Source organism: Dipodomys merriami, unplaced genomic scaffold, assembly GCF_024711535.1.
Source record: "Dipodomys merriami isolate MVZ:Mamm:240054 unplaced genomic scaffold, mDipMer1.0.p SCAF_66, whole genome shotgun sequence".
Lineage (NCBI taxonomy): Eukaryota > Metazoa > Chordata > Mammalia > Rodentia > Heteromyidae > Dipodomys > Dipodomys merriami.
Genome location: NW_027206246.1, coordinates 4,358,658 through 4,430,746, shown reverse-complemented (window position 1 = coordinate 4,430,746; position 72,089 = coordinate 4,358,658).

Below are 72,089 nucleotides of genomic sequence, written 5' to 3'. Positions count from 1 at the left end.
AACCCTAACCATCACCTTAAACATAATGCTAACCCACACCCTCACCCTAACCCTCACCCTAACCTTAACCTTCACCCTAACCGTCATCTATAACCTAACCCTCCCCTGAACCCGAACTCTAACCCAAACCCTAACCCTCACCCTCACCCTAACCCTAACCGTAATCCGAACAATAAACCTCACCTTCACCCTAACCTTAACCCTAACCATAACCCTCACAGTCACCCTCACCCTCACACTCACCTTAACCCTCACCCTCACACTCAAACCTCACCCTAACCCTCAACCTCACTCTAAACATCACCCTAACAGTAACCCTCACCATAACACTAACCCTCTACCTAAACCTTTCCCTAACACTCACGCTCAACCTAGCCCTCCCCGTAACCCTAACCCTAACAGTCACACTCACCCCAGCCTCGCCCGCAGACTAACCGTTACCCTAAAGCTAACACTCAAAATCATTCTCACCCTAACCTTAACTGTAACGCTAACCCTCACACTCACACTCACCCTAACCATAACCCTAGCCCTAACAATAACCCTAAACCTAAACCTAACCCTAAACCTAATACTAACCCTCAACCTAACCCTAACCCTAACCCTAACCCTCACCTGCACCCTAATCCTCACCCTAACCTTTAACCTCACACTAACCCTAAATCTATCCCTAACCCTAATCCTCACACTAAAACTAACCCTCAACCTAACCCTCACCCTTACACTCACCCTAACCCTCACCCTCACCCTAACACTAACGCTATCCCTAATCCTCACTCTCAACCTAACCCTCACCCTCACCCTCACCCTAACCCTAAACCTCACCTTCACCCTAACCCTCACATTAACCCTAACCTTCACCCTAACCCTAACTCTCACCTAAACCCTAACCCTAATCCTCAACCTAACTCTAACAATCACCTTAAACCTCACCCTCACCCTGATCCTCATCCTAACCCTAACCCTAAGCCTTTCCTAACGGAAACCCTCACCGTCACCCTAACTGACATCCTCACCCTCAGCTTCACCCTAGCCCTCACCCAAAAACTAACCCTAACACTCACCCTCACACTCACCCACACCCCGACCCTAAGCCTAACCCTAACCCTAAACCTAACCTCAACCTCAACCACCCCCTCCCCCTCACACTAACCCTAACCCTAATCCTAACCCTAATGCAAAAACTAGCCCTCACCCTCACACTAACCCTAACCCTCAGCCTAAACCTAACCCTATCCCTAACCCTACCACTACCCCTCACCCTCACCCTAACCCTCCCCCTCACACTAGCCCTCACCCTAAACCTAACCCTCAAACTAACCCTAACCCTAACCCTCTCTTTCACCCTAACCGTCACCTTCACCCTAAACCAGCCATAACTCTTACCCTCACCCTAACCCTAACAGTAACAATAACCTTCACCCTAACCCTCACCCTAACCCTTACCCTCACCTGAACCCTCACTCTAACCTTTACCCTAACCCTCACACTAACCCTCACCCTAACCCTAAGCCTAACCATAACACTCACCCTCACCCTAACCCACACCCTAACCCTTACCCATACAAGAAGCCTAAACCTAAATCTCAGCCTAACCCTCATATTAAACTTAACCCTAACCCTAACCCTCACCTTACCCTTAACCCAAAGCCTAAACCTAACACTCACCCTAACCCTAACACTCACACTCACCCTCAACCTTATCCGAAGTCTAACCCTAACACTAACCCTAATCCAAACCCTAACCCTCAACCTCACCCTCTCCCTAACTCTAAACCTAACCCTAAACAAACCCTCACCCTAAACCTAAACCTATACCTAAACCTCACCCTAATCCTAACCCTAATACTAATCCTAAACCTCATCCTCACCCTCACCTTCACCCTAAACGTCACCCTCACCCTTATCCTAACACTAACACTAACCATAACCCTAATGCTCACCGTCACCCTAACGCTCATCGTCACCCTAACACTCAGCCGAAACCTAACCCTCACCCGAACCCTCACTCTCACCCTAAACATCACCCTAACCCTAACCTTCACCCTAACCCCTACCCTAAACCTCACTCTAACCCTCAACATCAACCTAATCCTCACCCTAAACCTAACGCTAACCCTTACCTAACACTAAATCTAACCCTCAACCTCACCCTCAACCTAAATCTAACCCTAACCCTAAACCTCACCGTAACCCTAACACTAACCCTAAATCTAACCCTAACCCTCTCCCTCACCCTAACCCTTACCCTCATGCTAAACATTACCCTCACCCTAACGCTCACCCTACACCTAACCCTCACCCTAACCCTCACCCTTACCCTAATGATAACCCTAAAACTCACCCTCACCCTAACCCTCACCCTAACCTTTAACCATACACTAAACCAAAGTCTAACCCTAAACCTAACCCTCAAACTAACACTAACCCTCACCCTAACTCTAACCCTACCACGCACCCTAACCCTCACCCTAAGCCTAAACCTAACCCTAACACTAAGCCTCAGCCTAAACCTCACCCTAAAGCTAACCCTCACCCTCACCCTTAAGTTCAGCCTAACCCTAAACCTAACACTAGTCCTAACCCTAATCCTCACATTCACCCTAAACCTAACCCTCACCGTCACCGTCACCCTCACACTAACCCTCAACCTCACCCTCACCCTAACCCTCACCCTCACCCTAAACATTACCCTAACCCTAACCCTCACCCTAAACCTAACCTTAAACCTAACACTAACTCTAACCCTCACCCTAAACTTTATCCTCATACTAACCCTAACTCTAACTCTAATCTTAACCCTAACAGTAACACTAACCATAACCATAACCCTAATCCTAACAATAACATTCACTCTAGCCCTAACCCTAACACTCACCCTCACACTCACCCTAACCCTAACCCTAACGCTAAACCTCACCCTCACACTAACCCTAACCCTCACCCTAACCCTAAAGATAACACTAACCCTAACCATAACCCTAATCCTGACAATAACACTCACATTAACCCTAAACCTAACAATCACCCTAACCCTAACCCTCACTGTAAACCTTACCCTAACCCTAATCCTAACCCTAACCCTCACACTCACCCTAACACTAATCCTATCCCTAACCCTCACCCTCACCCTAACCCTTATCCTCACACTAACACTAACCCTATACATAACCCTAACCGTCACACTCATGCTAACCCTCACCCTAAGCCTAACACTATCACCCTAACCATAATATTAACCCTAACCCTCACCCTCACCCTAATACTCACCGTCACCCTAAAACTCACCCGAACCCTAAACCTCACCCACACCCTAACCCTCATCCTCACCGAACCTGAACCCGAACACGAAACTTCACCTTCACCCTAACCCTCACCCTCAACCAAAACATCACCCGGACCCTAACCCTCACCCTAACCCAAACCCTCAACCTAAACCTCACCCTCATCCTACCCCTCAACCTAACTCTAACCCTCAACCTCACAGTCACCTCACCCTAAGCCTGACCCTAACCCTAACCATAATCCTAAACCAAAACCTCAACGTCACCATAACCCTAACCCTAATCCTCACCCGCACCCTCAATGTAACCCTCACCCTAACTCTAAACCTTACCCCAGCCCTCAACCTACACCTAAACCTAACACTCAACCTAAACCTCACCATAACCCTCACACTAACCCTTACCCTCACCCTAACCCTAACCCTAAACCTCACTCTCAACCTCACCCTCACGTTCACATTGAGCCTAACCCTACCCCTAACCCTAAATCTAACCCTAACCCTCACCCTAACCCTAACCCTCACCCTAACACTCACCCTAACCCTAACCCTAAACCTCACCCTTACCTTAACCCACACAGTTACCCTAACCCCAACCTAATCCTAACCCTAACCCACACCTGAACCCGAACCCTCAACTGAACCCTCACACTCACCCGAACCCTCACCCTCACCCTAACACTCAGCCTCGCCCTAAACATCACCCTAACCCTAACTCTCACTCTAAACCTAACCCTAAACCTAACCCTCAACCTAACCATCACCCTCACGTTAAGCCTCACCCTAACCCTCACCCACACCCTAACCCTAAACCTTACCCTAACCCTAACCCTAACTCTAACACTCACCCTAACCCTAATCCTCACCCTAACCATCGCCTTAACCCTAACGCTAACCCTAACCCTCACTTCACCCCAACCCTAACCCTAGCCCTAACCCTAACCCTAACTTTAACTGTAAACCTTACCCTAAACCTAACCCTAACACTAACCCTCACCCTAACCCTAAACCTAACCCTAACCCTCAACCTAACCGTCATCCCATACCTAAGGCTAACCCTAACCCTCACTTCACTCTAACCCTAATCCTAACCCTAACCCTAACCCTCACCCTAACCATAAACCTTACCCTAAACCTAACCCTAACCTCACCCTCACCCTAACCCTCATCCTAACACTTATCCTCACACTAAAACTAACCATAACCCTAACCCTAACCCTCACATGAACCCTAACCCTCAGCCTAAACCTAAACCTACCCCTCACCCTAAACCTCACCCTCACCCTAACCCTAACCCTAACCCTCACACTAGCACTCCCCCTCAACTTAAACCTCACCCTAACAATAAGCCTAACCCTTACCTAACCGAAACCCTCATCCTCACCCTCACTCTCACCCTAACCCTCACCCTCAAACTAGCCTTCACCCTAAACCTAACACTTACCTAACCAAAACCCTCACTCTCTCCCTCACCCTCACCCTAACAATCACCCTCACCGATGCCTCAACCTAACCTTAACCCTCACCCTAAACCTAACCCTCACCCAAAACCTAACCGTCACCCCATAACTAACGCTAACCCTAACCCTCACTTCACTCTAATCCTAATCCTAACCCTAACCCTAACCCTCACCCTAACCATAAACCTTACCCTAAACCTAACCCTAACCCTCACCCTCACCCTAACCCTCATCCTAACACTTATCCTCATACTAAAACCAACCATAACCCTAACCATCACATGAACCCCAAACCTAAACCTAGCCCTAAACTTACCCCTCACCCTAAACCTCACCCTCACCCTAACCCTAACCCTAACCCTCACACTAGCACACACCCTCAACTTAAACCTCACCCTAACAATAAACCTAACCCTTACCTAACTGAAACCCTCACCCTCACCCTCACTCTCACCCTAACCCTCACCCTCAAACTAGCCTTCACCCTAAACCTAACACTTACCTAACCAAAACCCTCACTCTCTCCCTCACCCTCACCCTAACAATCACCCTCACCGATGCCTCAACCTAACCTTAACCCTCACCCTAAACCTAACCCTCACCCAAAACCTAACCGTCACCCCATAACTAACGCTAACCCTAACCCTCACTTCACTCTAACCCTAATCCTAACCCTAACCCTAACCCTCATCCTAACCATAAACCTTACCCTAAACCTAACCCTAACCCTCACCCTCACCCTAACCCTCATCCTAACACTTATCCTCATACTAAAACCAACCATAACCCTAACCATCACATGAACCCCAAACCTAAACCTAACCCTAAACTTACCCCTCACCCTAAACCTCACCCTCACCTTAACCCTAACCCTAACCCTCACACTAGCACACACCCTCAACTTAAACCTCACCCTAACAATAAACCTAACCCTTACCTAACCGAAACCCTCACCCTCACCCTCACTCTCACCCTAACCCTCACCCTCAAACTAGCCTTCACCCTAAACCTAACCCTTACCTAACCAAAACCCTCACCCTCTCCCTCACCCTCACCCTAACAATCACCCTCACCGATGCCTCAACCTAAGCTTAACCTTCACCCTAAACCTAACCCTCACCCTAAACCTCACCCTAAACCTAACGCTAACCGTAACAATCACCCTATGTTAAACCTCACCCTAAACCTTACCTACACCATAACCCTAACCCTAACCCTAATCCTAACACTAACCCTAATCCTCACCCTAACGCTCACCGTAAACCTAACCCTAACCATCAACCTCAACCTAATCCTCTCCCGAACCCTAACCCTATCCCTTACATAACCGAAACCCTCACCCTCAAGCTAACCATAAACCTAACCCTCACCCTGACACTCACCCTTATCCTAACACTAAACGTAAACTTAACCCTCACCCTAACACTCACCCTAAACCTAATCCTAAACCTAAGCCTCACCCTAACCCTCACCCTTACCCTAATGCTAACCATAACGCTTACCCTAACCCTAACACTCACTCTAACCCTTACCCTCAAACTAACCCTAGCCCTAACAGTAACCCTAACCCTAACCCTCACACTAACCCTAACCCTAACCCTAACCCTACCCCTCATCTTCAACCTCAACCTCACCTTAATCCTCACCCTCACCCAAACCGTCACCCTAGCCCTCACCCTCACACTAGCCCTCACCCTAAAACTAACCCTAAACTTCACCCTCAGCCTCACCCTCACCCACACCCTCAGTCTAACCCTAACCCTAACCCTAACCTCAACCTCAATCTCACCCTCACCCTCACCCTAACCCTTACCCTAACCCTAATCCTCACACTAAACCTAACCCTAAACCTCACTCTAACGCTCACCGTAACCCTAACCCTCTCCCTCATCCTAACCCTCAACATCACCATAACCCTCACCCTAACCCTAACCATCATCTACACCCTAAAACTCACCCTCACCTGAACCCTCACCCTGACCCTAACCCTACCCTAAACCACACCCTCACCCTAACCCTCACCATAAAACTAATTCTAACCCTCACCCTCATACTAACCCTAACCCTCACCTTTTCCCTCACAATAAACCTCAGCCTAACACTAAGGCTAACCCTAACCCTCACTCTCCACCTAACCCTCAACCTAAACCTTACCCTCACATTAACAATAAGCCTAACCCCAACCCTCACATTAACCCTAAATCTCACCCTAACCCTTACCCTACCCCTCACTTAACCCCTCACCCTAACCCTAACCCTAAACCTGACCCTAACCCTAACCCTAACCCTCACCTTCACCCTAACCCTCACCGTCACCCTAATCCTCACCCTAATACTTACCTTCACCTACACCCTAATCCTCACACTCGCCCTCACCCTAAATCTCACCCTCACCATAAACATCACCCTAATCCTAACCCTCACCCTAACGCAAACCCTAATCCTCACCCTAAGCCTAACACTGATCTTCAACCTCAACCTCACCCTAGCCCTCACCCTAAAACTAAACCTAAACTTCACCCTCACCCTCACCCTCACCCCCACCCTCAGTCTAACCCTAAACCTAACCCAAACCTCAACCTCAATCTCACCCTCGCCCTCACCCTAACTCTATACCTAACCCTAACCCTAATGGTAAAACTAGCCCTCACCCTCATACTAACCCGAACCCTCAGGCTAATGCTAACCCTAACCCTACCCCTACCACTACCCCTTACCCTCACCCTAACTTTCTACCTCACACTAGACCTCACCCTAAACTTTACTGTCACCCTAAACCTAACCCTAACAATCTCCTTCACCCTAACCCTCACTGTCACCGTAAACCTCGCCCTACCCCTGAAACTCACCCTAACCCTCACCCTAAGCCTAACCCTAACAGTAACACTAACCCTCACCCTAAAAATCACCCTAACCCTTACCCTCACCCTAACCCTCACCCTAACCCTAACCCTAACACTAACACGAACACTCATCCTAACCCTCACCCTAACCCTAAGGCCTAACCCTCACCATTACCCTCACCCTAAAACTTACCCTCCCATGAAACCTAACCCTTACCCTCAGCCTAACCCTCATATTAAACTTAATCCTAAACCTAACCCTCACCTTACCCTTAACCCTAACACTAATCCTAACCCTCACCTTAACCCTAACCCTGACACTCAAACTCAACCTCACCCTCAGCCTAACCCTAACACTAACCCTAATCCAAACCCTAACCCTCACCCTCACCCTCACCCTAACTCTAAACCTAACCCTAAACATACCCTAACCCTAACCCTAAACCTATCCCTAAACCTCAACCTTACCCTAACCCTAATCCTAATCCTAACCCTCACCCTCAGCCTAATCGTCATCATAACCCTAAACCTAACCCTAACCCTCACCCTAACCTTAACCCTAACCCTAACCCTAAAACTCACCCAAACCTTAACCCTCACCCTCACCCTCAAACTCACCATCACCCTCACCCTACCCCTCATCCTCACACTCACTCTTACCCTAAACCTTACCCTAAACCTAACCCTCACCCTCACCGTCACCCTCACCATCACCCACAACCTAACCCTCACCCTCACCCTCAACCTAAGCCTAACCCTAACCCTAACCCTCACCCTAAACTTAACTCTGACCCTCACACTCACACTCACCCTAAGCCATACCAAACACCTAAGACTAATCCTAAACTTAACCCTCACCTTCACACTCACCCTAAACCTAAACCTGAACCTAACCCTAACCACAACCCTAACCCTCACACTCAACCTAACCCTCACCGTCACCCTAACACTCAGCCGAAACCTAACATTCACCCACACCCTAACCCTAACCCTAACCCTAAAACTCACCCTAAACATAATCCTAACCCTAACATTCACCATCACCCTCACCCTCACGCTAAACCTCACCCTCATCCTAACCCTCAGCCTAAACCTAACCCTAACCCCAATCCTAACCCTAACCCAAACCCTCACCCTAACCCTAACCCTAACCTTAAAACTCACCCTAAACATAATCCTAACCCTAACATTCACCATCACCCTCACCCTCACGCTAAACCTCACCCTCATCCTAACCCTCAGCCTAAACCTAACCCTAACCCCAATCCTAACCCTAACCCAAACCCTCAACCTAACCCTAACCCTAAACCTAACCCTCACCGTCACCGTCACCCTCACTGTCACCTTCATACTCACCCTCAACCTCACCCTCACCCTGATCCTCACCCTCACCCTAAGCAATACTCTCACCCTAACCCTAACCATAACCCTCATCCTAACCCTAACCCTCACCCTAACACTTACCCTAACCATAACCCAACCCTCACCTTAACCCTCACACTAACCCTCACGCAAATCCTAACCCTAACCCTCATCATAAACCTCACCCTAAACCTTAAACTCCCTAAAACCCTGACCCTAACCCTAATATGCACTCTAACGCTAACCCAAACCCTAACACTCAAGATCACCCAAAACATCAACCTAAAGCTTACATTCACCCTAATCCTAACCGTAACCCTAATCCTATACCTATCCCTCACCCTAACCTTAAAGCTAACCCTAATCCTAACCATCACCCTCACCCAAACATTCACCCTCACCCTAAATAACTCCCTAAACCTAACCCTCTCCCTAACCCTGACCCTAACACTAACCCTAACCCTAACACCGTAAACTTCACCCTTACCCTAACACTAACCCTAACACTCAAGCTCACCCTCAACCTAACCCTCAACCTCACCCTTATCCTAACACTAACCCTAACCATAACCCTAACCCTAACTCTCACACTAACCCTAAACCTGACCCTAACCCTAACACTAACCCTCACCCTAACACACACCCTAACACTAACCCTAACCCTAACCCTCAATCTAACACTAACCATAACCCTAATGCTCACCCTCAACCTAACCCACACCCTCACGCTAAACAGTACTCTCACCCTAACCCTCACCCTAAACCTAACCCTCACCCTAACCGTTAACCTAACACTAACGGTAACCCTAACACTCACACTCACCCTAACCCTCAATCTAACCTTTAACCATACACTAACCCTAAGTCAAACCCTAACCCTAACCCTCACACTAACACTAATCCTCACCCTAAGTCTAACCCTACCCTCACCCTAACCCTCACCCTAAACCTTAACCTAACCCTAACACTAACCCTCACCTTAACGCTAACCCTAATCCTCACACTCACCCTAACCCTCTCTGTCTCCCTAACACTCAACCTAACCCTAACCCTCACACACACTCTAACCCTCACCTAAAACCTAACCCTAACCTTCAACCTCACCCTCACCATCAACCTACCCCTAAACTTAACCCTAACCCTCACCCTAACCCTAACCCTTACCCTAACCCTAAACCTACCCCTCACCCTACCCCTCACCATCACCCTAACCCTAACCCTCAACCTAAACCTAACCCTAACCCTAAACCTCAACCTAACCCTAACCCTAACCCTCACGCTAACCCTAATCCTTACCCTAACCCTAACCCCAACACTCACCCTAACGCAAACCCTAACACTAACACTAACCCTCACCCTAACCCTAAACTTAATCCTAACACTAACCCTAACCTCACCCTAACCTTTGTCCTCATACTAAACCTAAATCTAACCCTAACCCCTAACCCTAACCCTCTCCCTACCACTAACCTTATCCCTCACCCCAACCCTCACCCTGACTCTAACCCTAAAACTCACCATCACCCTCACCCTTACCCTAAAACTAAACCTAAACCTCAACCTAATCCTCACCATAACATTAACGCTAACATTTACCTAACAGAAACCCTCACCCTCACCCTCACCCTCACTCTAAAACTCACCCACACCCTAGCCTTCACCCTAAACTTAACCCACACCGTAACCCTAACACTAACCCTCACTCTCACCGTAACTCAAACCCTAACCCTACCCCTCATCCTAACTCACCCTAACCCTAAAACTAACCCTAACCCTCAACCTTACCCTACCCCTCACCCTCGCCCTCACCCTCACCCTAACCCTCAACTTAACCCTTATCCTTACAATAAACCTAACCCTAACCCTAACATTCACCCTCAACCTCACCCAAACCCTAACACTAACCCTAATCCTATCACTAACCCTCACCTCAACCCCACACTAATTCTAACTCTAACCCTAACCCTCACCCTCAACCTCACCCCAACTCTAACCCTAAACCTAATCCTATTTCTAATCCTCACCGTCAACCTAAATCTAACCCTAACCCTAACCCTATACCTCAACTTCACCCTCACCCTAACCGTAAACCTAACCCTAACCCTCAACTTAACCCTCACCCTCACCCTCACTCTCACCCTAACCCTTACCCTAAAGCTAACCCTAACCCTCAACCTCACCCTCAGCATAAACCTAACCCTAACCCTCGCCCTAACCCTCACAATAACCCTAAATCTAACGCAAAACCTAAACCTCAATGTAACCCCCACCCTAAACCTAATGCTAATTCTAACCCTTACCCTCACCCTAACTCTCACCCTAACCCTTATCCTCACCCTAACCCTCACGGTGACCCTTACACTCAACCTAACCCTAACCCTAACCCTCAACCTAATCCTAACCCTCACCCTAACCCTAACCATAACCCTCACCCTAAACATCACCCTAACCTTAACCCTAACCCTAATTCTCACCCTAAATCTAACCATAACCCCTCACAGTCAACCTAACCCTCACCGACACCCTACACCTCACCCTAACCCTAACCCTCACCCACACCCTAATGCTCAACCTCACCCGAACCCTAATGCTCATCCTAACACTCACCCTCACTCTAAACCTCACCCTAACCCTAACCCTCACCAAAATAATAACCCTAACACTCACCCTAAACCTAATCCTGACCCTCAATCTAATCCTCACCCTGACAATAAACATAACCCTTACCTAACAGAATCCCTCACCCTCAACCTCACCCTCAACCTCACCCTAGACCTTAGCCTAACCCAAACCCTAATCCTAAACCTATCCCTCACCCCTACGATCACACTAATCCTAACGCTAACCCTACCCTCTCCCTCACCCTAACCCTAACCCTAAACCATACAATAACCCTAACCCTATCCCTAAAACTCACACTAAACCACACTTTCACACTAAACACCACCCTAACTCCAACCCTCATCCTAAAACTAACCCTAACCCTCAACCTCAAACTAACTCTCAACCTAAACCTCACCCTCACCCTAATCCTCATCATAACCCTAACACTAAACCTTACCTAACCGAAACACACACCCTCACACTCACCCTCACCCTAACCAACACCCTCACCATCCTAAACTTACCCCTCACCCTAACTCTCACACTAAACCTCACCCTCAGCCTAATCTTAATCCTAACTCTAACCCTAACCCTAGCCCTCACTCTAACCCTAATCCTCACCATAAATCTCATCCTAACCCTAATCCTCACCTTAACCCTAAACCTAACCCTCACCCTAACCCTAACCCTCAACCTCTCCCTAACCCTCACCCTAACCCTTATACTCACAGGAACCCTAACCCTAACCCTAACCCTAACCCTATCATTTACCCATATCCCCACTAACCCTATCCCTAAGCCTAATCCTAACACTGAACCTCACCCTCACTCTCACCCTAACTCTAATCCTAACCCTCACCCTCACCCTAATTCTAACCCTAACCCTAATCCAAATTCTAACCCTCAGTATCACCCACACCCTAACTCTAACCCTAACCCTGACCCTAACCCTCACCTTCACTTTCACCCTAACCCTAAACCTCACCCTGACCCGCACCTAAACCTAACACTCACCCCAACGCAAATGCTAACCATAAACCTCACCCTCACCCTAAACCTCATCTTAACCCTTAAACTCACACTAACCCTAACCCTAAACCTAACCCTAATCCTCGCCCTAACCCTAACTCTCACCCAAAACCCAAAACTAAACCTCACCCGAAACCTCACCCTCACCCTTACACTCAACCTAACCCTAACCCTAAACCTAATACTAAACCTAACCCTCACCCTAACCCTAACCCTAACCATCACCCTCACACTAACACTCACCATCACCCTAAATATCACCCTAACCCTAAGCCTCACCCTAACCCTAACACTCAACCTAACACTAACCCTCACTGTAACCCTCACCCTAACCGTAACGCTAAATCTAACCCTAAACCTCACCATCACCCTAACAGTCAGCCGAAACCTAACCCGCACCCACACTGTACACCTCAACCTCACCCAAACACTCACACTCACCCGAACCATCAACCTCACCCTAACCGTAACCCTAACACTCACCCTAACCCTAACCCTAACCCTATCCCTAAACCTAACCCTAACACTCACCCTAAACCTAACCCTAACACTAATCCTAACACTGAACTTCACCCTCACTCTCACCCTAACTCTAATCCTAACCCTAACCCTCACCCTCACCCTAACTCTATCCATAACCCTAATCCAAATTCTAACCCTACTCTCACCCTCACCCTAACTCTAACCCTAACCCTAACCCTAACCCTAACTTTCACCCTCACCCTCACCCTATCCCTAACTGTCACCCTAACCCGCACCCTAACCCTAACCCTCACCCTCACCTAACACTAACCATAACCCTCAAACTCACACTAAACTTCACCCTATCCCTTCAACTCACCATAACCCTAACCCTAACTCTAATCCTCACCCTAACCCTAACTCTCACCCACAACCTAAAACTCAACCTCAACTGAAACATCACCCTAACCCTAACACTCACCCTAATCCTAACCCTCAACGTAAACCACACCCTAAACCTAACGCTAACCCTAAACCTAACCCTCACCCTCCCCTTAACGCTGAGCCGAAACCTCTAAACCTAAACCTAACCCTAAACCCTAAACCCTAAACCCTAAACCTAACCCTAACACTCACCCTAACCCTAACCCTAACCCTAACCCTCATCCTCACCCTAACACTCACTCTCACCCTAACACTACTCCGTAACCTAATCCTCACCCACACCTTAACCTTCACCATCTCCAGAACACTCACACTCACCCAAACCCTCACCTTCACCCTAACCCTCATCCTTACCCTAAACATCACCTTAACCATAACCCTCACCCTAACCCCAAACCTAACACTCACCCTAAAACTAACCCTCAACCTAACCCTCACCCTCAACTTAATTCTCAACCTAACTCTAACCCTAACACCTACCTTATCAAAACCCTCACCCTCACCCTCAACCTAACCCTCACCCTCACCCTTATCCTCACCATAACCTAAAATCTAACCCTTACCTAAACGAAACCCTCACACTCACCCTCACCCTAACCCTCAACCTCACCCTAGCCCTCACCCAACCTTAATCCTCAACCTAACATTAACCCTCACCCGACCCCTATCACTAAACTTCACCCTCTCCCTAACCCTAACCCTAAACCTAACCATCACCCTAACACTAAAACTAACCCTTACCCTAATGCTAACCCTCACCCTAACACTTATCCTCACACTTAACCTAACCTTAACCCTCACACTAACCCTAATCCTCACCCTATCCCTAAATCTAAGCCTAACCCTCACCCTAACAATCACACTCTCAATAAACCTAATGCTAACCCTAACACTCAACTTCAACCTAACCCTTACTCTCACCTTCAAACTAACCCTAACCCTAACCCTAAACCTCACCCTAAGCCTAAACCTAACCCTATCCCTAAACTGAACCCTAACCCTCACTCTCACTCTAGCTCAAAACCTAAACCTAACCCTCCTGCTAACCCTCACCCTAACTCTAAAGTTATCCCTAACCCTCATCCTCACCCTCACCATCTCCCTAACACTCACCCTCAACCTAGCCCTCACCTAACCCGAACCCTAACCCAAAACCTCCCCTCCCCCTCCGCTTCACCCTCAGCCTAACCCTAACCCTAATCCTAAACCTACACCTCACATCCACCATCACCCTAACCCTATCCCTAACCCTCACCCTAACCCTAATCCTCAACCTAACCAGCACCCTCACCCTAATCCTCACCATAACCTTAACCCTAACCCTTACGTAACCGAAACCCTCACACTCACCCTCAACTTAAACCTCCCCCTAAAACTTATCCTCACACAAAACCTAACCCTAACCCTCACACTAACCCTAATCCTCACCCTATCCCAAACCCTAACCCTAACTCTCACCCTAACCCTCACACTAACCCTAACCCTAATGCTAAACCTAACACTGAAACTCACCCTAACCCTCATCCTAACCCTTACCGTTACCCTAACCCTAAACCCAACCTTCCACCTAACAATAACTCTAAACCTCACCATCACCCTAAACAGAAACCTAACCCTAACCCTCACACTAACCCTCACCCTAACACAAACGTTAACCCCAAACCTCAACCTCAACCTAAACCACACCCTAATACTTACCCTCACCATAACCCTAACCCTAACCCTAATCCTCACCTTAAACTTAACCCTCAACCACACCCTAAAATTCACCCTCACCCGAATCCTTACCCTCACCCTAACACTCACCTAACTATAAACAAAATCCTAAACCTAACACTCAACATCACCCTCACCCGCACCCTAACGCTAACCATAACCATAACCCTAAACCTCACCCTCATCCTCACTTTAACCCTCACCTCACCCTAAACATCACCCTAACCCTAACCCTCACCCTAACCCTCACCCTAACCCTAACGATAACCCTAACCCTCAACCTCACCCTAACCCTCACCCTAAACTTTAACCTCACACTAACCCTAACTCTAACCCAAACCCTCACACTACCTCTATCCCTCAACCTAAACCAAATTCTATCCTTCACCCTAACCCTTACTCTAAACCTAACCCTAAATATAACCTTCACCCTAACCCTCACCCTCACCCTTGCCCTCAACATAATCCTAACCCTCAAACTAACCCTAACCCTAACCCTCACCCTCAACTTCAACCTAACCCTAATCTTAACCCTAATCCTCAACCTTACCCTCACCCAAAACCTAACCCTAAGCCACACCCTAAACCTCACCCTCACCCTCACACTCACCCTCACCCGAACCCTCACCCGAACCCTAACACTCAGCCTCATCCTAAACATCAACCTAAAAATAACCCTCACTCTAACCCTAACACTAAACCTACCCTCAACCTAACCCGAACCCTCACCCTAGCCCTCACCGTAACTCTAAACCTAACCCTAACCCTAAACCTAAACCTCACCCTCTGCCTCCCCCTCAGCCTAAACATAACCCTAATCCTATATCTACCCCTCACCTCCACCATCAGCCTAAACCTAACCCTAATCCTAATGCCCACCCTCACCCTCACCCTCAACCTAACCCTAACCCTAACCCTAACAATAACCATGACCCTAAATCTAACCTTAATCCTAACCCTAACCCTTACCCTAACCATAACCCTAACCTTAAAACTCACCGAAACCCTAATCCTAACCCTAACCCTCACACTAACACTAACCCTCACTCTAACCCTCACCCTAACACTCACCCTAAACCTAACCCTAAACCTAACCATCAAACTAAACCTAACCATAATGCTCACCCTCAATCTAACCTTCACCCTAACCCTAACACTCACCCTAACCCTCACCCTAACCCTAACGCTAACCCCAAACATAATGCTAACCCTAAATTTCACCCTCAACCTAACCCTCACCCTAACCTTATCCTCACCCTAACCCTAAACCTACCCCTCACACTAACCCTTACCCTAACCCTAAACTTAATCCTAACCATCACCCTAACCCTAATCCAAAATTTATCCCTAACCCTCACATTAACCCTAACCCTCACCCTAACCCTAAACCTACCCCTCACACTAACCCTTACCCTAACCCTAAACTTAATCCTAAACATCACCCTAACCCTAACACTCACCCTCACCCTTAACCTAACCCTCAACCTCATCCTCACCCTAACACTCATCCTCACCATAAATAAAGCCTAACCCTAACCCTAACACTAACCCGAACCCTCACACAAAACCTAACACTCAACCTCACCCTAAACATCACCCTAACACTAACCCTCACCCTAAACCTAACCCTAACTCTCACCCTTACCCTAACCCTCAACCTAACCCTCCCCCTCCCCCTAATCCTCACCATAACCCTAACCCTAAAACTTACCTAACCAAAACCCTCACTCTCAACCTCACCATCACCCTAGCCCACACCCTAACCTTAATCCTCACCCTAACCCTAACACTAACCCTCACCCTCACCCTAAACTGAAACCTAAGCCTAACCCTCACACTAACCCTCACACTAACCCTAACCAAAACCCTAACCCTAACCCTCACCATAAACCTAATCCTCAACATAAACCTCACCATCATGCTAATCCTCACAATAACCCTAACCCTAACCCTTACCTAACCAAAACCCTCACACTCACCCTCACCCTCACCCGAACCCTCACCCTCACCCGAGCCCTCAACCTATCCTTAACCCTCCCCTTTAACTTAACCCTCAACCTAACCCTAACAGTAACGCTCACCCTCACCCGCATCCGAAGCCTAACCCTCTCCCTCACCCTCACTCTCACCCTAACCCTAAACCTAAGCCTAACCCTAAACCTAACCCTCAACCTCACCCTCAGCCTAACACTTACCCTCACAATAAACACACTCTAACCCTCACCTCACCCTAACCCTAATGATAACCCTAACCCTCAACCTCACCCTTATCCTCACCCTAATTCTTACATTCACCCTAACCCTAACCCTAACCCTCATCCTAACCCTAACTCTAACCCTCACACCAACACTCACCCTTACCCTAATGCTAACCATAAACCTCAACCTCACCCTAAACCTCACCCTAAGACTTACCGTCACCATAATCCTAACCCTAACCCTAATCCTCACCCTAACACTAACCCTAACCCTCACCCTCACCCTCACTCTCAACCTAAACCTAAACCTAACCCTAACCGTAACCCTAACCCTCATCCTCACCCTCACTCTAACACTCACCCTCACCATAAACATCACAATACACCTAATACTCAACCTAAATATAACCCTAACCTTCACTCTAACCCTAACCCTCACCCTAACGCTCACCATAACCCTAAGGCTAAACCTAACTCCACCCTCACCATAAACCTCACCTTAACACTTATCCTCACAGTAAACCTAACCTTAACACTAGCCCTCACACTAACCCTAAACCTCACCCTATCCCTAATCTTAACCCTAATGCTAACCTTAACCCTCATCCTCACCCTAATCCTCAACCTGAATGTCAACCTCACATTAAACCTAACCCTAACTCTAACCCTCACACTAACACTAATCCTCAAACTATACCTAATTCTAACCCTAATCCTTTCCCTCACTTTAACCCTCACCCTCACCCTAAACATCAAGCTAAACCTAACACTCACCTTATACCTAACCCTAACCCTCAACCTAACCCTAACCCTCAATCTAACACTCACACTCAACCTAATCCCCACCCTAACCTAAACATAACCCTTACCTAACCGAAACCTTCACCTAACCCTCACCCTCACCCTAACCAATACCCTCAAACTAACAGTAACCCTAATACTCACCCTCACCCTCACCCTCACGCTAACACTAACCCTAATCCTAACCCTCACCCTAACCTTAATGCTAAACCTAACCCTCAACCTCACCTTCAACCTAACCCTAACCCTAAACCTAAACCTCACCGTAACCCTCACCCTAACTCTAAACCTAACCCTAATCCTCACACTAAACCTAACCTTCACCCTAACTCTTACCCTACACCTCAGCCTAACCCTCACCCTAACTCTAACCCTAACCCTAATCCTAACCCTATCCCTAACCCTAAACCTCACCCTAAACCTCAACCTCACCTTAACCCTAATGCTAACCCTAACCCTCACCAGCACCCTAACACTCACATTAACCCTTATCCTCACCCTAACCCTAACACTAACCCTAAGCCTAAGTCTAACCCTAACCCTAACCCTCACACTCAACCTCACCCTCACCCTAACCTCACCCTCAACCTAGCCCTCAGTGTAACCCTAAACCTAACCCTAAACCAAAACCTCACCCTAACCCAAAACCTCCCCCTCCCCCTCAGCCTAAACCTAACCCTAATCCTAAACCTAACCCTCACCCCCACCCTCACCCTAACCCTAACCCTAACACCAACCCTCACCCTCACTCTCACCTAAAGCCTAACCCTAACCCTAAAAATTAGCATAACCATAAACCAAACCCTAATCCTAAACCTAACCCTCACACTAAACCTAACCCTAAACCTAACCCTCACTCTCCACTTAAAACTCACCCTAACCCTTATCCTCACATTAACTCTAAACCTAAACCTAACCCTCACACTAATCCTAACGCTACCCCTCACACTAACCCTCACCCTAACCCTCACCTTCACCCTAGATCTCACCCTAACCTTAACCCCCATCCTACCCCTAACACTAACCCTCACCCTCACCCAAAACTTAAACTTAACCCTAACCCACAACTTAACCCTAACCCTCACCTCACCCTAATGATCACCCAAACCCTAACCCCCACCCAGACGCTAAATAGTACCCTAACCCTAACTCTCACCCTAACCCTGAACCTAACCCTCACCCTAAAGCTAACCCTCACCCTAACCCTCACCCTAACCCTAACTCTAACCCAAACCCTCACACAAACCCTAACCATCACCCTAACCCAAACTCTACCCTTCACCCTAGACCTCAACCTAACCCTAACCCTCAACCTAACCCTAAGCCTAACCCTCACCCTCACCTTCAACCTATCCCTAACCCTAACCCTAAACCTCACCGTAACCCTCACCCTAACCTGAAACCTAAGCAACACCCTAAACCTCACCCTCAGCCTCACACTCACCCCCAACTGAACCCTAACCCGAACCCTAACACTCAGCCTCACCCTAAACATCAACCAAAACCTAAACCGGACTCTAACCCTTACCCTAACCCTCACACTAACCCTAACCCTCAACCTAAACCTCACCATCACCCTAGCCTTCACCGTAACTCTAAACCTAACCCTAACCCTAAATCTCACCCTCACCCTCTGCCTTCCTCTCAGCCTAACCATAATCCTAATCCTAAACCTAACCCTCACCCCACAATCACCCGAATCCTAACCATAAACCTAACGCCAACCCTCAGCCTCACCCTCACTCTAATCCTAGCTCTAACCCTAACAATATCCCTACCCCTAAATCTAACCTTAATCCTAACCCTAACCCTTACCCTAACCATAACCCTAACCCTAAAACTCACCGTAACACAAATCATAACCCTAACCTTCACCCTAACACTAAACCCCACTCTAACCCTCACCCTAACCCTCACCCTAAACCTAACCCTAAACCTAACCATCAACCTAAACCTAACCCTAAGTTTCACCCTCACCCTAAACCTCACCCTAAACCTAACACTCACCCTAACCCTTACCCTAACACTAACGCTAACCACAATCCTAACGCTAACCCTAAACTTCAACCTCAACCTAACCCTCACCCTAACCCTTATCCTCACACTAACCCTTATCCTAAACCTAACCCTAACCCTCATACTAACCCTAAACCTCAACCTAACCCTAACCCTACCCCTCACACTAACCCTAAACCTAACCCTCACCCTCACCCTAGATCTCACCCTAACCTTAACCCCCACCCTAACCCTAACAATAACCGTCACCATAACCCTAACTCTTACCTTTACACCAACCCTCACCCTTACCCTAAAGCTAACCCTAAACCTCAACCTCACCCTAAGACTTACCCTCACCATAACCCTAACCCTAACCCCAATCCTCACCCTAACACTAACCCTAACCCTCACCATCACCCTCACTCTCACCGAAACCTAAGCCTAACCCTAACCCTAACCCTAACCCTAACCCTAACCATCATCCTCACCCTCACACTAAAACTCACCCTCAACATAAACATCACACTTAACCTAATTCTCAACCTAACCATAACCCTAACCCTCACCCTAACCTTAAGCCTCACCCTAACGCTCACCCTAACCCTAAGGCTAACCCTAACCCTCACCCTCAACATAAACCTCACCCAACCCTTATCCTCACAGTAACCCTAACCCTAACCCTAACCCTCACACTAACCCTAATCCTTACCCTATCCCTAACCCTAACCCTAAAGCTAACCCTAACCCTCACCCTCAACCTAATCCTCAACCTAACCCTCATCCTCACACTAAACCTAACGCTAACAATAATCCTCACACTAACACTAATCCTCACCCTATCCCTAATTCTAATCCTAATACTTTCCCTCACCTTAACCCTCACCCTCACCCTAAACATCACGCTAAACCTAACCCTCACCTTAAGCCTAACCCTAACCCTCACCCTAACCCTAACCCTCAATCTAACACTCACCCTCAACCTAATCCTCACCCTAACTTAAACATAACCCTTACCTAACTGAAATACTCACCTCACCCTCACCCTAACCCAAACCCTAACCCTAACCCTCACAGTCACCCTAACCCTAACTCTCACACTAAATGTCACCCTCACCCTAATCCTCACCCTAACCCTAAAACTTACCTAACTGAAACCCTCACCCTCACCCATACACTAGCCCTCACCCTAACCCAAAACCTAAACGTAAACATCACCCTCAGCCTCACCCTCACCCTCTCCCTCAGCCTAACCCTAAATCTAAACCTAATCCTAACCCTAACCCTAAACCTCACCCTCACACTAACCCTAACCCTAAACCTAAACCTAACCCTCATCCTTACCCACACCCTCACCCTAACGCTAACACTAACCCTCACCCTAACCCTCACCCACACCCTAACCCTAAAAATAACCCTCACCCTCACCCTTAGCCTCACCCTCACCCTAACCCTAACCCTAACCCTAACCCTCACCCTAAACCTAACCCTAAACCTAACCCTAACACTCACCCTAAACCAAACCCTAAGTCTCACCCTAAACCTAATCCTTACCATAACCCTCACCCTAACCCTAACCATCAACCTAATCCTAACCCTAACCCTCACACTCACAGTCACCCTATCCCTAACCCTTACCCTAACCCTCACCCTAACCCTAAACTTTACTGTAACACTAACCCTAAAACTTACCGTCACCATAACACTAACCCTAACCATAACACTCACCCTAACCCTTACCCTCACCCTAACCCTTAACCTAACCCTCACCCTAACCATTTTCCTCACACTAACCCTATACCTAACCCCATCCCTAACCCTCACACTAACTCTAACCCTCACCCTAACACTAACCCTACACTCACCTTAAGCCTTAACCGAATTCTAACCCTAACCCTAACCCTCACCCGAAACCTAAGCCTAACACTAACACTCACCCTAAACCTCACCGTCACCTTACCCTCACTCTAACCCTAACCCTCACACTAACCCTAACCTAAACCTCACCCTCATCCTAACCCTAACTGTAACCCTAATCCTAAACCTCACCCTAAACCTAACCCTCTCCCTCACCCTCACCCTCACCCTCACCCTAACCCTCACCCTCAACCTAGCCCTCACCGTAACCCTAACCCAAACCCTAACCCAAAACCTCCCCCTCCCCCTCCCCCTCCCCCTCAGCCTAAACCTAACCCTAATCCTAAAACTTACCCTCACACCCACCCTCACCCTAACCCTAACCCTAACTCTAACGCCAACCCACACACTCACCCTCACCCAAACCCTAAACCTAACCCTAACTATAACCATAACCCTAACCCTAGTACTAAACATAACCCTCACACTAAACCTAACCCTCACCCTCAACCTGACCCATAACCTAACACTTATCCTCACACTAACCCTAAACCTAACCCTCACCCTAATCCTAACGCTACCCCTCACACTAACCCTCACTCTAACCCTCACCCTCACCCTAGACCTCACCCTAACCATAACCCCCACCCTAACCCTAACACTAACCCTCACCGTCACCCTAAACCTAAACCTAACCCCAACCCACACCTTAACTCTAACCCTCACCTCACCCTAAACATCACCCTAACCCTAACCCTCACCCTCACGCTAAACAGTACTCTAACCCTAACTCTCACCCTAACCCTAAACCTAATCCTCACCCTAAAGCGAACCCTCACCCTAACCCTAACGATAACCCTAACCCTCACCCTCACCCTAAACCTCACCCTAAACTTTATCCTAACACTAACCATAACACTAACCCAAAACCCCATACTAACCCTTACCCTCACCCTAACCCTAACTCTACCCCTCACCCTAGACCTAAAACTAACCCAAACACTCAACCTAACCCTAAACCTAACCCTTACCCTCACCTTCAACCTAACCCTAACCATAACCCTAAACCTCACCCTAACCCTCATCCTAACCTGAAACCTAAGCCACACCCTAAACCTCACCGTCACACTCACACTCACCCTCACCCGAACCCTAACACTCAGCCTCACCCTAAACATCACCCTAACCCTTAAACCTCACTGTAACCCTAACCCTAAACCTCACCCTAACCCTAAACCTCAACCTAACCCTCAACCTCACCCTAGCCCTAACCCTAAACCTAAACCTAACAATAACCCTAACCCTAAATCTAACCTTAATCCTAACCCTAATCCTCACCCTAACCATAACCCTAACCCTAAAACTCACCATAACCCTAATCCTAAACTAAATCCTCACCCTAACATTAACCCACACTGTAACCGTCACCCTAACCCTAACCCTAAACCTAACCCTAACCCTAACCATCAACCTAAACATAACCTTAACGCTCACCCTCAACATAAACCTCACCCTAACCCTAACACTCATCCGAACCCTCACCCTAATCCTAACGCTAACCCTAAACTTAACCCGCAACTTAAACCTCACCCTAATCCTTATCCTCACACTAACCCTAATTCTAAACCTAACCCTAACCCTCACACTAACCCTAACCCTCACCCTAACCCTAACCCTACCTCTCACACTAACCCTAACCCTAAACCCAAACCTCATCCTAACCCTCACCCTAACCCTAAACCTAAACCTAAACCTAATCCTCACCCTCACCATAATCTTAACCCTAACCCTTACCTAACCGAAAGCCTCACATTCACCCTCACCCTAACCCTCACCCTCACTCTAGCCCTCACACTAACCTTAACCCTCACCCTAATGTTAACCCTCACCCTAACCCTCTCACTAACCCTCACCCTCTCCCTAACCCTAACCCTAGCCCTAATCCTCACTCTAATCCTATCCCTAACACTCACCCTAAAGCTAACTCGCCCCCTAACGTTAACCCTAACCCTAATGCTAACCCTAACACTCACCCTCACCCTAAGCCTCCACCTAACACTTATCCTCACACTAAATCTAACCCTAAACCTCACACTAACCCTAATCCTCACCCTATCCCAAACCCTAACCCTAACCCTCACCCTAACAGTCACTCTCACCCTAACCCTAATGCTAACCCTAACACTCAAACTCACCCTAACCCTCACCCTAACCCTTACCCTCACCTTAACCCTAAACCTAACCCTTACCATCACCCTAACCCTAAACTTCACCCTCCCCATAACCCTAAACCTAAACCTAACCCTCACACTTAACCTCACCCTAACCCAAAACGCTATCCCAAAACCTCAACCTCACCCTAAACCTCACCCTAATACTTACCCTCACCATAACCCTAACCCTAATCCTCACCCTAAACCTAACCCTCACCCACACCCTAAAATTCACCCTCCCCCGAATCCTTACCCTCACCCTAACACTCACCTTACTCTAAACCTAATCCTAAACCTAACCCTCAAGGTAACACTTATCCGCACCCTAAACCTAACCCTAATATTAACCCTCACCCTCATCCTCACCCTAACCCTCACCTCACCCTAAACATCACCCTAACCCTAACCCTCACCCTAATCCTCACCCTAATGCTAAACAGTACCCTAACCCTAACTCTCACCCTAACCCTAAACCTAACCCTCACCCTAAACCTAACCCTCACCCTAACCCTCAACCTAACCCTAATCATAACGCTAACCCTCACCCTCACCCTCACCCTAACCCTCACCCTAAACTTTAACATCACATTAACCATAAATCTAACCCAAAACTTCACACTAACCCTAATCCTCACCCTAACCCTAACTCTACCCTTCACCCTAACCATCACCCTAACCCACATCTAAACCTATCACTCACCCTAAACCTCACCCTCACCCTAGCCCTCAACCTAACTCTAACCCTACAAACTAATCTTAACCCTAACTTCACCCTAACCTCAAACTAAACATCACACTAACCCTAACCCTCACCCTAATCCTCACCCTCATGCTAAACAGTACCTTAACCCTAACTCTCACCCTAACCATAAGCCTAACCCTCACCCTAAACCTAACCCTCACCCTAACCCTCAACCTAACCCTAATGATAACGCTAACCCTCACCCTCACCCTCACCCTAACCCTCACCCTAAACTTTAACCTCACATTAACCCTAACTCTAACCCAAACCCACACTAAACCTAATCCTCACCCTAACCCTAACTCTACCCTTCACCCTAACCATCACCCTAACCCTAACTCTAAACCTATGACTCACCCTAAACCTCACCCACACCCTAGCCCTCAACCTAACTCTAACCCTCAAACTAACCCTAACCCTAACCCTCACCCTCACCTTCAACCTAACCCTAACCCTAACCCTAAACCTCACCCTAAACCTCACCCTAAGCCACACCTGAACCTCACCCTCACCCTCACACTCACCCTCACCCAAACCCTCATCCGAACCATAACACTCAGCCTCACCCTAAACATCAAACTTAACCCTAACTCTCACTCTAACCCTAACACTAACCCTCAACGTAGCCCTAACCCTCAACCAAACCCTCACTCTCAACCTAGCCCTCACTGTAACTCTAAACCTAACCCTAACCCTAAACCTCACCTTCACCCTCTGCCTCCCCCTCAGCCTAACCCTCAACCTCACACTTAACCTCACCATAAACATCACCCTAATCCTAACCCTCACCGTAACCCTAACCCTAACCATCACCCTTAACCTAAACCTCAACCTAACCTTCACCCTCATCCTAATAATCACCATAACCCTAACGCTAAACCTTACCTAACTGAAACTCTCACCCTCACCCTGACCATAACCCTCACCTTCACCCTAACCCTTACCCAAACCATCAGCCTAACACTCATCCTAACCCTAATCCTAACCCTAACCCTCACCCTAACCTTAACCCTAACCCTAACCCTAACCCTCACCCAAACACTAACCCCTACCCTCACCCTCAAACTCACCGTCACCCTCACCCTAACCCTCAGCCTTACACTCACCCTAACCCTAATCCTAAACCTCACCTTAACCTAACCTTCACCCTCACCCTCACCCTCACCATCACCCTCAACCTAATCCTCACCCTCACCCTAATCCTAACCCTAACCATAACCCTCACCCTAAACCCAACTCTGACCCTCACCCTCACCCTCACCCTAAGCCTAACACTACACCTAAGCCTAATCCTAAGTCTAACCCCCACACTCACACTCACACTAAACCTAAACCTCATCCTAAGCCTAACCATAACCCTAAACCTCACCCTCACCCTAAACCTCACCATCACCCTAACACTCACCCTAACCCTTACCCTCAACCTAAAACTAACCCTAACCGTAAACCTCACACTAAAACTAAAACTCACCCTAACCCTAATCCTAACCCTCACACTAACCCTCACCATAACCCTAACCCTAACCCTCACCCTAACCCTAAACCTAACCCTAACCCTCACAGTGACCGAAAAACTTCACCCTAAACCTAACCCTCTCCCACAGCCTAATGGTCAACCTCACCCTCACCCTAACCCTCACCCTAAAGCTCACCCTCACCCTAAACCTCAACCTAACCCTAAGCCTCAATAAAACCCTAACCCTAACACTCAACCTAACCCTAACCCTCACCCTCAACCTCAACCTTACCCTCAGCCTAACTCTAACCCTAAGCATAATCCAAATCCTAAACCTCACCCTCACCCTCAACCTAACTCTAAACCTAACATTAAACAAAACTCTCACCCTAAACCTAAGCCTATCCTTAACCCTCACCCTAACCCTTACCCTAATCCTAAACCTAACCCTCACCCTCAACCACACCCTAACTCTTACCCTCACCATAACCTTAACCCAAAACCTCAGCCTAACCCTCATCCTAACCCTAACCCTCACCCCAAGCTTAACCCTAAACCTAACCCTCACCCAAACACTAACCCTCACCCTCACCCTCAATCCCAGCATCACCCTCACCCTAACCCTCACCCTCACACTCAACCTAACCCTAACCATAACCCTAACCCTCACCCTAAATCTAACCCTCACCCTCACCCTCACCCTCACGATCACTCTCAACCTAACCCTCACCCTCAACCTCACCCTAATCCTAACCCTAACCCTAACCCTCAACCGAAACCTAATTCTGACACACTCCCTCATCCACACCTTAAGCCTTAAGCCTTCACGTAAGCCTAATCCTAAATCTAACCCTCACCCTCACCCTCACCCTAAACCTAAACCTCATCCTAAGCCTAACCTTAACTCTAAACGTCACCCTCACTGTAACCCTCACCATCACCCTAACACTCACCCTAACCCTTACCCTCAACCTAACCCTAACCCTAACCCTCACACTCACACTAAACCTAAACCTCACCCTAACCCTAAACCTAACCCACACACTAACCCTCACCGTAACCCTAACCCTAACACTCACCCTAAACCTAACCCTAACCCTCACAGTCACCCTAAACCTCACCGTCAGCCTAAACCTCACCCTACACCTAACCCTCACCCACAGCCTAATGCTCAACCTCACCCTCACCCTAACCCTCACCCTAAACCTCACCCTCACCCTAAAACTGAACCTAACCCTAACCCACACCAAAACCCTAACCTAACACTCAACCTAACCCTAACCCTCACCCTCACCCTCAGCCTAATTCTAACCCTAAGCCTAATCCAAATCCTAACCCTCACCCTGACCCTCAACCTAACTCTAAACCTAACATTAAACAAAACCCTCACCTTAACACTAACCCTATCCCTAACCCTCACTCTAAGCTAACCCTAATCCTAAACCTAACCCTCACCCTCGCCCTCACCTTAACCCTTACCCTCACCCTAACCCTAACCCAAAACCTCAGCCTAACCCTCATCCTAACCCTAACCCTAAAACTAATCCTCACCCTAACCTTAACCCTAACCATATCCCTTAGCCTCACCCAAACACTAACCCTAACCCTCAGGCTCAATCTCACCATCACCCTCAACCTAACCCTCACCCTTACACTCACTCTAACCCTAACCATAACCCTAAACCTCACCCTAAATCTAACACTCACCGTCAACCTCACCCTCACCATCACCCTCAACCTAACCCTCACCCTCACCCTCACCCTAATCCTAACCCTAACCCTAACCATCACCCAAAACCTAACTCTGACCCTCACCCTCACCCTCACCCTAAGCCTAACCCTACACCTAAGCCTAATCTGAAATCTAACATTCACCATCACCCTCACCCTAAACCTAAACCTCACACTAAGCCTAACCATAACCGTAATACTCATCCTCACTCTAACCTTAACCATCACCCTAACACTCACCCTAACCCTTACCCTCAACCTAACCCTAACCCTAACCCTCACACTAAATCTAAAACTTACCCTAACCCTACTCCTAACCCTCACACTAACCCTCACCATAAATTTAACCCTAATGCTCACCCTAAACCTAACACTAACCCTCATATTCACCCTAAACCTCACCGTCACCCTAAACCTCACCCCCACCCTAACCCTCACCCTCACCCTAAAACTCAACCTAACCCTAACCCTCAACAAAACCCTAACTCTAACACTCAACCTAACCCTCAACATCACCCTCAACCTAATACTTATACTTACCCTAACAATATCCAGAACCCTTACCTAACTGAAACCTTGACCCTAACCCTAAAACTCAACCTCACCCTCACCCTAACCCTAAACCTAACCCTAAACCTCAACCTCACCCTCACCCTCCACATCAGCCTAACCCTAACCCTAACACTAATACTAAACCTACCCCTCACCCACACCCTAACCCTAAACCTAACCCTAACCTTAACGCTAACCCTCACCCTCACCCTCAACCTAACCCTAACCCTAACAATAACCCTAACCCTAACCGTAATCCTAACCCTAACCCTAACTCTATCCCTAACCCGAAACCTAAAACTCACCCTAAAACTAATCCTAACCCTAAACCTCACCCTAACCCTAACCCTCACCTTAACCCTAAACCTAACCCTCACCATAAACCTAATTCTCACCCTAAAGCTCACACTAACGCTTACGCTAACCCTAACCCTTTCCCTCAACCTAACATTCACCCTAACACTTCTCCTCACACTAACCCTAACCCTAACCCTAACCCTAACCCTAACCCTCACCATAACCCTCCCTGTAACACAAACCCTCAAACTAAACCTCACCATTACGCTAATCCTCACCAGAACCCTAACCCTAACCCTTACCTAACCGAAACCCTCACCCTCAACCTAACATTATCAACCTCACCCTAAACGTAACACTAACCCTGACCATCACCCTAACCCTCACCCTCACTCTCACCCTAAACCTAACCCTCACCCTCACCCTCACTCTCACCCTAAACCTAACCCTCACCCTCACCCTCACTCTCACCCTAACCCTAAAACTAACCCTCAAATTCAGCCTCACCCTAACACTCACCCTCACCATAAACACACTCTAACCCTAACCATCATACTAAACCTACAGTTAAACCTAACCCTCTAACTCACCCTCACCCTCACCCTCAACCTAACCCTCAACCTCACCCGAAACATCACCCTAACCCTAACCCTCAACCTAAGCCTAACCCTAACCTTCACCCTTACCTTAACACTCAACCTAAGCCTCAGCCTCAAACTAATCCTCACCATAACCCTAACCCTAACCATTACCTAACCAAAACCCTCACCCTCACCCTCACCTTAACCCTCACACTCATCAGAGCCCGATCCATAACCTTAACCCTCACCCTCACCGTAACCCTAACCCTAACCCTGACGCTCACCCTAACCCTCACCCTCACCTTCACCCGCACCCAAACCTTAACCCTCACCTCACACTCACTCTCACCCTAACGTTAACCCTAACCATAAACCTAACTCTCAACCTAACCCTCACCTTAACACTCACCCTCACCATAAACACACCCTAACCCTAACCCTCACCATATTTCTAACCCTAAACCTCACCCTAAACCTAACCCTCACCCTAATCCTAACGCTAACCCTAACCCTCCTCAACCTAACCCTCACCCTACCCCTTATCCTCATACTAACATTAACCCTAAACCTAACCCTAACCCTAATCATCACACTAACCCTAATCCTCACCCTATCCATAATCCGAATCCTGACCCTCACACTAAACCTCACCCTCAACCTAACATTAATGGAAACCCTAACTCTCAACCTCACCCTAACCCTCACCCTAACTCTTACACTCACCCTCACCCTAACCCTAACTCTAACCCTCACCATAACCCTAACCCTTAGCCTAACCCTCACACTAACCCTCACCCTTACCCTAACGCTAACCCTAAACCTCAACTTCACCCTAAACCTCACCCTAATACTTACCCTCAACATAACCCTAACCCTAACTCTAATCCTCACCCTAAAGCTAACCCTAACCCTAACCCTCAACCTAACACTCACCCTTACCCTAATCCTCATCCTAACCATAACCCTAACCTTTACCTAAATGAAATCCTCACCCTCACCCTAACCCTCACCCTCACCTTAGCCCTCACCCTAACCTTAACCCACACACTAACTCTAACATTAACCCTCACACTCACCCTAACCCTAACCCTAACCCTCACCATAACCCTAACCCTAACCGTCACCCTAACTCTCAAACTAACCCTAACCCTCACCCTAAATGTAACCCAAACCCTTTCCCAAACCCTAAGCCTGACCTTCATCCTAACCCTCACCCTGAACCTCACCCTCACCCGAACCCTAACCCCCACCTCACCCTCACTCGCATCCTAAACCTAACCCTAACCCTAACCCTAACCCTCATCCTCACCCTCATCCTAACACTCAATCTCACCATAAACATCACACTAAACCTAATCCTCAACCTAACCCTAAACCTAGCCCTCACACTAACACTAATCCTCACACCATCCCTAATTCTAACCCTAAACCTTTCCCTCACCAAAACCCTAACCCTAATCCTCGCCCTCAACCTAACACTCACCCACACCCTAAAATTTACCCTCACCCAAAACCTTACCCTCACCCTAACATTCACCCTAACCCTAACCATAATCCTAAACCTAACCCTCACCAGACCCCTCACCAAAACCCTAACTCTAACCCTAACCCTAACCCTCACACTCACCTTAACCCTCACTTTCACCTTAAACATCACGCTAAACCTAACTCTCACCTTAAGCCTCACCCTAACGCTAACCCTCAATTTAACCCTCCCCATCAACCTATTACTCAGTCTAACCTAACCATAACACTTACCTAACCGAAACCCTCACCTCACCCTCACCCTCACCCTAACACAAACCCTAACCCTAACCCTCAACCTAAACCTAACCCTAATCCTCACCCTCACCCTAAACCTAACCCTAATCCTAACCCTCACCCTAACCCTAACCCTAATGCTAAACCTAACCCTCACCCTCACCCTAAACCACACCCTAATCCTTACCCTCAACCTAACCCTAAGCCTAACCCTAACCATCACATTAAACCTAAATCTCAGCCTCACCCTCACCATCACCCTCAGCCTAACCCTAAAACTAAACGTAATCCAAACACTAATCCTCAACCTCACCCTCACACTAAGCGTAACCATAACCCTAACCCTAACCCTCATCGTTACCCACACCCTCACCCGAACCCTAACCCTAACACTCACCCTAAACCAAATCCTAACCCTCACACTAACCCTAATCCTTACCCTAACCCTACCCTAACCATAACCCTAACCCTAAACCTCACCCTAAGCCTAACCCTAACCCTCACCCTCATACTCACCTTATCCCTTACCCTCACGCTAAACCTCACCCTAACCCTAAACCTTGCCCTAACACTAACGCTAAATCTTACCCTCACACTAAAACTACCCGTAACAATACCACTCACCCTAACCCTAACCCTAACCCTAACCCTAACCCTAACCCTCACCCTAACCCTAAACTTTAACCTCAAACTAACCCTAACCCTAAACCTCACACTAAACCTAACCTTCAACCTGAACCTAAACCTACCCCTCAACCTAACACTTACCCTAACCCTAACTCTAACCCTAACCCTCACCCTAAACCTAACCCTAACCCTCACCCTCACCCTAACCCTCACTGTCACCCTAACCCTCACCCTAACAGTAACCCTAACACAAAACCTAAACCTCACCCTCACCCGAAACCTCACCCTCACCCTAACACTCAGCCTCACCCTAAACCTCACCCTAACCCTACCCCTCACTCTAACCCTAACCCTAAACCTCACTCTAACCCTAACCCTCAAACTATCCCTCACCCTCACCCTAATCCTCACCCTAACCCTAAGCCTAACCCTTACCAAAACGAAACCCTCAACCTCACCCTCACTCTCACCCTTACCCTCACCCTAGCCCTAACCCTAACTCTCACCCTAACCCTATCCCTAAACCTAACCCAAAACCACACGCTAACACTCACCCTAACCCTAATGCTAACCCGAAACCTTACCCTCCTCCTAACCCTCACCCTAACCCTTACCCTCAAACTAACCCTAACTCTATACTTAACCCTAATACTCACACTAACCCTAACACTCAGCCTAACCCTAACCCTACCCCTCAACCTAACACTCACCCTAACCCTAAACCTCACCCTAAAACTAACCCTAATCCTCACAGTGACCCTAAACCTCACCGTAAACATAACCCTCACCCTAAAATTTACGCTCACCCACAACTTATCGCTAAACATCACCCTCACCCTATCCCTCACCCTAAGCCTCTCCCTCACCCTAAAACTCACCTTAACCCTAACCATCACGAAAAACCCTAACCCGAACCCTTACCCAAACTCTAAACCTCACACTAACCCTCACACTCAACATAATCCTCACCAAAACAATAACCCTAACCCTTAACTAACCGACAGCCTCACCCTCACCCTAACACTCACCCTAACCCTCATCCCAACCTAGCCCTCACCATAACCCTAACCCTAACCCTAAACCTAAACCTCACCATCACCCTCCACTCCACCTCAGCCTAACCCTAACCCTAATCCTAAACCTACCCTTCACCCCACCATCACGCTCACCCTAAACCTAACCCTAATCCTAAACCTACCCTTCACTCCCACCATCACCCTAACCCTAACCCTAAACCTAATGCAACCCTCACCATCACCCTCACCCAAACCCCAACCCCAACCCTAACCCTAATCCTAAACCTAACCTTCACCCTAACACTAACCCTAAGCCTAAAACTCACCATAAAACTAATCCTAAACCTCTCCCTCACACTAACCCTAACCCTCACCCTCACCCTATACCTCACCCTAAACCTCACCCCAACCCTACCCCTAACCGCAACTCTCAACCTAAACCTAACACTAAACCTCACCTGCAATCTAAACCTCACCCTCACACTAACCCTCATCCTAACGTTCACACTAACCCTAACGGTAAGCTTAACCCTAACCCTCAACCTAACCCTCACCCTAACCCTTATCCTCACTCTGTCCCTAACCCTAACCCTAATCCTAACTCTCACACTAACCCTAACTTTCACCCTAACCCTAACCCTACCCCTAATCCTGACCCTCAGCCTAACCCTAACCCTCACCCTCACCCTCACCCTCACCCTAACCCTCACCCTCAACCTAGTCCTCACCCTAACCCCAACAGTCACCCTAACCCTAACTCTAACCCTCACGCTCATCCTAACCCTAACCCTCACCATAAATCTAACACTCATCCTAACCGTAACCCTCATCATAATCCTCACCATAACCCTAAACCTAACCCTTACCTAACAGAAACCCTCACCGTCACCCTCAACCTCAACCTAACACACACCCTCACCCTAACCCTCACCCTCACCCTACCCTCACCCTCAGCCTAAATCTAACCCTAAGCCTAATCCAAATCCTAAACCTCACCCTCACCATCAACATAACTCTAAACCTAACATTTAACAAAACCCTCACCCGAACTCTAAACCTATCCCTAACCCTGAGTCTCACTCTAACCCTTACCCTCACCCTAACTCTAACCCAAAATCTGAGCCTAACTCTCATCCTAAACCTAACCCTAACCCTAACACTCACCCTAACCTTAACCCAAACCCTAACCCTAACCCTCACCCAAACACTAACCATCACCCTCACCCTAAACCTCACCATCACCCTCACCCCAACCCTCACCCTCACCCTCACCTTAACCCTAAACATAACCCTAACCCTCACCCTAAACCTAACCCTCACTCTCACCCTCAACCTCACCATCACCCTAAACCTAACCCTCACCCTCACCTCACCCTAATCCTAACCTTAAAACTAACCCTCTCCTGAAACCTAACTCTGACCCTCATGCTCAGCCTCACCCTAAGCATAACCCTACACCTAATCCTAATCCTAAACCTAACCTTCACCCTCACCCTCATCCTAAAACCAAACCTCACCCTAAGCCTAAACATAAATTTAACCCTCACCTTCACCCTAACCCTCACCATCACCCTAACACTCATCCTAACCCTAATCCTAACCCTAACTCTCACACTAAGCCTAAACCTCACACTAACCTTAATCCTAACCCTCACACTAACCCTCACCATAACCCTAAGTCTAACACTCAACCTAAAACTAACCCTAACCCTCACAGTCACCCTAAAACTCACCGTCACCCTAAACCTCAGCCTAAACCTAACCCTAACCTACAGCCTATCGCTGAACCTCACCCTCACCCTTACCCTCACCCTAAACCTCACCCTCACCCTAAACCTCAACCTAACCCTAACGCTCACCAAAACACTAACCCTAACACTCAACCTAACCCTAACCCTCACCCTCAACCTAATACTCACCCTAACAATATCCCTAACCCTTACCTAACCGAAACTCTCACCCTCACCCTAAACTCAACCTTACCTTCAACCTCACCCTAACCCTAACCCTAAACCGAACCCTAAACCTCACCAACACACTCACACTAACTATAACCCTAAACCTATCCCTAACACTCACCCTCACCCTCATCCTAACCCTAACCCAAACCCTAACCCTAACCCTCATGCTCACACTTACCCTAACCCTAAACCTAACCCTAACCCTCACCCTAACCCTAAACCTCACCCTAAACCTAACTCTCACCCTCACCCTAATCCTAATCATAACCCTAACCCCAAACGTACCCTTCAGGCTCACACTAACCCTCACGCTAACCCTTACTCTCACCCTAACGCACACCCTCACCATAAACCTCACTCTAACCCTTACCCTCACCCTAACCCTAACCCTACCCCTAACACTAAACCTCACCTTAACCCTCACCCTAACCCTAAACCTAATCCTAACCCTCACCATAAAGCTCACCTTAAAAATCGCCCTAACCATAACCCTCAACCTCACCCTAACCCTCACCCTAAACCTTAACCTCATCCTAACCCTAACCCTAACCCTAATCCTAACCCTCACACTAAGCCTACCCCTCACCCTAACCCTCACCCTAACCCGCAGCCACATTCTCTTCCTAACCCTAACTCTAACCCTCAACCTAACCCTAACCCTGACCCTAATCCTCACCATAACACTAAACCTAACCCTCACCCTCATCTTCACCCTCACCCTAACTCTAACCCTAAACCTAATCCTAACCCTAATCCTAACCCTCATCCTCACCCTAACTCTAAACCTAAGCCTAACCCTGAACCTCACCCTAACCCCAACCCTATACCTAACCCTCAACTTAACCTTCACCCTCACCATAACCCTAACCCTAACCTTAAACCTAACCCTAAACCTAACCTTCAAACTCACACTAACCCTAACCCTCACCCTCTCCCTAACGCCAAACCTATCCCTCACCCTCACAATAAACCTCACCCTAAACCTTACCCTCAACATAACCCTAACCCTAACGCTAATCCTCACGCTAACCCTAACACTAACCCTCACCATAACTCTCACCGTAACCCCAACCCTCACCCAAACCCTAACTCTCACTGTCACCTTAACCCTCACCCTAACCCTAACCTTCACCCACACCCTAAAACTCACTCTCACCCGAACAAGGAACCTCACCCTAACCCTACCCTAATCCTCACCCTAAACCTACCCCTCACGCTAAGGCTACCTCTAATCCTCACCCTCACACTAACCCTACCCCTCAAATTAAAAATCACCCTAACACTCACCATAACCCTAACGCTAACCCTAATCCTCACACTCACCCTTAACCTCACCCTAAACTTTATCCTCACACTATCCTTAACCCTAAACCTCACATTATAACTAAACCTCACCCTAACCCTAACCCTAAACCTCACCCTAAACCTCACCCTAACCCTAACCCTATCTCTCACCTTCACCCTAACCTTAACCCTAACCCTAACCCTAAACCTCACCCTCAACCTAAACCTCACCTTAACCCTCACCCTAACACTAAGCCTAACCCTAAGCCTCACCCTCACCCGAAACCTCACCATAAACTTACCATCTCTGGAACTCTAACCCTAAAATTCATCCTAAAACTAAACCTAACCCTATCCTTCACACTAACCTTAACCCTCACCCTAACCCTAACCCTAAACATAACCCTAACCCTAACCCTCACCCTCACCCTAACACTCACCCTCACTGTAAACATCACCCTAACCGTAACCCTCAACCTCAACCTACCCCTAATCCTCACCCTAACCCTAAGGCTAACCCTATCCCTCAGCCTCACCCTAAACCTCACCCTTACCCTAATCTTCACACTAACCCTAAACCTAACCCTAAAACTCACACTAAACTTAACCCTCACCCTAACCCTAACCCTACCCCTCAACCTAACCCTAACCCTAACCCTAACCCTCACCCTAACCCAAACCCTCAACCTCAACCTAATCCTATCCCTAAGCCTAAACCTAACACTTACCTAGGTGCAACCCTCACCCTCACGCTGAACCTCAACCTAAACCTCACCCTCAACCTAGCACTCACCCTAAGCCTAACCCTCACCCTAATCCTAAACCTAACACTCACCCTCACACTCACCCTCACCCTAAAACTAACCCTAACCCTAACCCTCACCCTAACCATACCCTAAACCTAATGCTACACCTAAACCTCACCCTCAGACTAACCAACACCCTAACCCTAACCCTCACCCTAACCCTAACCCTAACCTTCACCCTCACCTTCACCCTCACCATCACAATAACACTCAACCGAAACTGAACGCTCACGCACACCCTAACCCTCACCCAAACCCAAACCCTTATCCTCACCCGAAACCTCACACTCACCCTAACCCTAACCCTCAACCTAAACATAACCCTAAACCTCACACTCACCCTAACCCTAACGCTAACCTTAACCCTAACCCTAACACTAAAACTAACCCTCACCCTCACCCTAATCCTCAACCTAACCCAAACCCTAAACCTTACTTAAATGAAACCCTCACCTTCTCTCTCACCCTCACCTTCAATCTAACCCTCACCATTACCCTAGTCCTAACCCTAACAATAAACCTCACACTCACCCTCACTCTAACACTTCCCCTAATGCTTATACTCACCCTAACCCTAACCCTAACCCTAATGTTACACCTAACCCTCACCCTCACCTTAACCATCATCCTAACCCTCAACCTCACCCTAAAACTTACCCTGACCCTAAAACTCACACTAAGCCTAACCCTCACCCTAACACTAAACCTAACCCTCAACCTAACACACACACTAACCCTAACCCTAACCCTAACCCTCACCCTAACCCTAACCCTAACCCTCACTCTCACATTAACACTCAACGTCACCCTAACACAGAACCGAACCTGAATGCTCACCCACACACTAACTCTCACCCTCACCCTCACCCTTATCCTCACCGGAAAACTCACCCTCACCCTAACCCTAACCCGCACCCTCACCCTCACCATTATCCTAACCCTAACCCTAACCCTCACTCTCACATTAACACTCAACGTCACCCTAACACAGAACCGAACCTGAATGCTCACCCACACACTAACTCTCACCCTCACCCTCACCCTTATCCTCACCGGAAAACTCACCCTCACCCTAACCCTAACCCGCACCCTCACCCTCATCATTATCCTAACCCTAACCCTAACCCTCACCCTAACCCTAACCCTAATGCTAACCCTAATCCTCACCCACACCCTAACCATCACCCTAACACTTATCCTCTCCCTAAACCTTACCCTAACCCTAACACTCACACTAAACCTAACCCTCACCCTCACCTCACCCTCACCCTAATACTAATCCTATCCCTAATTCTCAATCTAACCCTCACCGTCACCCTAACACTAACCCTACCCCTAACCCTCACCCTAACCCTAACCACAACGCTCACCCTAACCTTCACCCCAACCCTAACGCTAACCCTAACCCTCACCATCAAACTGACCATCACCCTAACCCTTATCATCACACTAAACCTAACCCTATCCCTAACCCTTATCCTCAAACTAACCCTAACAGTCACACTAACCGTATCCCTCACCCTATCCCTAACCCTTACCCTATCCCTCACCGTAACCCTCACCCTCACCGTAACACTAATGCTAACCCTAACTTTAACCCTCACCCTAACCCACACCATAACCCTTACCTTCATCCTAACCCTAAGCCTAACATTCAACCTAAACCTCACCCTAACGCTTACCCTCACCCTAACCCGCAGCCTAACCCTCACCCGAACCCTAACCCTCACACTTACACTCAACCTAAACCTAACGCTAACCCTAACCCTCACCCTAACCCTAACCTCACCCTCACCCTAACCCTAAATCTAACCCTAACCCTCACCCCAACCCTAATGCTAACCCTAAACCTCCCCATCACACTAACCCTCAGCCTAACACTTATCATCACACTAATACTACCCCTATCCCTAACCCTAACCCTCACACGAAACCTAATGCTCACCCTAACCCTAACTCTAACCCTCAGCCTAACCCTCATTCTAACACTCACCCTAACCCTCACCCTAAACCTAAACCTAAACCTCAGCCTCACCCGAAACCTAAACCTCACCCTAAACCTCACCCTCACCATAAACATCAACCTAACCCTAACACTCACCCTAACTCTAACCTAAAACTCACCCTAACACTAACCCTAAACATAACCCTCACCCTCACTCTCACCCTCACCCTAAACCTCACCCTCACCCTCACCCTCACTCTTACACTCACCCTAACCATAAACATCACCCTAAACCTAACCCTCACTCTAACCCTACTCCTAACCCTCACCATAACACTAACCCTAACTGTAACCCTCACCCTCACTCTCACCCTCACCCTAAAACTCACCCTCACCATCACCCTCACCCTTACACTCACCCACACCCTAAACATCACCCTAACCCTAACCCTCACTCTAACCCTAAACCTTACCCTCACCCTAAGCCTAACCCTCAGCCTAATCCTCAACCTATCCTGAACGATAACCTAACCCTCACCATCAAACTAAACCTAACCCTAACCCTTATCCTCACACTAACCCTAACACTCACACTAACCCTATCCCTCACCCTATCCCTAACCCTAACCCTATCCCTCACCCTCACCCTCACCCTCACCCTCACCCTCACCCTAACACTAATGCTAACCCTAACCCTAACCCTAACCCTAACCCATACCTTAACACTTACCTTCATCCTAACCCAAAGCCGAACCCTCAACCTAAACCTCACCCTGACCCTTACCCTCAGCCTAACCCGCAGCCTAACCCTCACCCTAACCCAAACCCTCACACTTACACTCACCCTAAACCTAACGCTAACCCTAACCCTCACCCTAACCCTAACTTCACCCTCACCATCACCCTCAGCCTCAGCCTAAGCTTAACCCTAACCCTAATCCTAATCTTAACCCTAACCCTCACACTCAGCCTCAAGCTAATTCTAACCCAAAACCTAACCCTAACCCACACCTTCACCCTCACCCTAATCCTAACCCTATCCCTAAACCTCACCCTAAACCTGACTCTAACACTCACCCTAACCGTAAGCCTCACCTGAAACCTAACCATCACCCTAAACATCACCCTAACTCTAACGCTATCCCTAAACCTCACCCTCACCCTAAACCTCATCCTAACCCTTACCCTCACCATAACCCAAACCCTAAACCTAATCCTCACCCTAACCCTAAATCTCACCCATCCCCTAACACTCACCCTCACCCTCACCCTAACTCTAACCCTAACCCTAATCCTAAACCTAACCCTCACGCTCACCCTCAACCTAACCCTAACCCTAAACATAACCCTAACACTCACCCTCACCGTAACCCTCACCCTCACCCTAAACATCACCCTAATTCTAACCCTCACCCTAACCCTAACCTTAATCCTCACCCTAACCCTAACCATAACCCTCACCATAACCCTAACCCTCACCCTAACCCTCACCCTAAAACTAACGCTCACCCTAACCCTCACCCTCACCCTAAACCTCACGCTAACACTTATCCTCACACTAACCCTAACCCTAAGCTTAACTCTCAAACTAAGCCTCACCCTAAACATAACACTAACCCTAACCCTCACTGTAACCCTCACCCTAAACTTAATCCTCACCCTCACCTTAATCCTCACCGTCACCCTAACACTCATCTGAACCCGAACCCTCACACACACCCTAACCCTCACCCTCTCCCTCACCCTCACCCTCACCTGAAGCCTCACCTTCACCCTAACCCTGACCCTCACCATAAACATCACCCTAACCCTAACCTTTACATTAACACTAACCCTCACCCGAACCCTAACCCTCAAACTCAGTCTCACCCTCAACCTAATCCTCATCCTAACCCTAACCCTAACCCTTACCTAATTGAATCCCTCAACCTCAACTTCACCATCACCCTCAGCCTAACTCTCACTCTCACCCTAGCCCTGACCCTAAACATAAACCTCACCCTAACCTTAACCCTAACCCTCACCCTCAAACTATCCCTAAACCTCACCCTCACCCTAAGCCTCACACTAACCCTTACCCTCACCCTAACCCTTACCTTAACCCTTATCCTCACACTAATGCTATCTCTAACCCTAACCCTCACCCTAATCCTAACCCTCATCCTCACACTCACCATCAACCTAAGCCTAACACTAACACTAATCCTAAATCTAACCCTCACCATCACCCTAATACTAACCCTCACCCTCACCCTCACCCTAACCCTAAACCTAACTCTCACCCTAACACTCACCCTAACCCTAACGCTAACCCTAACCCTCACCATCAAACTAACCCTCACACTAACACTTATCATCACACTAACCCTACCCCTATCCCTAACCCTAACCTTCACACTAAACCTAATGCTCGCCCTAACCCTAACGCTACCCCTCAGCCTAACCGTCACCCTAACACTCACCCTAACCCTCACCTTAAACCTAACCCTAAACCTCACCCTCACCCAAAAACTATACCTCACCCTAAATCTCACCCTCATCATAAACATCAACCTAACCCTCTCACCCTAACTCTAACCCCAAACCTCAGCCTAACCCTAAACCTAACCATAACCATAAACCTCACCCTCACTATCACCCACACCCTAAACCTCACCCTCACCGTCACCCTCACTCTTGCACTCACACTCACCCTAAACATCACCCTAACCTAACCATCACTCTAACCCTACAACTAACCCTCACCATAACCCTCACCCTCACTCTCACCCTCACCCTAAAATTTACCTTCACCATCACCCTCATCCTTAGACTCACCAACACCCTAAACATCACCCTAACCCTAACCCTCACTCTAACCCTAAACCTAACCCTCACCCTAACCCCAACCCTCAGCCTAAACCTCAACCTATCCCGAACGATAACCTAACCCTCACCATCAACCTAACCCTCACCCTAACCCTTATCATCACACTAACCTTAACACTCACACTAAACCTATCCCTCACCCTATCCCTAACCCTTACCCTATCCCTCACCATAACCCTCACCCTCACCCTAACACTAATGCTAACCCTAACCGTAACCCTCACCGTAACCCACACCCTAACCCTTACCTTCATCCTAAACCTAAGCCTAACCCTCAAATAAACCTCACCCTAACCCTTACCCTCAGCCTAACCCGCAAGCTAACCCTCACCCTAACCCAAAACTCACACACTCAACCTAAACCTAACGCGAACCCTAACCCTCACCCTAACCCTAACGTCAGCCTAACCCTCACCCTAACCCTAACCCACACCCTAACCCTAATGCTAACCCTAAACCTCACCATCACACTAACTCTCACCTGATCACTTATCATCATATTAACCGTACCCCTATCCCTAAACCTAACCCTCACACTAAACCTAATGCTCACCCTAACCCTAAAACTACTCCTCAGCTTAAACCTTATTCTAACACTCACCCTAAACCTAAACCTAAACCTCAGCCTAACCCGAAACCTAAACCTCACCCTAAACCTCACCCTCACCATAAACCTCAACCTAACCCTAACACTAACCCTAACTCTAACCCTAAACCTCACCCTAACCCTAACCCTAACCGTAACCCTCACCCTCACTCTCACCCTCACCCTAAATCTCACCCACACCATAACCCTCACCCAAACCCTAACGCGAACCCTAACCCTCACCCTCACCCTAAACCTCACCCTAACACTTATCGTCACACTAACCTTAACCGTAACTCTAACCCTAACTCTAACCCTCAAACTAAGCCTCACCCTAAACCTAACACTAACCCTAACCCTCACTGTAACCTTAACCCTAATCTTAACCCTCACCCTAGCCCTAACCCTCACCGTCACCATAACACTCACCTGAACCCGAACCCTCACCCACACCCTAACCCTCAAGCTCTCCCGAACCCTCACCCTCACCCGAAACCTCACCTTCACCCTAACCCTGACCCTCACCCTAAACATCACCCTAACCCTAACCCTTACCCTAACCCTAACCCTCACTCGAACACTAACCCTCAAACTAAACCTCACCTAACCCTAACCCTAACCTTTACCTTATTGAAACCCTCATCCTTAACCTCACCATCACCCTCAGCCTAACTCTCACCCTCACCCTAGCCCTGACCCTAATCCTAAACCTAACCCTCACCCTAACCCTAACCCTAACCCTCACTCTCACCCTAACCCTAACCCTCACCCTCAACCTAAGCCTCTCCCTAAACCTTACCCTCTCCATAACCCTAAACCTAACACTAATCCTCACACTAAGCCTCACCCTAACACTCGCCCTAAAAGTAACCCTAACCCTCACCTTCACCCTAACCCTCACCGTCACCCTATCCCTCACCCTAAACCTAACCCTCACCTACACCCTAACACTCACAGTAACCCTCACCCTCACCCTCAACCTAAACATCACCCTAACCCTAACCCTCATCCTCACCGTAAGCCCAATCCTCACCCTAACCATAACCCTCACCTTAAACCTGACCCTCACCCTAATCCTCACCCTAGCCCTAACCCCAAGCCTTTCCTAAACGAAACCCTCAACCTCACCCTAACCCTCACGCAAAACCTCACCCTCACACTAGCCCTCACCCTAAAACTAACCCTAACCCTAAACCTCACACTCAAGCTCACCGCCAAACTCTGCCAAACTCTAACCCTAATCCTAATCCTAGCCCTAGCCCTAACCCTCACCCTCACCATCAACATAACCCTAACCCTAACCGTAACCCTAACCCTCACCCTAACCCTAAACCTAATCCTAATGCTATCCTTAACCCTCACCCTAAACGTAAATCTCACTCTAACCCTTCCTCTCACCATAACCCTAACCCTAAACCTAAAACTAAACCTCACCCTAACCCTAAACCTATCCCTAACCCACACCCTAACGCTCACCCTAACCCTCACCCTAAACCTAACCCTATCCCTAATGCTAAAACTAGCCCTCAGCCTCACCCTAACCCTAACCCTAACCCTAACCCTCACACTCACACTCAACCTCAGCCTCAGCCGAACTCTAACCCTAACCCTAATCCAAACCCTTAACCTCACCCCACCCTCACCCTAAATCTAAACCTAACTCTAACCAAAACCCTCACCCTAACCCTAACCATATCCCTAACCCTCACCCTAACAGTAACCCTAATCCTAATCCTAACACTAACCTTCACCCTAACCCTTACCCTCACATTAACCTAACCCTCACCCTAACCCTAACCCTCACCCTAACCCTAACCCTAACCCTCAGCCTAACACTCATCCTAACCCTAACCCTAAACCTCACCTTAACCTTAACCCTAACCCTAACCCTCACTTTCACCTTCAACCTCACCATCACCCTCACCATAACCCTCAACCTCAATCTCACCCTAACCCTAAACATAACCCTAACCCTCACCCTAAACCTAACCCTTATTCTCACCCTCACCATCACCCTCACACTAACCTTCAACCTCACTCTCACACTAACCCTAACCATAAACCTAACACTCACCCAAACCTAACTCTGAACCTCACCCTAAGCCTATCCCTACACCTAAGCCTAATCCTAAACCTAACCATCACCCTCACCCTCACCCTAGTACGGAACCTCACCCTAACCCTTAACCTAACCCTAGCCCTCACCCTAACCCTTACCCACACCTCACCGTAACCCTAACCCTCACACTAACCCTAACACTCACCCTAACCCTAACCCATACCCTCACCCTCAACCTCACCCTAAGCCTAAACTTAACCCTCACCCTAAACCTAACACTAAACCTAAGCCTAACCCTAATCCTCCCCCTCACCATAATCCTCACCCAAAACCTTAACCTCCCCCGAACCCTAACCGTAGCCGTAAGCCTAACCCTCACCCTAAACCTAAACCTAACCCTAATCCTCACCCTAACCTTAAACCTAACCCTAACCCTATCCCTCACCCTCACCTTAACCCTCACCCTCAGCCTCAACCTAAACCTCAGACTAACCCTAAACCTAACCCTTATTCAAAACCTAACCCTCACCCTCACCCTAATTCTAATCCTAATCCTAACCAAAACTCTCACCCTAACCCTAAACCTGACCCTATGCCTAATCCTCACCCTAACCCTAACCTTAATCCTAAACTCACCCTAACCTTAATCCTCACCCTCACCCTAACCCTTACCCTCACCATAACCCAAAGCCTAACCCTCAGCCTAAACCTCATCCTAACCCTAAACCTAACCCTAACCCTCACCCTAACCTTAACCCTAACCCTAACCCTCACCCTCACCCTCAAACTCACCATCACCCTCACCCTAAACCTCAACCTCACCCCCACCCTAACACTAACCATAACCCTAACCCTCACCCTCACCCTCACCCTTACCCTATACCTTGCCCTCATGCTAACCCAAACCTAACCTGAAACCTAACCCTCACCCTAATTCTAACCAAATCCGCAAACCTCACTCTCACCCTAAACCTCATTGTAACCCTTAATGTCACCATAACCCTAAACCTAACCCTAAACCTAATCCTCACCAAAACCCTAACCCTCACCCTCACCCTATACCTCAACGTCACCTTAACCCTCACTCTAACCCTAACCGCCAACCACACCCTAAAACTCACCTTAACTTGAACCCTCACCCTAACCCTAACCCTACCATAAACCTCATCCTAACCCTAACCCTCACCCTAAACCTAACTCTAACTCTCACCCTCATACTAACCGTAGCCCTCACCTTAACCCTAACCCTAACCCTCACCCTAACCCTAACGCTCACCCTAAACCTCAGTCTCACCCTATCCCTCACCCTATCCCTAACCCTAACCCTCTCCATAACCCTCACCCACACCCTCACCCTAACACTCATCCTCACCCTAAACATCACCCTAAACCTATCCCTCACCCTAACCCTAACCTTAATCCTCACATAACCCTAACCCTCACCTTAAACCTCACCCTCAGCCTAATCTTCACCCTAAACCTAAACCAAAGCCTCTCCTAACCAAAACCCTCACCCTCACCCTAACCCTCAACCTAACCATCACCCTCACTGTAGCCCTCACTGTAAAACTAACCCTAACCCTAACCCTCACCCTCAACCACACCCCCATCTTCAGCCTAACCCTAACCTAAACCTAATCCTAAACCTAACCCTAAATCTCACCCTCACCCTGACCCTAACCATAACCCTAAAACTAATCCTAATGCTAACACTTGCCCTCACCCCCACCCTAACCCTAATCCTAACCCTAAACCTCACCCTAAACCTAATGCTAACCATAAACCTAAACCTCACCCTCACGCTCACACTAAATCTTACCTTCACCCTCAACCTCACCCTATCACTAAACCTAACCCTCACCCTCAGCCTAACCCTAACACTACCCCTCAGGCGAACCTTCACCCTAAACCTAACCCTAAACCTAATCCTCACCCTATAGCTAACCCTAACCCTAACCCTCACCCTAAGCCTTCCCCTCACCATAACCCTAATGCTAACATTAATCCCCAACCTCACCCTGAACCTCGCCCTAAACCTAACCCTCACCTTAACTCTATCCCTCAACTTCACCCTAAACATAACCCTAACCCTAACCCTAATCCTGACACTAATACTAACCCTCACCCTAAACCTAAACGAACATTTCACCCTAAATCTAACTTTAACCTAACCCTAACCCTAACCCACACCCTAACCCTAACACTAACCCTGGACCTAATCCTCACCCTAAATCTAAGCCTAACATTAACCCTCACATTACACTCACCCTTACCCTTACCCTCCCCCGAACCCTAAACCTAACCCTCAGCCTCAGCCTCATCCTAACCCTAACCCTAAACCTAACCCCCACCCTAACCTAACCCTAACCCGAAACCTCAAACTCACCCTAACACTCAACGTCACCCTAAACCTCACTTTAAACCTAAACTTCACCCACACACTAACCCGAACCTGAACACTCACCCTAACCGTCACCCTCAACCTAAACATCACCTTAACCCTAACCCTTACCCTAACATTAACGATAATCCTCACTTCACCCTAACCGTAACACTAACCCTAAACCTAAACCTAACCCTCAACTTAACCCTCTCCCTAACACTCAGGCTAACCCTAATGCTCACTCTCACCCTAACCCTCACACTAACTCTTACCCTCACCCTAAACCTAACCGTAACCCTAACCCTCACACTAAACCTAACCCTCACCATAAGAATAACGCTAAATCTACACCTCACCCTAACACTCACCCTAACCCTAACCCTCATCCTAATCGTAAACTTAACCCTAGACCTCAGCCTCACCCTATCTCTCACCCTAACCCTAAACCTAAAACTAACCATAACCCTAACCCTAAACCTAATTCTCATCCTCAACCTCACCCTCACCATCACCCTCAGCCTAACCTACAACCTCACCCTCATCCTAACCCTAAATATAACCCTAACCCTCACCCTAAACCTCTGACCCTCACCCTCACCCTAACCCTAAGCCTAACCCTAAACCTAAGCCTAGTCCTAAACCTAACACTCAGCCTCATCCTCAACCTAAACCTAAACCTCACCCTAACACTAACCCTAACACTAGCCCTCACCCTAACCCTTACACTCACTGTCACTCTAACCCTCACCCTAACCCTAACCCTCACCTTAACCCTAACCCTAAGCCTCACCCTCACACTCACACTAACCCTAACACTAACGCTCACCCTAACCCTAAACCTAACCCTAACCCTACACCTCAACATAACCCACTACCTCACCCTAACAATAACGGTAACCGTAACCCTCACCCTAACCCTAACCCTAAACCTAATGCTATCCCTATCCGTCACCCTCACTAAAGCTCACTCTAACACTTACACTCACCCTAACCCTAACCCTAACCCTAGACCTAAACCTCACCCTAACCCTAACCCTAAGCCTAAACCTAACCCTAACTCTCACCCTAAACCTTACCCTCACAGTCTCTCTAACCCTCACCCTAACCATAACCATAACCCTAACCCTCACCCTAAACCTCATCCTAACACTAACCCTAAACTTACCCCTCAACCTAACCCTAACCCTAACCGTAACCCTAACCATTAACATAAAACTGAATCTCACACTCACCCTAACCCTAAACGTCACACTAACCCTAACCCTAACACTAATGCTATCCTTAACCAACAACCTCACCCTGAATATCACTCTAATCCTTACCCTCACCCTAACCCTAACCATAACTCTAAAACAAAACCTCAACCTAACCCTCACCTTAACACTAAACCTAAACCTAACCGTCACCCTAACCCTAAGCCTAACCCTAACCCTCACCCTAAACTTACCCTAACCCTAACGATAATTCTAACCCTCACCCTCAACCTTAACCTCACCCTAACCCTTATACTCACACTAACCCTAACCCTAATCCTAACCCTAACCCTCACACTAACCCTAACCCTCCCGCTAGCCCTAACAATACCCCTCACCCTAACCCTCACCCTCACCCTAACCCTCACCCTCACCCTAACACTCACCCTAAACCCAACCCTAACCCTCACCCTTACACTAACCCTCACCGTTACCCTAGCACTCAACCAAATCCTAACCTTAACCCACACCCTAACCCTAACACTCACACTAACCCTAAACCTCAACCTAATCCTCACCCTAAAAATAACGCTAACCCTTATCTAAAATAAACCCTCACCCTCACCTTCACCCTATCCCTCACACTCACCTTAAACCTAAGCCTCAACCTAACCCTCTTCCTATCCCTAACGCTAACCCTAACCCTCACACTCACCCTAACCCACAACCTAACCCTATCCCTACACCTCACAATAACTCTCACCATAACCTTAACCCTAAACCTAACCCTCACCCTAACCCTAAACATTAACGTAACCCTCAAGCACACCCTAACCCTCACCTCACCCGAACCCTCACCCTAACCCTCAATCTAACCCTAACCCTCACCCTGACCCTCAGCCTAAACCTAACCCTAATCCTAACCCTCACCCTAACCCTTACCCTAAAACTAACCCTCACCCTAAACCTAACACTCACCCTAACCCTAACACTCACACTAACACTAACCCTAACCCTCACCCTCACCCTAACCCTCACCCTAAACTTAACCCTAACCCTAATCTTAACACTAACCCTCACCCTTACCCTAAACCTAACCCTAAACCTAACACTCACCTTAACCCTCCTCCTAACCCTAACGCTAACCCTAACCCTCATCTTCATCCTAAACCTCACCCTAACCCTTACCCTCACCATAACCCTAACCCTAAAACTTAACCTAATCCTCAACCTAACCCTAAACCTCGCCTACACCCTATCCCTCACCATCACATGAACCCTCATCCTCACCCTAACACTCACACTAACCATAACCATAAAGCTAATCCTAAACCTAACCCTCAACCTCACCCTCACACTAACCCAACCCTAAACCTAACCATCACCCTCAACCTCACCCTAACACTCACCCTTACCATAAACATAACCCTAAAACTAACCGTCACCCTAAACCTAACCCTAACCCTCACCCTACACCTCACCCTCACCCTAAACCTCACCCTAACCCTTATCCTCACACTAACCCTAATGCTCACCCTATAAGTAACCCTAACCGTAACGCTCACCCTAACCCTCACCCTCACCCTAACTCTAATGCTAACCCTAACTCTCACCCTCACCCTAACCCTCACCCTATCCCTTACACTCACCCTACCCCTCACCCTCACCCTAACCATCACCATTACCCTTACCTTCACACTAACCCAATCCCTAACCCTAACCCTAACCTTAACCATAACCCTAACCTGCAAAATAACGTAATCCTAACCCTAATGCTCACCCTAAACTTCACCCTTATGCTCAACCTAATCCTTACTCTAACCTTAATCTTAACACTAACCCTCACCCTCACCCTAACCCTAACCCTAACAATAAACCTAACCCTAACTCTCACCCTAACCCTCATACTAACCCTAACGCTAACCCTAACGCTCATCTTCACCCTAAACTTCACCCTAAACCTTCCCCTCACCATAACCGTAACCCTAACCCTTACCCTAATCCTCACCCTAACCCTAACCCTCGCCTACACCCAAACCTTACCATCATCCGAAACCCCATCCTCACCCTAACACTCACACTAACCATAACCATAACGCTAATCCTAAACCTAACCTTCACCCTCACCCTCACACTAACCCCCACCCTAAACCTAACCCTAACCCTCACCCTAAACATAACTCTCACCCTAACACTCACCCTATCCCTAACGCTAACCCTAAACCTCACCCTCACCCTAAAACCTCACCCTAACCCTTAGCCTCACTCTAACCCTAAAGCTCACCCTATCCCTCAGCCTAACCCTAATGCTCACCCTAACCCTCACCCTCACCCTAACTCTAATGCTAACCCTAACTCTCACCCTCACCTTAACCCTCACCCTAACACTTACACTCACCCTAATGCTAACCCTCACACTCAACCTCAACCTCACCCTAACCCTTACCCTCACCCTAACCCCCAAACTAAACCTAATCCTAACCCTGACATTTACCCTAAACCTCACCCTCACCCTAACCCTAACCCTAACCCTCAGCTTAAACCTAACCCTCACCCTCACCCTAACCCTCACACCTTACCCTTACCCTCACACTAACCCTATCCCTAACACTAACCCTAAACCTATCTCTCACCAGAACACTCACCCTCACCCTAACACTCACACTCACACTAAACATCACTGTAAACCTAACACTCACCCTAACCCTAACCCTCACCTTAACCCTAACCCTAATTGTAACCCTAACCCTAACACTAACCCTAACCCTAACCCTCACCCTCACACTCACCCTAACCCTCACCCTCACGATCACCCTAATCCTAACCCTAACCCTAACCTTAACCCACACCCTCAACCTAATCCTCACCAAATCCCTAACCCTAACCCTTACCTAACCGAAAACCTCACCCTCAACCTCACCCTCACCCTAACCCTCAACCGCACCCTAGCCCTCACCTTAACACTACCCCTCACCCTAACCCTCACCCTCACCCTAACCCTAACCTTAAACCTAACCTTAACACTCATCCTAACCCTAACCCTAAACCTAATGCTAACCCTAAATCTCACACCCTATCCCTCACCATAACCGTTACCATCATGCTAACCCTAACCTTAACCCTAACACTCACAATAAACCTAACCTTCACCCTAACGCTAACGCTAACCCTCAGCCTAACCCTCAGCCTAAACCTAACTTTAACCTTAATCCTAAACCTATCCTTAACCTTAACCCAAACACTCACCCTAACCCTCACCCTAACCCTCAGCCTAACCCTCACCCTCACCCTAACCCTCACCCTCACACTTACCCATACCCTAACCTCAACCTAACCCTACCCCTACCCCTCTCCCTAACCCACCCCCAACCCTAAAAATAACCCTAATCCTAACCCACCCCTAAACCTAACCCTAACCCGAACCTTCACCCTCACCCGAACCCTCATCCTCACCCTAACCCGCACCCTCACCCTGAACATCACCCAAACCCTAACACTCACCCTAACGCTCACACTAACCCTAAACATCATCCTCATCCTAACACTCACCCTAACCCATATCCTCACCCTAACCCTAACCCTCATCCTCACCCTAAACATCACCCTAACCCCCAGCTTCACCCTAACCCTGACCCTAACCTAACCGAAACCCGCACCCTCACCCAAACCCTAACCCTCACCTTCACCCTAGCCCTCACCCTAACCCTAAACCTAACCCTCACCCTCAAACTCCACTTGTCCCCTAAAGCTAACTCTAATCCGAACACTATATCTCAACCCCACCCTCACCCTAAACCTAACGCTAACACTAAGGCTAACTCTCACACTCACCCTCACCCTAACCCTAATCCTAACAATAACCCTAACCGTAAACCTAAAATTCACCCTAACCCTAATCTTAACCCTAACCCTCAAGCTAACCCTCACCATCACACTAACCCTCACACTAACCCTAACCCTCCATCTAACCCTAACCCTAACACTCACACTTACTTTCACCCTCACCCTCAGCCTCACACTAACCCTAACCTTAATCCTAACCCTAACCCTCACCCTCACCCTAACCCTAACGGTAACCCTCACCCTCAACCTGACCCTCACCCGAACCCTCAATGAAACCCTCACGATAACCCTCCCCCTCACACTAACTCTCAACCTCACACTAAACATCAACCTACCCCTAACGATCACCCTAAACCTTACCCTCACCCTCACCGAAAGCTTAACCCTAACCCTCACGCTAACGCTAACCCTAACCCTTACCCTCACCCTATCCCTCACCCTAACCCTTAGCCTCACACTAACCCAAACCCTAACCTAACCCTCACCCTAACCCTATCCCGACAGCTCACCCTAAACCTAACCCTAACCCTAACCCTCACCCTGACCCTAACCCTAAACCTAAACATCACCCTCACCCTAAACCTCAACGTCACCCTAACCCTCAGCCTAAACCTAACCCGCAAGCACACCCTAACCCTCACATTTACCTGAACCCTAACCCTTACTCGAACACTCCCCCTCACCCTAACCCTAACCCTCACAATAAACATAACCCTAACCCTATCTCTCACCCTAACACTAACACTAACACTCACCCTAACCCTAACCCTCAACCTAACCCTTAACCTAACCCTAACCCCCATCCTAAACCTAACCCTCACCCTAACACTTACCCTCACACTAAAACTAAACCTAACACTCACCCTCACCCTCAACCTCAACCTCAGCCTCTCCCTAATCCTAACCCTCAGCCTCACCCTAACCCTAAACCTAATGCTAACCCTAAACCTCACCCTCACACTAACCCTCAACCTAACACTTACCCTCACCCTAACCCTAACGTTAACCCTCACACTAAACCTAACACTCACTCTAATCCTAACCCTAAACCTCACACTATAACTTACCCTCACCCTAACCCTATCCAAACCCCTCAGTCTAACCCTCACCCTAAAAATAAACCTAACCCTAATCCTCACCCTATCCCTAACTTTAACCATAACCTTCACCCTAACGCACATCCTCACCCTAGCCCTAATGCCAAACCTAACCCTCACCCTAACCCTAAACCTAACCTCAGCTTAACCCTCACCCTTACACTCACCCTAGCCCTCACCCTAACCCTAACCCTCACCCTCACCCTAACCCTCAACCTAAACTTTACCCTGAACCTAACCCTAAAACTAACACTCACACTAACCCTAACCCTAACCCTCAGCCTAAAACTTAACCTAAGCCTAATCCTAACCCTAACCCTAACCCACACCATAACCCTAACCCTAACCCTCACATTAACCCTAACACTAACCCTCAGCCTAACCCTCAGCCTAACCATAATACTAACCCTAACCCTCACCCTCACCCTAACCCTAACACTATCCCAAACCCTGAACCTAACCCTAACCCTCACACTCACCCTAACCCTCACCCTAACCCTTACCCTAAACCTAAACCTAACTCTCAATCGAACACTCACCCTCACCCTAACCCACACCCTAACACCAAAAATCACCCTAACACTAACCCTCACCCTAACCCTAACCTGAACCCTCACCCTAACCCTACCCTCAACGTAACCATAACCCTCACACTAAAACTAACCCTAACCCTCACCCTCACACTCACCCTCAACCTATCCCTAACACTAACCCTCATCCTAACACTAACCCTCAGCCTCACACTCACCCTCATCCTAACCCTAACCCTAACCCACACCCTCAGCCTAATCCTCACCCTAAACCTAACCCTAACCCTTACCTAACCAAAAACCTCACGCTCACCCTCACCCTTACCCTATCCCTCACCCTCACACTAGCCCTCACACTAACCCTAACCCTAACCCTCACCCTCACCCTCAACCTATCACTAATCCTAACCCTAAGCCTCATCCTAACTCAAAACCTAAACCTAATGCTAACCCTAAAACTCACACTCACCCTAACCCTCACACTAGCCCTTATCGTCACCCTAAACTTAGTCCTAACCCTCACAATAAACCTAACCTCAAGCTAACTCTAACGCTACCCCTCAGCCTAAACCTCACCCTCAACCTAACCCTAACCCTAATCCTCCCCCTATCCTAACCATAACCCAAACCCTCACCCGAACCCGAACCCTCACCCTAACTCTAACCCCAACACTAGCCCTAACCCTCAACCTCACCCTAAACCTCACCCTAATCCTAAACCTCACCCTCAAACTTACCCTCACCCTAACACTTACCCATACCCTAACCCTTACCCTAACCCTAACGCTAACCCTCACTTAACCTTAACCCTAAACTTAAACCTCACCCTCACCCTAACCCGCACCCTGACTTTTACCCTCAAACTAAACCTAACCTTAACCCTTACCCTAACCTTCAAACTAACCCAAAACCTAAACCTCACCCTAACCCTAATCCTAACCCTAACCCTCACCCTCACCCTGCCCTAACCCTAACTCTCACCCTAACCCTAACCCACACCCTCACCGTCCCCATCACCATCAGCCTAATCCTAATCCTAACCCTAATGCTAAACCTCACCCTCACCCTCACCCTAACTCTAATGCTAAACCTAACCCTAAAACTCACCCAACACCTCACCCTAACCCTAACCTATCCCTAAACCTCACCCTAACCCTAACACTCACCCTATAACTCACCCTCAACCTAACCCTAAACCAAACCCTAACCCTCACCCTAAACCTCACCCTAACCCTAACACTAACACTAACCCTCATCCTCACACTAAACCTCACCCTAACCGTTACTCTCACCATAACCCCAACCCTAACCGTAATCCTCACCTTAACCCTAACCCTCAACCATACCCTAACTCTCAACCTCACCCGAACCCTCGCCCTCACCCTGACATACTCCCGATCCCAAACGCTAACCCTAATCCTAAACCTAACCCTCATCCTCAAACTCACCCTAAACCTAACCCTAACCCTAACCCTCACCCTCACCCTCACCCTAACTGTCACACTCAACCTAAAATTCACCCTAAACCTAACCCTAACCCTCTCCCTAACCCTAACCCTAACCCTCAACCTAACCCGAACCCTACACCTAACCCTCACCCTCACACTGAACCTAAACCTAACGATAACCCTCACCCTAACCCTAATACTCACGCACACACTATCCCTCACTCTCACCCTCACCCTCACAATCACCCGAACCCTCATCCTCTCCCTAACACTCAACCTCACCCTAAACATAACCCAAACCCAAACCCTCACCCTAATCCTAACCCAAACCCTAACCCTCACCCTAACCCTCACCCTAACCCTTTCCCTCACCCTATCCCTAATCGTAACCCTAAATATAATCCTCACACTAACCATAACCCTCACTCTAAACCAAATCCAAACCCTAACCCTAACCTTCACCGTCACCCTGACCCTCACCCTCTGCCTAACCCTAACCCTAACATTATTCCTAATTTTAAATCTCACCCTCAACCTCACCCTAAACCTAACCCTAAACCACAGCCTCACCCTGACCCTCACCCTAACACTCAACCTCACCCTCACACTAACCATCAACATCACCCTAAACATCACCCTAAACCTAAGCCTCAACCTAACCCTAACCCTAACCCTCACCATAAAGATAACGCTCACCCTAACCCTCACCCTAACCACAACACTAACCCAAAACCTCTCCCTCACCCCAACCCTCACCCTAAACCTTATCCTCACACTAACCCTAAGCCTCACCCTAACCCTAACCCGGCACCTCACCCTAACTCTCCCCCTAACCCTATACCTAACCCTAACCCTAACCCTCATCCTAATCCTTACCCTAACCCTAACCCTCACCCTAAACGTAACCCTCATCCTAACACTATCCCTCACATTAAACTTAACCCTAACACTCACCCTAACCCTCAACCTCACTCTCACCCTAATACTAACCCTAGGCCTAACCATAGTCCTTACTCTAATCCTAATATTAACCCTCACCCTCAACCTAACCCTAACACTAACCCTCACCCTCACCCTAAACCTAACACTCACATTCACCCTAACCCTCACCCTAACCCTTACACTCAACCTAACCATATCCCTAACTCTAAACCTAAACCTAACTCTCACGCGAACACTGAAATTCACCCTAACCCTCACCCTCACACCAAAAATCACCCTAAACCTAACCCTCACACTCAGCTTAACCCTAACAATAACCCTCACCCTAACCCTAAACCTCACAGTAACCCTCAGCCTCACCCTCACCCTAATCCTAACCCTAACCCTCATCCTAACACTAACCGTAACCTAATGTTAAACCTAAACCTCACCCTCACACTAACCGTCAACCTAACCCTTACCCTAACCCTAACCCTAACCCTCACCCTCAACCTAACCCTCATCCTAACCTAATGGTAACACTCACCCTAACTTTAACTCTCACCCTGACCTTTACCCTCACCCTAACCCTTATCCTAACCCTAAAACTTACCCTCACACTAACCCTAACCCTAACCCTAACCCTCAGCCGAACCCTCATCATAACCCTAATCCTAATCCTAACCCACACCATCACCATGCCCTATCCCTAACCCTAACCCTAAAAGTAAACCACACTCTCACCCTCCACATCACCCTCAGCCTTACCCTAATCCTAACCCTAATCCTAACACTGACCCTCACCCTAAACCTAACTCTAATGCTAAACCTAACCCTAACACTCGCACACACCGTCACCCTAAACTTAACCCTATCCCTATCCCTCACCCTAACCCTAAACCTCAACCTATACCTAACCCTCACCCTAACCCTAAACCAAACCCTAACACTCACACTAACCCTAACATTAACCCTAACCCTCATCCTCACCACAAACCTCACCCTAATCCTTATTCTCACCATAACCCTAACCTTAACCCTAACCCTCACCCAAACCCTAACTCTCAACCTCACCCTCACCCTCACACTCACCCTAACACTCTCCCTAACGCTAACACTAACCCTAATCCTAAATCTAACCCTCACCCTCAATCTCACCCTAAACTTAACCCTAACCCTAACCCTCACCCTCAGCCTCACCCTAACCCTCACACTCACCCTAAAACTCACCCTAACTCTGACCCTGACCCTGACCCTCTCCCTAACCCTAACCCTAACCCTCAACCTAACCCTAAACCTACCCCTAACCTTCTCCCTCACACTAAACCTAAACCTAATGCTAACCCTCACCCTAAACCTAACCCTCACCCACACCCTAACCCTCACCCTCAACCGAACCCTCAAACTCACCCGTACCCTCATCCTCACCCTAACCCTCAATCTTACACTAAACATCACCCAAACCCTATCCCTCACACTAACCCTCACCCTAACCCTTACCCTCACCCTATCCCTAATCGTAACCCTAACCAAAACCCTCACACTAACCCTAACCCTCACTCTAACTCTAATCCTAACCCTAACCCTAACCTTCACCCTCACCATCACCCTCACCCTCAGCCTAACCCTAACCCGAACACTATAACTAACTCTAACTCTCACCCTGACCCTCACACTAAACCTAATGCTAACCCACACCCTCACCCCTACCCTCACCCTAACCCTCACTCTCACCCTCACACTAACCATCAACCTCACCCTAAACATCACCCTAAACCTAACCCTCACCATAAGCTTAACCCTAACCCTCACCAGAACGCTAACCCTCGTCCTAACCCTCACTCTAAAGCTTATACTCACACTAACCCTACACCAAAGCCTAACATTCATACTAACGATAACCCTAAACCCAACCCTATAATGACACCTCACCCTAATTCTCACCCTAACTCTAACCCTAACCCTAACCCTCACCCTAATCCTATCTCTAAACTTAACCCATACCCTCAACCTAACCCGCACCCTCACCCCTAACTTGCACCATAAACCTAACCCTCAACCACACCCAAACCCTCACCCTCAACCGAACCTAACACTCATAAGAACACTCACCCTCACCCTAATCCTCAACCTCACAAGAAATATCACCCTAACCCTAACTATCACCCTAACCCTTATCCTAACCCTAAACCTAATCCTAACCTTCAAACTAACACAAACCCTAACGCTTTCCCTAAACCTAACCATCAAACTAACACTAAACCTCACCTTAACCCTTACCCTAACCCTAATCCTAACCCTCACAGTCACCCTCACCCTAACCATAACACTCATCCTAAACCTAAGGGTCAACCTAATGCTAAACCTTAACCTCACCCTCACCCTAACCCTCACCCTAAACCTTACCCTCAACCTAACCCTAACCCTAACCCTCACACTAAACCTAAAACTCAACCTAAACCTAACCCTAACCCTCAAACTAAACCTAGCCCTCACCCTAACCCTAACATTGCCCCTCATACTAACCCTAACCCTAAACCTAACCCTAACCCTAATCCTCACTATATCCCTAACCTTAACCCTAACTCTCACCCAAAACCTCACCCTCACCCTAACCTTCATGCTAACCCTAACCCTCACCCTAACCCTCACCTTAACCCTTACCCTTACCCTAACCCTAAACCTCACCCTCACCCTAACACTCACCCTAACCTTTACCTACAACCTAACCCTCACCCTAAGCCTAACCCTAAACCTAAACCTCACCCTAACCCTAAACATAACTCTAACCCTAACCCTCACACTTACCCTCATCCTAACCCTAAACCTCAACCTAAATTTTACCCTCAACCTAACCCCAACCCTAACCCTAAACCTAACACTCACACTAACCCTAACACTAATCCTCAGCATAACCCTTATCCTAAACCTAAACCTAACCCTAACCTTCAAACTAACACAAACCCTAACCCTAATGCTAACCCTCACACTAACCGTAACCCTAACCCACAGCCTAACCCTCACCCTCACCCTAACCCTAACACTAAACCTAACCTGCACCCTAACCCTAACCCTAACCCTCAACCTAATGCTAACCCTACTCCTAACCCTCACCCTCCCACTAAAACTAACCCTAATACTAACCCTCACCCTAAACCTAATCCTCATCCAGACGCTAACCCTCTCCCTCACACTCACTGTCACCGTTACCCTAACCCTGACCCTCAACCTCACCCTCACCCTAACCCTCACACTAGCCCTAAGCCTCACCCCAACCCTAACACTCACCCTCGCCCTCACACTCAGCCTAACCCTTAACCAAACCCTAATCCTAAACCTAACCCTCACCCTCACCTTCGCCCTAACCCTAAAAATAACCCTCACCATCACCCTCACCCTCACCCTAAACCTAAACTTAGCCCTAACCCTACACCTCACCCTAAAATTCACCCTAACGCTAACCCTCTCCCACACCCTGAACCTCACCCTAATCTGAACCCTAACCCTCACTCTAGCCCTCAACCTCACCCTAAACATCAGCCTCACCCTCACCCTAAACTTAACCCTAACCCTCACCATCAGCTTAACCGACACCCTAAACCTAAACCTCACCCAAAATCTAACCCTGTACCTCACCCAAACCCTAACCCTCACCTGAACCCTCACCCTCACCCTAACCCTCAGGCTCACACTAAACATCACCCTAACCCTAATCCTAACCCTCACTCTAAACCTAACCCTAACACTAACACTAACCCTAACCTAAACCCTTCCCTAACCGAAAACCTCACCCTCACCCTCACACTCAACCTAACCCTCACCCTCACCGTAGCCCTCACCCTAAACCTAAAACTCACCCTAACCCTAACCCTAACCCTCACCCTAACCCTAAACCTAACCCTCACCCTCAACCTCACCCTAGCTCTAACCCTAACCGTAAACCTAACCCTCAACCTAACCCTCACCCTCACGCTAACCCTAACCCTAACACAAACGCTCACCTTCATCCTAACGCTAACCCTAACCCTCAAACTCACCTCACCCTCAACCTCATCCTAAACCTTACCCTAACCATAAACCCAACCCTAACCCTCACCCTCACCCTAACCCAAAACCTAACCCCAACATTCACCGTCACTCTCACTATCACACTCAGCCTCACCCTAAACCTCACACTCGACCTCACGCTCACCCTAACCTTCACTGTCACGGTAAACATCACCCTAAATGTAACCTTCAACAGAAACCTAACCCTTACACTAATCCTAACCTTAAACCTAACCCTAACCCTAACCCTAACCCTCACCCTCACCCTCACTCTAACCCTAACACTAAACTTAACCCTCACTCTAACCTTAACACTTACCCTAACCCTAACCCTAACCCTCACACTAACCCGCACCCTAAACTTATCCTCACACTAACCCTAACCCTAACGCTCAACCTCAACCTCACCCTAAACCTAAACTTAAACCTAACCCTCACCCTAACCCTAACCCTTACACTAACCCTAACCCTAACCCTCACACTAACTCTCACCCTAACCGTAACCCTAATGCTAACCCTCACCTTCACCCTCACCTTCAACCTAAACCTAACCCTGAACCAAACCCTCAACCTAACCCTAAACCTTACCATAATCCTAACCCTACCCCTCACCCTACCCCTCACCCTCAACCTAACCCTAACCCTAACCCTAAACCTAACCCTAACCCTAATCTTCACCCTAACACTAAACCTATCCCTCACGCTATACCAAACCCTAACCCTCACACTAACCTTAACCCTAACCCTCACAATAACACTAAACCTTACCCTAAACCTAACCCTAACCCTAACCCTAACCCTCACCCTCACCCTCACCCTAACCCTAACCCTAACCCTCACCCTACGCTAACCCTAATCCTAACCTAACCCTCACCCTCAACCTCACCCTCACCGTCATTCCCACCCTCAAACTCATCTTCACCCTAACCCTCAAACTAAACCGAACCCTCACGCTAACGCCAACCCTAACCCCCACCCTCACCCTCACCCTCAGCCTAACCCTAAACCTAACCCTAATCCTAACCCTAATCCTCATCCTCACTCTTAACATAACCCTCAACCTCACCATCACCCTCACCCTCACCCTAACCCTCACCCTAAACCTCACCCTCACCCTAATATTCAAATTCACCCTAAACATAATCCTAAACCTAACCCTCAACCTAACCCTAACCTTTACCCTTACCCTAACCCTAACCCTCACCCTAACCTTTATCTTCAGACTAACCCTTACTCTAAACCTAAACCTAACCCTCACACTAACTCTAACCCTCTCCCTAACCCTAACCCTACACCTTACCCTAACCCTCACCCTAACCCTAAACCTCACCCTTAACCTCACCCTAACCCTAACACTAAACCTAAACCTAACCCTCATCCTCACCCTCACCATCAGCCTAACCCACATCCTAAACCTAACCATAACCCAAAACATAACCCTCTACCTCACCCGAAACCTCACCCTCACCTGAACCCTCAATCTCACCCTAACCCTCATTGTCACTCTAACCCTCACCCTAAACTAAACCCTAACTCACATTCTAACCCTCAAACTCACCAGAACCCTCACCCTCACCTGAACCCTCACCCTCACCCTAATCCTCAGCCTCACCTCAACCCTAACCCTCAAACTAAACCTCACCTTAACCCTAATCCTCACCGTAACCATAAACCTAACCCTTAACTAAGGGAAACACTCACCCTCTCCCTCACACTCACCCTAACCCTCACCATCAACATAGCCAACACACACAACCTAAACCTCACACTAACCCTCACTCTCACCCTAAACCTAACCCTAACCCTAACCCTCATGCTAACTCTTACCCTTACCCTAATCCTAACCCTAAACCTAAATCTCAACCTAATCCTAACCCTTACTCTAACCCTCAAACTCACCCTAATCCTAACCTTAACCATAACTCTCACCCTAACCCTAACCCTTAACCTAACCATAACCCTAAGCCTAACCCTAACCCTCACCTTAACCCTAACCCTAACACTAAAACTCACCCTAAACCTAACTCCAACTGTAACCCCTCACCTTCACCCTAACCCTCACCCTAACCCTTATCCTCACACTAACCCTCACCCTAAACCTAACCTTCACCCTCATCATCAACCTAACCCTAACCCTAACCCTAATCCTCACACTAACTCTAACACTTACCCTAACCCTAACACTCACACTAAACCTCACCCTAACCCTAAACCTAATCCTAAACATCACCCTCACCCTCACCCTAACCCTAATCCTAACCCTCACACTAACCCAAACCCTTACCCTCACCCTAACCCTAACCCTTACCCTAAGCCTCACCCTTAAACTTACCCTAACCCTAACCCTCAATCTTAACGTAACCCTAACACTAACCCTCACACTAGTCCTCACCCTAACCCTAACTCTTATCCTAAACCTAACCGTAACCCTCACCCTAACCCTAACTCTAACCCTCACCCTAAAGCTAACCCTTACCCTAACCTTAACACTAACCCGAAACCTAACCCTCAACCTCACCCTCACCCTACACTTAACCATAACTCTCACACTCACCCTGACCCTAAGCCTAACCCTATCCCACACCCTCACTGTCATCCTCACCCTAAACCTCACCATCAACCTCAGCTTCACCATAACCCTCAAACTAACCCTAACCCTCACCCTCACCCTCACCCTCACCCTAAACCTAACCCTAATCCTCACCCTAACCCTCACCCTCACCCTGAACCGAACCCTCACCATCACTCTCACCCTCACACTCAAACTCACCCTCACCCTAACCCTCAACCTCACCGTAAACATTAACCTAACCCTAACTCTCACCCTCACCCTAACCCTAACCCTAACCCTCACCCTAAACATAACGATAAACCTTATCCTCACGTTCACCATAAAACTCACCCTAAGCTTTTATCCTCATACTAACCCTAACTCTAACCCTAACGCTAACCCTCACACTATCCCTAACCCTCTCCCTAACCCTAATCCTACCCCTCAACCTCACTGTCACCTTAACCTAACCCTAACCCTTACCCTCACCCTAACACTCACCCTAACCCTAACCCTAACCCTAAACCTAACCCTCACCCTCACCCCCACTCTAACCCTAACACTAAACTTAATCCTCACTCTAAACTTAACACTTACCCTAACCCTAACACTAAGCCTCACACTAACCCGCACCCTAACCCTTATCCTCACACTAACCCTAACCCTTACGCTCAACCTCAACCTCACCCTAACCCTAGCTTTAAACCTTACCCTCACCCTAACCCTAACCATTACACTAACTCTAACCATAATCCTCACACTAACTCTCACTCATAACCGTAACTCTAACCCACAACTTCACCCTCACCCTCAACCTAAACCTTACCCTGAACGAAACCCTCACCCTAACCCTAAACCTTACCCTAACCCTAACCCTACGCCTCACCATAAACATCACCCTCACCCTAACCCTAACCCTAACCCTAACTTTCAGCCTCAACCTCATCATCACCCTCAGCCTTACCATAACCCTAACCCAAATCGTAACCCTGAACCTCACACTCACCCTCACAATCACCCTAAACCTAACCCTCACCATAGCCATCACCCTGAACCTAAAGCTCACCCTAAACCTAACCCTAAACCTCACTCTTACCCTAACCCTAAACCTAACCCTTACCCTAACCCTAACAATAACACTAACCCTAATCGTAATTCTAACCCTCATCCTAACCCTAACCCTCTACCTAAAACTCACCCTAACCCTAATCCTAACCCTAACCCTCACCCTCACTGTCACTGTCACCCAAACCCTGACCCTCAACCTCACCCTCACACTAACCCTAGCCCTCACCCTAAACCTTACATTTACCCTCACCCTCACACTCACACTCAGCATAACACTTAACCAAACACTTATCCTAACCCTAACACTCACACTCAACCTAACCCTAATCCTAAAAATAACCCTCATCATCACCCTCACTCTCACTCTCACCCTAACCTTCACCCTCAACCTTACACACCCTCACACTCACCATCACCCTAAACTTCACCATAACTCTAACACTCACCCTAACCCTAAACCTAACCCTAACCCTCACCCTCACCCTAATCCTAACCCTAAACCTCACTCTAAACCTAATCCTAAACCTAACCCTCAACTTAACCCTAACACTAATCCTCACCCTAAACCAAACTCTTACCCTAACTCTAACCCTAACCATAACCCTCATCCTAACCCTAACTCTAAACCTCACCCTAAACCAAACTTTTACCTTAACCCTAAACATAACCCTTACCCTTACCCTAACCCTAAACCTAACCCTAAACCTCAACCTCACCCTCACCCTAAAAGTAACCCTAACTCTCACACTCACCCTAACACTAATCCTAACCCTAACCCACACCCTGACTGTCACCCTCACCCTAACCCTCACCGTCAACCTAACCTTCACCCTAACCCTCAAACTAACCCTAACCCTCACCCTATATCTAAGCCTAACCCTCACCCTAACCCTAACCCTAACCCTCACCCTCACCCTAACCCTAAACCTAACCCTAATCCTCACCCTAACCCTCACCTCACCCTAAACCTAACCCTCACACTCACCCTCACCCTCACCCTCACCCTCACCCTAAAGCCTCACCCTCAAATGCACCCTCACCTTAACCCTCACCCTCACCGTAAACATCACCCTAAACCTAACCCTCAACCTAAACCTAACCCTAACCCTCACCCTAACCCTAACGAAAACCTTACCCTCATGCTCACACTATAACTCAACATAAGTTTTATCCTCATACTAAACCTAACTCTAACCCTAACGCTAACCGTCACACTAACCCTAACCCTCTCCCTAAACCTAAACCTACTCCTCAATCTAACCCTCAACGTAAACCTAAACCTAACCCTCACCCTCACCCTAACCCTCACTGTCACCCTAACACTCACCATAAACGTAACCAATAAACCACACCCTAACACACACGCTCAACCTCACCTGAACAGTCACCCGAAACGTAAACCTCAGACTCACCCTAAACATCATCCTAACCCTAACCCTCAATCTAACCCTACCCTAACCATCACCCTAACCCTAACACTCAAACTAACCCTCACCCTCAACCTAATCCTCACCCTAAACATAACCATAACCCTTACCTTACTGAAACCCTCACCCTCACCCTCACACTCACCCTAACACTCACCATCACCGTAGCCCTCACCCTAAACCTAAAGGTCACACTAACCCTCACCCTCACCTTCACCCTAACCCTAACCCTAAACCTAACCCTCACTCTAACCCTCACCGTAACCCTAACCATAACAATAACCATAACCCTCACCTTAACTCTAACCCTTACCCTAACCCTAACCCAAATCCTAAATCTCACCCTATCCCTAACCCTAACCCAAACCTTCAACCTCAACCTAACCCTCACCTTAACCCTAACCCTAAAACTAATCATCACCCTAAACCTAACACTAACCCAACCCTCAACCACACCCTAACCCTCACGCTAAGCCTTATCCTCACACTAACCCTCACCGTAACCCTAACCCTCACCCTAATCATCAACCTAACCCTAACCCTAACCCTAAACCTCACCCGCACCATCAACCTAACCCTAACCCTAACCCAAAATATCACCCTAACCCTAACACTTACCCTAACCCTAACCCTAACGCTCACACTAACCCTCACCCTCACCCTAACCCTAACCATAACCATAACCATAACCATAACCCTCACCCTAACTCTAAACCTTAACCTAACCCTAACCCTAACCCTAAATCTCAACGTATCCCTAAGCCTAACCCAAACCCTCAACCTCACCCTAACCCTCACCTTAACCCTAACCCTAACACTAATCCTCACCCTAAACCTAACACTAACCCTAACACTCAACCACACCCTAACCCTCACCCTAACCCTTATCCTCACACTAACCCTAACCCTAACCCTAAACCTAATCTTCACCCTCAATCACCGTCACACTCAGCCTAACCTTAACCCTAACCCTAATCCTAAACCTAACCCTCAACCTCACCCTAACCCTAACCCTAAACCTAAACCTATCCTTCACCCTCAGTCTCACTGTCATCCTCAGCCTTACCATAACCCTAGCCCAAATCGTAACCCTTACCCTCACCCTCACCCTCACACTCACCCTAAACCTCACTCTCACCATAGCCCTCAACCTAAACCTAAACCTCACCCAAAGCCTAACCCTAAATCTCACTCTTAACCTAACCCTAACCCTAACCCTAACCCTAACAATAAACCTAACCCTAAAACTAATCCTAACCCTAACCCTAACCCTAACCCTAACCTTAAACCTAAAACTCACTGTAACCCTAATCCTAACACTAACCCTCACCCTCATTGTCATCGTCACCATCACCCTAACCCTGATCCTCAACCTCAGCCTCACCCTAACCCTCACACTAAACCTAACCCTCACCCTCACCCTAACCCTAACCCTCACACTCACCGTAACCCTAACAATAATGCTCACCATCACCCTCACCCTAACCCTCACCGTAACCCTAACCATTACCCTACCCCTCACCCTAAACTTCAACCTAACCCTAACCCACTCCCACAACCTAAACCTCACGCTAACCTGAACCCTAACCCTCACCCTAGCCCTCACCCTCACCCTAAACATCACCCTCACACTCACCCTAATCCTAACCATAACCTTAACGCTAAACCTAACTGTAACCCATACTCTCACCCTCACCGTCAGCTTAACCCTCACCCTAACCCTAACCCTAACTCACAACCTAACCCGAACATGAAACCGAACGCGAACACTCACCTAACCCTCAGACTCACACTAAACATCACCCTAACCCTTACCCTCAGTCTAAACCTAACCCTAACCCTAACAATAACCATAACCCAAACCATAACTTACCAAAAACCTCACCCTCACTCTCACACTCACCTTAACCCTCACCCTCACCATAGCCCTTACCCTAAACCTAAACCTCAACATAACCCTAACTCTAACCCTAACCCTAACCCTAACCCTCACTCTAAACCTCACCCTAACACTAACCCTAACCGTAATCCTAACCCTAACCCTAACCCTCACCCTCACCCACACCCTCACCCTCAACCTATCCCTTACACTAACCGTAACCCTAACCCTAACCCTCAACTTCACTGTAACCCTAACCCGAACCCGAACGTTCACCATCACCGTCACCTTCACCCTCACCCTCACCCTAACCCTCACCGTCACCCTAAACATCACCCTAACCCTAACCCTCAACCTAACCATAACCCTTACACTAACCCTAACCCTAACCCTCACTCTAACACTATCCCTAACCCTAATGCTAACCCTAACACTCAGCCTCACCCTAAAGCTCCCCATAACCCTTATCCTCACTCTAAACCCAACCCTCACCCTCACCCTCACCCTAACCCTAACCCTAATCTTAACCCTCACTCTAACCTTAACACTTACTCTAACCCTAAACCTAACTCTCACACTAACCCTCACCCTAACCCTTATCCTCACACTAATCCTAAGCCTCACACTTACTCTAACCCTAAACCTCACCCTCACCCTAACCCTAACCTGAAAGCTAACCCTCACTGTAACCACATCCCTTACACTAACTCTAACCCTAACCCTCACATTAACCATCACCTTAAACCTAAACCTAACCCTAATCCTCACCTTCAACCTCACCCTCACCCTAAACCTAACTTGTACCTTAACCTCACCCTAACCCTAAACCTTACCCTAACCAAAACCCTACCCCAAAACTTACCCTCACCCTCACCCTAACCCTAACCCCAACATTCACTGTCACCCTCACCATCACCCTAACCCTCACATTCGCCCTAAACATCACCTTAAACCTAACCCTCAACCTAACCCTAATACTTACACTAACCCTAACCCTAAACCTAACCCTCATACTAACCCTAACCCTCAACCTAAACCTCACACTAACCCTAACCCTAATCCTTACCTAACTGAAAACCTCACCCTCACACTCACACTCACCATAAACCACACCCTCACCATGGCCCTCACCCTAAACCTAAACCTCAACCTAACCCTAACCCTAACCCTCACCCTCACCCTAACCCTAGCCCTAACACTAACCCTAATCCTCACCCTAATCCTAAACCTTACCCTAAACCTAAACCTAACCCTCACTGTCACCCTAACCCTCAACATAAACCTAACCCTAAACCACACCCTAACCCTCACACTCACCCGAACCGTCACCCTCACCCTAACCCTCAGCCTCACCCTAAACATCATCCTAAACCTAACCCTCAACCTAACCCTAACCCTAAAACTAACCCTCACCCTCAACCTAATCCTCACCCTAACCCTAACCCTAATACTTACCTAACTGAAAACCTCACCCTCACTCTCACACTCACCCTAACCCACACACTCACCGTAGCCCTCATCCTAAACATAAAACTCACCCTAACCCTAACACTAAACCTCAATCTCACCCTCACCCTAACCTTATCCCTAACCCTCACCCTAACCCTCACCCTCACCCTAACCCTAACCATAAACCTAACCCTCAGGTTAATCCTCACCCTAACCCTCAAGGTAACCCTAACCCTCACCCTCACACTAAACCTCAACCTAACCCTTACCCTCAACTTGACCCTAATCCTAATCCTTATCCTCACACTAATCCTAACCCTCACACTAACCCTAACCCTACCTCTCGCCCTAACCCTCACCCTCAGCCTAAACCTAACCCTAACCCTAACCCTAACCCTCACCCTAACTCTAACCCTAACCCTCACTCGAACCCTCACCCTCAAACTAACACTCACATTCAACTTAATCCTCACCCTAACATTAACCCTAAATCTTTCCTAACCAAAACCCTCACTTTCACCCTCATTCTCACCCTAACCCTCACACTCACCCTAGCCCTCACCTTAACCGTAACCTTATCCCCAACCTTAATCTTCACCCTCACCCTCACCATCACACTCAGCCTAACTCTAACCCTAATCCTAGTCCTAAACCTAACCCTCAACCTCACCCTCACCCTCACCCTAACCCTAACCATAAACTTAACGCTCACCCTCAGCCTTACCATAACCCTAAACAAATCGTAACACTTACCCTCACCCTCACACTCACACTCACCTTAAACCTCACCTTCACCACATCTCTCAACCTGAACTTAAACCTCACCCTAACCCTAAACCTAAACCTCACTCTTACCCTAACCCTAACCCTAACCCTAACCCTAAAACTCACCCTAAACCTAATCCTAACCCTAACCCTCACACTCACTGTCACCGTCACCCTAACCCTGACCCTCAACCTCACCCTCACCCTAACCCTCACACTAACCCTAGCCCTCACCCTTCCCCAAACCTAACCCTCAACCTCACCCTCACACTCAGCCTAACACTTAACCAAACACTAATCCTAACCCTAACCCTCACACTAAACCTAACCCTAATCCTAACAATAACACTCACCATCACCCTCACCCACACACTCACCCTAAACCTCACCCTCAACCTCACCCTTACCCTAACCCTCACAGTCACCCTAAACTTCACCCTAACCCTAACCCTCCCCCTAACCCTCATTCTAACCCTAACCCTAACCCTCACCCGAACCCTAACCCTCACCCTCAACCTCAGCCTCAACCTCAGCCTAACCCTAAACCTAACCCTAACCCTCACCCCCTCACTCACACTAACACTAACCATAACACTAATGTTAATCCTCACCCTCACCCTCAACCTTACCCTAACCCTCACCCTAACAATAACTGTAACAATAACCCTAAACCTAATCATACGGCTAACCCTAACACTAACCCTAATACTAACCCTATAACTCACCCTAAACTTAAACCTAACCCTAACCCTCACCCTAACACTAACCCTCACCCTAACCTTACCCCTAACACTCACCCTTAACCTAACCCTCACCCTAACCCTAAAGCTAAACCTAACCCTCACCATCAACCTAACCCTAACCCTAAACCTTATTCTCACACTAACCCTAAACCTAACCCTAACCCTAAACCTCACACTAACGCTAACCCTCAACCTAACACTAACCCTAGCCCTCACACTAACCCTGACCCTAACCCTAAACCTAATCCTAACCCTCACCTTAACCCTAACCCTAACACTAACCCTCTCCGTCACCTGAACCCTCACCCGAAAAGTCACCTTAAACATCACCCTAACATTAAACCTCACCCTAAACCTAACCCTCACCCTAAGCCTAACACTCAACCTAACCCTCAACCTCAACCCAATCCTCAATGTAACCCAAACCATAACACTTTCCTACCCGAAATGCTCTCCCTCATTCTCACCCTAACCCTCACCCTCACCCTAGCCCTCACCCTAAACTTAACCCTCACCCTAATTCTAACACTAACACTCACCTTCACCCTCACCATAAACCTAATCCTAAACCTAATCCTTACCATAACCTTCACACTAACCTTAACCCAAACCCTTACCCTAACCCTCACCCTAACCCTAAACCTCACACTAACCCTCACCCTAACCCTAACCCTAAAGCTCACCCTAACCCTCACCATATCCCTCAACTTCACCCTCACCCTAATTCTAACCCAAACCCTAACCCTCACCCTAACCCTAACTCTAACTCTAACCCTAACTCTAATACTAATTCTAAACCTCACTCTCACCCTAAATCTACCCCTAACCCTAACCCTCAACCTAACCCTCACACTAACCATAATCCTCACCCTATCCCTAAACCTAACACTAACACTCACCCTATCCCTCACCCTCAACCTAACCCTAATACTAACACTAACCCTCATCCTCAACCAAACCCTAACCCTAACCCTAAATCTCACCTTAACCCTCACCCTCACCCTAACCCTAATGCTAACCCTAACCCTCACATTAAACCTAATCCTAACCCTAACCCTCACCCTCACCCTAACTCTCAACCTAACCATTACCCTAACCCTAACACTAACCCTAACCCTCACACTCACACTCACCCTAAACCTCACCCTCACCGTACCTCTCACCCTAAACCTAAACCTCACCCTAACCCTAACCCTAAACCTCACTCTCACCCTAACCCTAACCCTAACCCTAACCCTAACCCTAATCCTAACCCTAACACTCAACCTCACTGTCACCGTCACCCTAACCCTGACCCTCAACCTCACCCTCACCCTAACCCTCACACTAAACCTAACCCTCTCCCTCACCCTAAGCATAACCCTCACCATCACCCTCACACTCAGCCTAAAACTTAACCAAACCCTCATCCTAACCCTAACCCTCATACTCACCCTAACCCTAACCCTATCAACAACCCTTACAATCACCCTCACCCTCACCCTAACCCTCACCCTCAACCTCACCCTCACCCTAACCCTCACCGTCACCCTAAACTTCACCCTTACCCCAACCCTCCCCCTAAACCTAAACCAAACCCTAACCCTAACCCTCACCCTAAACCTCACCTTAACCCTCAACCTAAACCTAACAATAGCCCACATCCTAAGCCTAAGCCTCACCCTAACCCTCATTCTAACCCTAACACTAACCGTCACCCTAAACCTAAACCTCACCCTCACCGTCACACTCAACCTCAGCCTAACCCTAAACCTAACCCTAACCTCAAACCTAACCCTCACCCCCTGACTCACAGTAACACTAACCATAACCCTAATGTTAACCCTCAATCTCACCCTCAACCTAACCCTATCCCTCACCCTAAAACAACTGTAACCCTAACCCTAAACCTAATCATAATGCTAACCCTCACACTAACCCTAAACCTAACACTATAACTCACCCTAACCCTAAATCTAACCCTAACCCTCACCCTAAACATAACCCTCACCCTAACCCTAAAGCTAACCCTAACCCTCACCCTCAACCTAACCATAAACCTAAACCTTATTCTCACACTAATCCTAAACCTAACCCTAACCATAAACCTCACACTAATCCTAACCCTCACCCTAACACTAACCCTAGCCGTCACACTAACCCTGACCCTAAACATCACCCTAACATTAACCCCCACCCTAACCCTAACCCTAAAACTCACCCAAAC